Here is a 72,089-nt window from a genome sequence, read left to right as displayed (position 1 = left end):
AAGTTGGCTGACATAGAACAGGGAGAGAAGAAAACTCCTGGTAAATTCCTAGATAGACTATGGGAGGCTCTCTGCAAGTTTACTGACATTGATCCTGAAAGTGCAGAGGAGGAATGACCTTAAAGGATAGATTTCTCACTCATTCAGCTCCAGATATCTGCTGCAAGTCACGAAAACTAGCGTTTGGACCAAACCAGTCTTTAGAAAAACTGTTGCAGCTAGCTCAGATGGTGTATTATGGTAAAGAATATGAGGAGGAAAAAAGGAGGCAAAACAGAACCAGACAAAAGACTAAAGCCCCAACAATGGCTGTTAGATCCACTCTGAAACAGCCTGAGGAAAAATGCACAGAATTACTGTGGAAAGGAGTGGCATCTCAAGTGGGATTGCCCTCAGGCTTCTAAGCTACCTGAGGCCGCATATCCAGTCTGCAAAGGACCATACTGGAAAAGAGACTGCTCTCTGAGGTTTAAGCCCCAGGGGTTGGACTCTCAAGACAATTGGGACCGAAGGTGCCCAGGGGTCCCCATCCTAATTACACCTGAGGAACCCTGCGTATTAATAACTGTGAGGGGCCAATCAGTCAATTTTCTTTTGGACACTGGGGCAACTTTGCGCTCATTGAAGCCCCTGGTCCGCTTTCATCCTGATCCACTACTGCAATGGGACTATCAGGACAAGCCAAACGCTATTATTTCAGTCATCCTTTAAGCTGCAACTGGGACTCTGTGCTGTTTTCTCACGAGTTTCTAATCATGCCAGAGTCTCCCTTACCCCATCTGGGGAGGGATATACTGAGCAAGGTCCAGGCTTCTGTCTTCGTGAATATGGAACCCACTCTTCTTAATTGAACAAAATGTAAATCCTAAAGTGTGGGCTGATGGAAAAACAGTAGGTTCAGCACAAAATGCTATCCCTGTTCTTATCAAGCTCAATGACCCTCACCTATTTCCACATCAAAAGCAGTACCCACTAAAGCCTGAGGTTAAGGAAGAGTTAAAACCCATAATTGAAAATTTAAAGGAACACGGGCTATTAATTCTCTGTAATAGTCCATGCAACACTCCTATTTTGTGTGTAAAAAAGTCAAACAATAAATGGAGACTTGTTCAAGATATATGAATAATAAGTACCTAATCCTTATACTTTATTATCTGAAATTCCTAAAGCAGCCAAATATTTTTCAGTCACTGATTTGAAGGATACTTTCTAGACTTAAACCTATACTAAATCATCCTGAACCTATGACTTTAACACAATTGAGAGTATTATTGGGCATTACTGGCTACTGCCACATGTGGATTCCAGGTTATAGGGAACTTGCCCAGCCTTTATATAAACTTATAACTGAGACTCAGCAGACACAAACCAACAAGCTGATTTGGTCCCCAGAGACTCAAAAGGCTTTTGAAGCTCTTCAAACTGCTCTCCTGTAGGCTCCAACTTTGAGCTTGCCCAAAGGATCAGAGTTTAGTTTGTTACTGAAAAAAGACTATGGCCATGTCCCTTGAGGGTAATTGCTACCATGGTTTTGCTAATGCCCAAAAACTCAGCAGTGGCCACAGGACTGGAAAAGGTCAGTTTTCATTCCAATCCCAAAGAAAGGCAATGCCAAAGAATGCTCAAACTACCGCACAATTGCACTCATCTCACATGCTAGGAAAGTACTGCTCAAAATTCTCCAAGCCAGGCTTCAGCAGTACGTGAACTGTGAACTTCCTGATGTTCAAGCTGGTTTTAAAAAGGCAGAGGAACCAGAGATCAAATTGACAATATCCGCTGGATCATGGAAAAAGCAAGAGAGTTCTAGAAAAACATCTATTTCTGCTTTATTGACTATGCCAAAGCCTTTGACTGTGTGGATCACAATAAACTGTGGAAAATTCTGAAAGATGGGAATACCAGACCACCTAACCTGCCTCTTGAGAAATCTGTATGCAGGTCAGGAAGCAACAGTTACAACTGGACATGGAACAACAGACTGGTTCCAAATAGGAAAAGGAGTATGTCAAGGCTGTATATTGTCACCCTGCTTATTTAACTTCTCTGCAGAGTACATCATGAGAAACGCTGGACGGGAAGAAACACAAGCTGGAATCAAGATTGCCGGGAGAAATATCAATAACCTCAGATATGCAGATGACACCACCCTTATGGCAGAAAGTGAAGAGGAACTAAAGAGCCTCTTGATGAAAGTGAAAGAGGAGAGTGAAAAAGTTGGCCTAAAGCTCAACATTCAGAAAACGAAGATCATGGTATCTGGTCCCATCACTCCATGGGAAATAGATGGGGAAACAGTGGAAACAGTGTCAGACTTTATTTTGGGGGGCTCCAAAATCACTGCAGATGGTGATTGCAGCCATGAAATTAAAAGACACTCCTTGGAAGAAAAGTTATGACCAACTTAGATAGTATATTCAAAAGCAGAGACATTACTTTGCCGACTAAGGTCCGTCTAGTCAAGGCTATGGTTTTTCCTGTGGTCATGTATGGATGTGAGAGTTAGACCATAAATACAGCTGAGAGCCGAAGAATTGATGCTTTTGAACTGTGGTGTTGGAGAAGACTCTTGAGAGTCCATTGGACTGCAAGGAGATCCAATCAGTCCATTCTGAAGGAGATCAGCCCTGGGTGTTCTTTGGAAGGAATGATGCTAAAGCTGAAACTCCAGTACTTTGGCCACCTCATGCAAAGAGTTGACTCATTGGAAAAGACTCTGATGCTGGGAGGGATTGGGGGCAGGAGGAGAAGGGGACGACAGAGGATGAGATGGCTGGATGGCATCACTGACTCAATGGACGTGAGTCTGAGTGAACTCCGGGAGTTGGTGATGGACAGGGAGGCCTGGCGTGCTGCGATTCATGGGGTCGCAAAGAGTTGGACACGACTGAGCGACTGAACTGAACTGAACTGAAAGCTCATAAGTTTACTAACGGGCAAAATCTTACTGTACTGATTTTTCATGATTTAAGAGGGATCTTAAACTCTAAAGTTCAGAGCAACAATGCTCCATCTTTAAATCTACTGTAACTCCAGGGGTGTCAAAAGTTCTGGAATAGAATATCATTTACACTGTTCCTAGAGATCCCAATCTTCAGGAAGTATTGAAAAGGCTAATGATGTTATTAAAAGATACCCATGTAAACTAACTCAGGAAACACAAGACAGTTGGTTTAAAGTTTTACCCATAGCTTTAATGAAAGCTTGAACTGTAAAGGGACTGTCTCTATGGCAGACTGTTTTTCTGCACAGATAATACTTTGGCCACCTGATGTGAAGAACTGACTCATTGGAAAAGACCCTGATGCTGGGAAAGATTGAAGGTGGGAGGAGAAGGGGACGACAGAGGATGAGATGGTTGGATGGCATCACTCACTCAATGGACATGAGTTTGAGTAAGCTCTGGGAGTTGGTGATGGACAGGGAGGCCTGGCATATTGCAGTCCATGTGGTCGCAAAGAGTCAGACATGACTGAGTGACTGAACTGACTGACTGATTGTCATAGATCCTGAAGCCTTAAAATTAACTATGTGACTCAGCTTTCAGCTTTTCAACCTCCTCATCAATTGAAGGCTTTCCATGGTGTGTTTCTCTGCTTCAAGGAAAGGACTTTCTTCAGTTCTGCAAATACCTTCACCAACAATAATCATGTGTGATGCCTCTTCTTGATCTGATGACATCTAGCAATCCTAAGATGGTTTGGTATAACAGACTGTACCTTAACTATGGACATAACGTGACTTAATTTTGATTATGTTTTAAGTTGGTTTAATGACTATTTTGCCTTACATCTGTAACTGTACAACTGGGTTTGTTTGTAACCATCTGAAAGCTTTTAAGTTACAAATGGTTGTCCAGGCTCCTATGAGTGCCACAGTCTCTTCCAACTATTACTTGGGGCCCCTGGATCAGAGACCCTCAATATGAGAGTTAGGAAAATATGTTGCCTCTACAAGTTAGGGACAGTGCCCCATCACAGCAGGAAGTAGTTACAGAATGAGAGAGATGCCCTCTTTCCCTTGGTAGCCATATTCTCCTGAAAGAAAAGGGGGGAATGAGAGTCAATTCCTAGGCAGGTTGATGAGAAGTCCAGGGTCACCAAGGAGGAGAAAGGGGTTTGGAGTTCTCAAGGAGGAAATGACAAATGATTTTTTTTTCTTCTCTACATTCCTTAGTCTTAGTCACATAAAACGTTTTTTTCTTTAAGCCTGGAACTGATGATTACACAACAAACAACTCAGTTCAAACTCTGTACTAAGGATTATATAACAACAATGTATCCTGCTTGAGGGCAGTTTCTCCTTCCTGAAAACTTTCTGACTAATCTTCTTATCTTATAATGTATATTATAGGAGCGGGTCTAGTAAAATCTCACATGCTAGTAAAGTAATGCTCAAAATTCTCCAAGCCAGGCTTCAGCAGTACATGAACCGTGAACTTCCACATGTTCAAGCTGGTTTTAGAAAAGGCAGAGGAACCAGAGATCAAACTGACAACAACTGCTGGATCATCGAAAAAGCAAGAGAGTTCCAGAAAAACATCTATTTCTGCTTTATTGACTATGCCAAAGCTTTTGACTGTGTGGATCACAATAAACTGTGGAAAATTCTGAAAGAGATGGGAATACCAGACCACCTGACCTGCCTCTTGAGAAACCTGTATGCAGGTCAGGAAGCAGCAGTTAGAAATGGACATGGAACAACAGACTGGTTCCAAATAGGAAAAGGAGTATGTCAAGGCTGTATATTGTCCCCCTGCTTATTTAACTTCTCTGCAGAGTACATCATGAGAAACGCTGCACTGGAAGAAACACAAGCTGGAATCAAGATTGCCAGGAGAAATATCAATACCCTCAGATATGCAGATGACACCACCCTTATGGCAGAAAGTGAAGAGGAACTAAAGAGCCTCTTGATGAAAGTGAAAGAGGAGAGTGAAAAAGTTGGCCTAAAGCTCAACATTCAGAAAACGAAGATCATGGCATCTGGTCCCATCACTCCATGGGAAATAGATGGGGAAACAGTAGAAACAGTGTCAGAATTTATTTTGGGGGGCTCCAAAATCACTGCAGATGGTGATTGCAGCCATGAAATTAAAAGACGCTTACTCCTTGGAAGAAAAGTTATGACCAACCTAGATAGCATGTTGAAAAGCAGAGACATTACTTTGCCGACTAAGGTCCATCTAGTCAAGGCTATGGTTTTTCCTGTGGTCATGTATGGATGTGAGAGTTAGACCATAAATACAGCTGAGAGCCAAAGAATTGATGCTTTTGAACTGTGGTGTTGGAGAAGACTCTTGAGTGTCCCTTGGACTGCAAGGAGATCCAACCAGTCCATTCTGAAGATCAGCCCTGGGTGTTCTTTGGAAGGAATGATGCTAAAGCTGAAACTCCAGTACTTTGGCCACCTCATGCAAAGAATTGACTCATTGGAAAAGACTCTGATGCTGGGAGGGATTGGGGGCAGGAGGAGAAGGGGACGACAGAGGATGAGATGGCTGGATGGCATCACGGACTCAATGGACATGAGTCTGAGTGAACTCCGGGAGTTGGTGATGGACAGGGAGGCCTGGCGTGCTGCGATTCATGGGGTCGCAAAGAGTCAGACACGACTGAGTGACTGAACTGAACTGAGGAAAATCTTTCGTTAGTTCTAATCCTGTCATCTTAAAATGTAAATTTTGGAAGTGGGTCTAGTAATATATTTACAACCTTGAGACATTCTTTTGATTTATTGTAATAACCAATTTTAAAAGTATATAATTCCTTTCCTAAGACTAGTAAGCAGGGCACTCTCCATCCCCCTTCTGATGTCTATGTCAGGAGCTTTCTCTGTCCCTTTTTCTCTTTAATAAAACTCTGCTACAGAAAAGCTCTTGAGTGATCAAGACTAGTCCCTGGTCTGGAAGCTAAATCTTCTTTGGAGATCACGAATCCGACATCGTTTACCATAAGTTATCACTGGGACATGCAAACTATAGATTCTTACATATGTAGGCAGCTCAATTGTCAGTCTAGGGCCAAAAAACATGGCCGGACAGAAAAGGTGGGTTGCACCTCATCTGTGGCTAGGGTCCTATCAACCACTGCTAGCTTTCAGGAACTGTCTTAACTTTCTTGGCATGTTTGGAGTGGTTCTGGATCTTGAGAGTGTAGTATCTTTTGCACACTCTTTGACAAGGCCTCTTATGACCAAGAGGTTGTTCAATACTGCCAGAAATAGTTGCTGTTTGTCTCTGCTGAAACCTGGCAAGCTATTTGAAAAATAACTTTTTTTTTGTTTTAAGTAGCTCTATTGTCAGCAGTTGGCCAAACTGGAAGGTGATATTCAGAGCCTCACAGGAACTTTTTTAAGGCCTTCTCCCCTAAGCTAAAATGAAACTGTGTAACCAGAAGGAAAGTAAAGCATTATATCCAAAGTGAAATAGCTGTAAATCTAGACCAATGGAATTTTCTGATGTCCATCTTGGTTGAGGATCTTCTCTCTAATATAAAGATAATGTAGTCTGATGGATGAGTTTGCTTCTTGATGTGATTCAAGTTGCAAACCAATTTCTTGAGGAATTAAAAAAAATAACTGGTATTGTTTTATAAATTTAGTCTTCAAAGAACAAAAATGCAGCTGCAAAAGCAATTCAAATCTCACTTATCCTTTTTACCAATCTCAAAATCTTCCCTATTCATCTCAAAAGCCTTATAGAGACTGTAAAAGATCTGGACTTAGGAAACAAAAGTTCTGCTTGGTGGAACTTATATTCTTTCTCTGTACCTTTAGAGAGTCATCTCTAGGAACCCAGGTCATTCTTATCAGAATTCAACAGGAAAAGGGTAGTCTTTTCAACAAATGGGTGTGAACAACTAGAAATCCACATCCAAAAAAAAAAAAAAAAAAGAACAAACACAGACCTACATGTTTAATAAAAATTAATGCAAAATAGATCATAGTGCTTTCAGCAAAAATGGTGGAATAAGGAATTCAAAATTATGCAACTCCATAAAAACAACAAAAATATGGGTAAAAACTGTCAGAGTCAACTTTATGAAATCTAATTAAATTAAAACCCTGTAACCAAGTCAGAGAGTGCTAATTCAAGGAACATGGCTGATTTTGGGTAAGAACAGTGAAACTTTGGTTCATTCTAAACTGCCCCCAATACAGTCTCCACTCTCCAGCTCAGGAATAAAGTGTCAAAATGACATCCCACATTTCCAGTATTAGAATAATCACAGCAGACCCCACTCACAAATACTTATAATTTATTTATCTGACCTGTCTGATAGCACAGCTCAAAAGCTTTGAGTTTATTTCAGCTAATTCAAAACTGGTCCAGTATTAAAGCTGCTTCCTAGGGAGAATCTGTCAAAAATATTTACAGACTGATGCTGCCTGAAGAGATGAGTGGTATATGAGGTGAAGCTACAATTAGGAAATCCCAATAAATTCACACAAAGGGGATTAAAACAAACAAACAAAAAAAAAGTTCAGCAAGTGGCATTATATAAGATAACCCACAAAAATCAATTATTTCTATACACAATGAAAATCTAAAAAGGAAATGAATTTTATCCCAATTTCACCAAAGATAATAAATACCAAGAATTAATTTACTCAAGGAGGTACAAAACTTTTAACACTGAAACTACAAAATATCACAGGAAGAATTAAAAAACCTAAATAAGTGAAATGACATCTCATGTTTCTGAATTGGAAGTCCTTAATACTGTTCATATCACAATACCCAAGACAATCTACAGATTTATAATCCCTATCAAAATACAAAGCTTTTTTTTTTTTTACAGAAATGAAAAAGGTGATTCTCAAATTTATAAGTAACTTGCAAGGGATCCCGAACAGACAAAACAATAAAGAAAAAGAACAAAGTTGCATGATTCACACAATCTGGTTTTAAACTGATTACAAAGCTACAGTTATCAAAATGGTGTGGTGCTAACAGAAGGACAGACATATAGACCAATAAAACAGAACTGAGAGTCAAGAAATAAACCCATACATCTGTGCTTAATTAATTTTCAACAGGAGTAAGGGGTAATACCAAATCATTCAACAGGAAAATGGTAGTCTCTAGCAAATGATTCTGGAACAACTGGTTCTTCACATGCAAAAGAATGAAGTTAGATATTTACCTGAGAATACATATAAAAATTAACTCAAAATAGACAAAGCCCTAAGTGTGAAAGCTAAAAAATATGAAACTATCAGAAGGAAACAGGCAAAAATAATCATGTTCTTGAATTAGACAATTTCTTATATATATATGAATCCAAACACACAAAAAACAGAAATTGGAGTTCACTGAAACTGAAAACACTTCTGCATCAAAGAACTGACATTATCAAGAGTAAAACAACAACATACAGTATGAGAGAAAATATTTACATATTATATATCCAATAAAGGTATACAATCCAGAATATATACAGAACTTTTATACCTCAAGACAAAAACAAAAAACAGTTAAAAATGAGAAAATACTCTATTGAATAGACATTTCACCAAAGAAGATATGCTAGTGGCCAAGAAGTTCATGAAAAGAGGCTCAATACTATAAGTTATTAAGGAAATGGAAATCAAAACCACAGTAAGATACCAAGACCCAAGAGGATGAGTAAATGTTTTATATACACAGTATCAAGTGCAGTGAAGTATTAGAAAAATTGGAGCCCTCATACATTCTGGTGGGAATGTAAAATGGTGAAGCCACTGTAGAAAAGTGTGGCAGTTCCTAGCAATTCCACTTCTAATTATAAACAAGTATTCACCCAAAATACGTAATATCATAGCAGCATTATTTATAGTAGGCAAAAAGTAGAAACAATCCAAATGTCTACCAACTGAGGGATGGATAAACAAAATACAGTAACTACACAATGGAATATTATTCAGTCATAAAGAGGAATGAAGTATTCTTATATGTTATTAAAAAGATGGCCCTTGAAAGCCTCATGCTAAGTCAAAAAAAAACAGAGAAAAAAAGGCCAAATAGCATATGACTCCATTTACATATAAAAAGTTCAGAATAGGCAACTCCATAGAGACAGGATATTTAGTAGCTTGTTAGGGATGAGGATGAGGGAATAAGTGGGATTCTGGAAAAGAAAAAGGATATTAGGGAAAACTTAAGGAAATCTAAATATTAAAGTATGAGCTTTAGTTAACAATAACGTCTCAATATTGGTTCACTAATTGTAACAAATGTTCTGTCAGTCAGTCAGTCAGTTCAGTTGCTCAGTCATGGTCGACTCTTTGCGACTCCATGAATTGCAGCACACCAGGCCTCTCTGTCTATCACTAACTCCCAGAGTTCACCCAAACTCATGTCCATCGAGTCCGTGATGCCATCCAGCCATCTCATCCTCTGTCGTTCCCTGCTCCTCCTGCCCCCAATCCCTCCCAGCATCAGAGTCTTTTCCAATGAGTCAACTCTTTGCAGGAGGTGGCCAAAGTACTGGAGCTTCAGCTTTAGCATCAGTCCTTCCAAAGAAATCCCAGGGCTGATCTCCTTCAGAGTGGACTGGTTGGATCTCCTTGCAGTCCAAGGGACTCTCAAGGGTCTTCTCCAACACCACAGTTCAAAAGCATCAATTCTTCGGCGCTCAGCCTTCTTCACAGTCCAACTCTCACATCCATACATGACCACAGGAAAAACCATAGCCTTGACTAGATGGACCTTAGTCGGCAAAGTAATGTCTCTGCTTTTGAATATACTATCTAGGTTGCTCATAACTTTTCTTCCAAGGAGTAAACATCTTTTAATTTCATGGCTGCAATCACCATCTGCAGTGATATTGGAGCCTAAAAAAAAAAGTCTGACACCGTTTCCACTATTTCCCCAACTATTTCCCATGAAGTGATGGGACTGGATGCCATGAACTTCGTTTTCTGAATGTTGAGCTTTAAGCCAACTTTTTCACTCTCCTCTTTTACTTTCATCAAGAGGTTTTTTAGTTTCTCTTCACTTCCTGCCATAAGGGTGGTGTCATCTGCATATCTGAGGTTATTGATATTTCTCCCGGCAATCTTGATTCCAGCTTGTGTTTCTCCCCGTCCAGTGTTTCTCATGATGTACTCTGCAGAGAAGTTAAATAAGCAGGGGGACAATATACAGCCTTGACATACTCCTTTTCCTATTTGGAACCAGTCTGTTGTTCCATGTCCATTTCTAACTGTTGCTTCCTGACCTGCATACAGATTTCTCAAGAGGCAGGTCAGGTGGTCTGGTATTCCCATCTCTTTCAGAATTTTCCACAGTTTATTGTGACCCACACAGTCAAAGGCTTTGGCATAGTCAATAAAGCAGAAATAGATGTTTTTCTGGAACTCTCTTGCTCGACTCTTTAAGATGATCCAAAAGCTAACCTATGATAGCTCTCAATGCCCGAACATAGAACACTTTGAACAACATAATAATATAGCAGTACTGAATGAAGTGAAAAGAGTGGGAGCAAAGGATCTGACCTAAAAAAGTGGGGAGCGACAACATAAATGAATCTTACATGAATTTTGCTAAGCCAAACCCAGGAAATACACATAATTCCATGTGACATTCTGAAAAGGGTAAAATTACAGAAAGAAAACATATCAGAGGGTGTACCGGAGCAGGCTGAGCACAGCCCTTAGTAGGCAGCCACTGCTGTGCCTCATTACTCTGCACTCTGTTACCAGGCCATAGGTCTTGCTCAGCCATTGTTTGATGCCTCGGGGGGGGGCCCTCCCACAAGCAACCATCAGTAAGTCACCGTTAGTTGTCCTGCTCAGCTAGTGTTCAATGCTGCAATGGGCCCTGCCTACAAGTAACTGTTAATAAGGGACTGTTAAGGAAGTGATTCAGCGAAGGCTCAGTGGTGTGGTGGTCATCAGGTGGTGAGTGAGGTAAGAGTCAGACTCAGGTCTTCTCCTTGAGGCCCTCCAGCTCATCCAGCCTTGGGCTGAAAGGCCCAGGGAACAGAGTGGGAACTATGTTCTGTAGGGCCCCAGAGCCCTTGCTAAGGCCCTTCACTAGATATTGGCCCAGGTACTGAGGTAGCAGTGAACCTCTCCCCAATCCCTGTCTCTGAGACCTAATAGCAGTGGCCATCTGTTTTGGTCACAGTCTCTGAGACATGATTTTCCCATTTAGGCACCCTGAATAGACTGAGGGCCAGTTGGGCTGGGTGCCTCACTCCCTCAGGGATGACAACTGGGTAGGGTGTGGGAATCTGGCCTGAAGGAAATACCAACTGAGATCTGCCTCCTCTTAGCCAGGACTGGGACCTTGGAGGGTGAAAGCTACGCCTCGGGATTTTACCCTTTATTTCAGGACAGAGAATAACATTCATTTGGTAGAGATTTACAGGAACATCTGCCATGACCTGACCTCAAGAAGATCCTACAGCAAGAAATTTGCAACAACCACACCCATCCCTCACCTTTTGCTTTTAAAGGGGCTTGCCAAAAGCTTTCAGTAACTTTGGGATTCTGAGGGCATCAGTCACCCATCTCCTTGTATGAATCTGTAATAAGCCTTTCTCTTTACTAAACTCTGTTTTAGTATTGATGGGCCTCACTGTGTGTCAGGCAGAGACTTGTGATTCATTAACAGGTTGAATAGCCATGGTTGTGTTAGGCAGTTAGAATAGGAAAAAGGAGTCCAAAATGGTGGTGGCTAAAAGACAAAGAAAGGAAAAAGCCCATGAAGATGGAACAAAAGAAAATCTGCAGATGGAGTGAGAATCTCAGGTGAAACAAACAGCCCTCCTGGCTAGCCCAGTTTACATAGGGAAGGCTCAGGGGGAGGAGGAAAAACATCTAAAAAGAGGAGCCAAGATTGAGCCTCTCTCCTTTTTGGGTCAGCCCACCCTCACGCCTCGAGGATGTACTATTTTTTGCTTGCCAAATAAAACTGAGCTGTAACACAGGTCTGCCATTTCAAATCTTTGCTGTGGCGAAACAGAACCAAGGAAATTACACACTCCCCCCAACATATCTGGTGCCTTAAATCCGACATGTCTCAGATTTAACCTGGCTGAAACAACCCCAGCTCAGCCCCAGCAAGCAGAGACCAAGCATAGCAGAAGCCCAACTTGGTGAAAACTCACATGGTGGAAGCTGAATGTAAAGGAAACCCAGTGCAGTGGAAGTGACAAGAAGCCTAGCGTGCTGGCAACTGGGACAAGAACAAAGAGCAGAAAGCTCATGTGGCTCAGTGTCAGATTCCAGAAGACCTCCAGTTAAGGTAGGAGGTTCTCGCCCCTATGTCTGGAAGGACATATGGCTAACAAAATCTTAATTCCTTTACAATCTCTCATTTCTTGTTTCCTCAAACCCCCTGCGAACAGACAAGCAGCAGTGAGTGCAATTGAGGGACTCTGGCAGGGGATTCTCCCCAGTGTGTCCCAAAGGCTCTGCTCTCTGGTGCACCCTAGTAGCTGTTGCCCAAGCGGGTGAGGGTTCTTCTGTCCTTAACCTCCTTTGTGCCAAGGATCAGGCCAATGAAAATTGTGTGCACAGGTCAAGTATATAGCAGATTTTCCAGCGAGTTTTGAAAGGGATTCTTTGGCACGTTTTTCCCACTGCTTTTTCCTCCCATCCTTCAGTTTCTCTCTCCATCTATGCCACTGTTTACAAAGTACAGAGTAGGTCATCATCTTTCCATTTCTGAAAGTTGTGTTTGAAACTGTTTACCTAAAACTGGGACTCAAACCCATGTGGCAGGTACTATGTGCTATGCTCAGTCACTCAGTTGGGTTCTACCAGGACTTGAGCAAGGCCAAAGCCCACGGTGCCTGGTTTCAGAACCTAATGAAGCTCAGGTTCTTGATATCTCATTGCAAACAGAATTCAGTGAGAGACACAGCAATAGGTAAAAGGTAGATTTGTTTGGATTCAGAGAGAAGCACAGTCCACAGAGTGTGTGCCATCAGAGAGGGTGAGTGTGGCAGCCATGAAATATGTGGTTAGTTTTCGTGAGCTGGGTGATTTCATATGCTAATGAGTGGGAGGATCATTCCAACAATTGGGGAACCACTCAGTCTTTGGTCTTTTGATAGTGCCTTGAAACTGTTCTGGTGCCTCTGGGTATGTTATTTAGCTTGCAGATTGAGGATCAAGGTTTAGTTAAATTTGACTTGTCTGCTATCTTGGACCCATTTGATTTTAATCATTTTATGCTATGCCCTTGGGCTATGTTATTCTTTCAAAAGTTGTGCCCTGCCCCCTTCAGTCCTATTTTATGCTCTTTTCATGAGGCCCATCTGGGCCCACAATATTGCATCTATAATCTTCTGGCAGAAAAACCAGAAAACAGCTGGCCCTTGGGAGGGAAATACTGTATAGTATCCAATCCCTCTAGAGAGTCAGGCCTTCATCTTCCATGTTTCCTACACGTGTGACAACAGCGCCTCTCAGTGGACATCCCAGGGTGGGTGACAGGCACACAATACCTGCCAGAAGTCCATCTGTTGGTGGCATCCCTTCAAGGGCAATTGGGCTTCCAGGGACAATGTTTATCACTTTGGGAGTTAGCCCTGCAGGCTGTTTGGGGCCAAACCCTTATCATCCTTCTCCTAAAGTTACAAACATACCCTCAGATCAAAACTCCACTCCACTTTTATGGATCATCTGGTCTGTTGCCTATTATCAATTTGTCCTTAAGCCACTTACTAACTCCTACAACCAGGACCCTGCCCCCTTGTAGGCAACATCACTCCACCAAGCTTATTATTAAAATATTCTTAACGCCCCTAACAGGACCAGATAACCCACTCAACTGCTCTTATTGAGGACTAGAGGAGGAAATCAGTGAGGAAATTATACTATCTCAGAGCAATAAGAGGACACGGCTTACGGCTCTTTTGCCAGGTTCAGTCACAGGCCACAGGCTTGGGTTGCTTTACATCATGGTACCTACTACCGTCTGTGCTGGAGAAACTGGCAATGAGTTAAGATTACAATGCCTTGATCCTACCCAGCACTAGTCATGCTGGAGACCTTGGGGATGCCCAACTCCAGCCTGGGATCCCAGGAGGTCGACCTGCCTCAACCTGCCTAGGGATCTGGTCCCTGGGAGGTTGCCACGCCTCAACCTGCTCAGGAATCTGCCAGTCCAAGGGTCCCAGGAAGTCGACATGCCTCGACCTGCCCAGGGACCCAATTCTCAGGAGGCTGACTTGCCTCAACCTGCCCAGGGATTTGATCTCCAGGAGGCTGTTATGCCTCAATCTGCCTGGGGATCTGCATCTGACCCAGGGATGCCCAGCTCTCAGGTTGCATCAGTACTAGGTAGGATAAGCTTCAGAAAAACTCACCCCTAAGGAAGTCCACCCATGGAAATAGAAGGAAGCCTATTAGTTGTGGGAATGTGCCTGGTCTCAGCAGTAACTCAGGAGTCCAACAAGAACATCATTGCCTTTCTGGAAAGTCTAAAAGAGGCCCTCCAAAAGTTTACCAATCTGGACTTAAAGACTCTTATGAGGGACAGGTGATTTTAAAGGACAAATTCCTTTCCCAAGAAGCATCAGACATCAGGATAAAGTTACAACAGCTCGAGAAGTAGGACCCTGCTGCCTCTTTAGATGAGATGGTCCAGACAGCCACCAATACCTTTTAAAACAGAACAGGAGAGGGAAGCCAAGGCCCAGGAAAGGGAGAAAAGGAAAGAGACAAGGCATGCCCAGACGCTGGCCGCCCTCCAGGGAAGCCCTATGGCAAACCCCGAGTACTTGAAGGACAAGGCATGAGGTAAATGCCTAATCTGTATACAGGCAGGACCTTGGGCCAAAGAGTGTCCAAACCGTGGCAAGTCTTCTAAAATGGCTTGCTACAAATGCCATCAATTGGGACACTGGACAGTACACTGTCCTTGGGACCCAAGAACCTCAAGGTTAAGCACCGAGCTTTCCCTCACGATGGTTGTTTGACAGCACTGAAGTGGCTCACTCCAGCCAGCCCATCTGTCACAGATAACCATCATGGGGCTGGAGCCAAGGGTGCAGCAAGATGTGGCAGATAGGTCCGAGAATTTCTTGGTTGACACAAGGGCTACCTACTCTGTCCTGACCTCCTACTCTGGAGCCTTCTCCTCCCAAACCTGTACCATTTTGGGTGCTACAGGAAAAACAATTACAATTCACCCAGCACTTCTTTGTTGCTTGGATGGACAAATATTTTCCCACCAGTTTCTGGTGGTCCCTGAGTGTCCTACTCCCTTATTGGGAAGAGATCTTTCTCTGCTTTCGAAATCTTGCAGCTATTGCAGTCCTGATAGAAGATGCTTTAAAACTCTCTCATGGGGGCAAACTATTTTTACCAGCTACCAAATGAAATAATTCCTGAATGGGAGAAGCCATTTATAGATGTCTTATCAAAAGATCTGCAGATATCAAGTAGTGCTGATGGAAAATCCAGGCCTCACTATATCCCCTTGTGAGGTTCTTAACCCAGCCATCCTCCTGTCTACCCCCAAGGGCTCTCTCCCTTCACTCTTGCCTAGAACCTTTGGACCATTGTTCAAAACCCTGAGAGAGATTGTCAGAAGATTTTCTGACCAATTCTGAGCAAATCTGGCACACTCATGGAAGCATCTTTGTCTTGGATGGAAAAAGAAGAGCCAGATATGCAGTAGTCTCCAATTTTGAGACCATAGAGGCTAAACCTTTGCCACCGGTACTTCAGCCCAATTGGCTGAGCTCATAGCCCTGACTCGAGCTTTAGAGCTGGGAAAAAGAAAGAGTAGTCATTTACACTGACTCCAAGTATGCCTTTCTGGTGCTACATGCACATGCTGCTATTTGGAAAGAAAGAGGCTACTTGACCACCCCAGGGTTCCAAGTCAAGTATGGTGATCAAATCCTTAGGTTCTTGGAGGCAGTCATTCTGCCCACTGAGATTTCAGTCTCCCACTGCAGAGGACACCAAAAAGGGAGCATGGAAGTGGCACAAGGGACCAAACAGCCAATCAGCCAGCTAAGAGAGCAGCATTACAGAACAATGACCTAATAGGGGTTGCCACCTTAGTTCCACAGACTAATTTGCCAGAAACTCCTTCATATATTGAAAGTGAGACTCTTAAAGCTAAGAGTGAGGGCTTTCAAGAAGATCATATGGGGTGGTTCCAAAAGGAGGGACTCCTTGACTCTTTTTTCTGCCTGGGAACCTCCAGTGGAAGTTGGTTAACTCCTTACATGCCACCACTCATTTAGGGGAGGAGGCCCTCCAAAGATTACTAGAAAGGTCCTTCAGAGGAACAGGCCTCCAAAATGACTATAAGTCAAGTGGTCTCCTCTTGTCCCACTTGCCAATTAAACAACTCCAAGGAGCTAGAAGACTCCAGTTGGCCCAGCCTGTCCAACAGCGTGGGACATATCCAGGAGAGGACCGGCAGATGGACTTCACCCAGATGCCAGTTTCTCAAGAGTATAAATACCTACTAGTCATGATAGACACATTCACAGGGTGGATTGAAGATTTTTCCACCTGGACTGAGAAGGCTGAGGAGGTAGTAAAAAAAAAAAAAAAAAAAACTGCTCCATGAAATCATTCCAAGATTTGGTCTGCCCAGGTTATTACAAAGTGACAATAGGACATCATTTACTTCTAAGGTCACCCAAGGGGTCTCTAAAGCATTGCGCATTACTTATTACCTCCATTGTGCCTGGAGGCCTCAGTCTTCAGGAAAAGTAGAAAGAGCCAACTAATTCTTAAAATCACCAATAACAAAGATAACCCAGGAGGCTTTACCCATAGCTCTCCTCCACACCCATATTGCCCCTAAAGGAAAAGGTTGGTCTTAGCCCTTATGAGATGCTATATTGGAGACATTTTGTTTTATATCAATGACCTCTTCCTAGATCCAGAGGCTCAGACCCTCTGGTCTTACACCATGGCCACTGGGCAATTCCAACAAGAAATACCCTTGTGGGGTGTCAATCAGGACCCAAAAGATTCTAAAGAGCCACCACTATATGCTCCAAGGACTCAAGTCCTAATTAAAGTCTGGAAAGATAGGTCCCCAAAGGCTCAACTCCAGCCCACATGGCAGAGCCCCTACCTGTAATACTTTCTACCCCCACAGCAGACAAGGTACCAGGGCATAACTCTTGGATTCACTACTCACGAGTCAAGCCATGGAAGAAAACAGAAGACAGCACTCAGTACAACTGTGAGCCCCTGGGAGATCTCAGATACCTATCCAGGACTACAAATGAGTGTCATTCTAATGAACATTCTCAATTTTAAGTTTCCAGGAATAAGGTTTCTCAGGATAGCTCTAAAGAGCCAACACAGCTTGACAGAAGTTGTACTCCAAAATAGATAGAAGATAGATTTCCTGATTCCTGAACAAGGAGGGACTTGAGCCATCTTGAATGAGACATGTTGTTGCTGGGTAAATACCTCCAGCCAAGTTAAAGAAAGTCTCACAGTCCTCAAGAAAAACTTTCAGATCCTATGAGATCTCAAAGAACAAGCTGGAGAGTCCTCAAGGTGGCTATAATCTCTCTTTGGGGGATCCTTCTCCTGGCGAAGGGGAATTTGGAGTTGGCTGATGCATCTACTAACCCATGTTATCACCATATTAATGCTGCTTATGATTGCTCCATGTAGTAACAATTGTCTAACCCATTTTGTCTGCCCAGGTCAACAAGCTACAACATGCAATGCCAGTTCAACAAGGATATAGAAAACTACACCCAACCACAGAAAATATCACTCACCCTTAGATGGACACTGCTATAAGGACTCTGAAGCTTGAGACTAGCAAGAGAGGGAGGCCCAATGCCCCTAGTCATCCCAGCTCAGCAGGAAGTAGCCAGAGAGACCTCAACACCCCTATTCCCAAAGAACTGGGCCGCCCATCTCTTGAGGGGGGAATGTTAGGTAGTTAGAATAGGAAAAAAGAGTCCAAAATGGCAGTGGCTAAAAGACAAAGAAACGAAAAAGCTCGTGAAAATGGAACAAAAGAAAATCTGAGGACCAGAGTGAGTACCACAGGTGAAACAAACAGACCTCTAGCCCAATTTACATAGGACAGGCTGAGCGGAAGGAGACAAAACATTTTTATAAAAAGAGGAGCCAAGATTGAGCCTCTGTCCTTTTTGGGTCAGCCTGTCTTCACACTTCCAGGATGTACTATCCTTTGCTCACCAAAGAAAACTGGGCTGTAACAAAGCTGTAACACTGATCTGCCATTTCAAATCTTTGCACTGAGACAGAACCAAGGAAATTACACACTCCTCTGACAGTTGGGAATAAAACAAATATCCATACTGATATAAATAAATGATGTTATAAATAAATTTGGGGAATGAAAATCTTCCCTTACAGATTTCCAATTAATAAAGAAGAAAGAGGTGAAATATTAAATCACCAATTGGAAAACCACATTAATAACTGTTGCATGCAAGATCCACCAATGAAAGGTAAAATTAGCGGCCAAAACTCTAAGTAGGAAGAGTATATCTGCGTAACCTCAAAGGTTCTCAACCCAAATTTACTACTAAATGTGGCAGTTTAAAAATATCACCCTAAATTTGAGATGCAGCTTATTTCTGCCCCCACTGAGTGCACTGGACTTTGTAACCAGTGTATACACTGGATTTCTAACCATAGATTGGAAAGGGAAAAATCCTAAAGATAGTGGAGAAACTTGTCAGACACGACCTTAATGAAGTAACCAAGACTAATACAAGTTATGTTGATAATCATGTGTCCCCTCATATACAGGAAGGACACATCCTCTCTGAGATATTTCTAAAATTTTTAAACTTTAGTCCAATCAGGAGAAAATATGACAAACTTAAATTCAGGGACAATCTTCAAAATATGTGACCACTATTCTTCAAACATCTGAAGGTAATAAAAGACAAAGACCAAGAAACTATTATAGATTGGATGAGACCAAACAGATGTGATGACTAAACATACTGTTGTATCCTGGATTGAATCCTAGATCAGTAAAAAGGGCATTAATGGAAAAACGAATAAAACTCTGTAGTTTCATTAGAATTGTACCCATATCACTTTCTTAGTTTTGCTAAATGTACCACGGTTTTGCAAAATGTTAACAATTAAGGGAAACTGGGTGAAGAGTACAGGGGACCAATCTGAGCAAGTTAAAGTTATTAAAAAATTTTAAACGACGTTGAACAGAAAGAGTTAACTACATATTCTTTTATGAAAAGTTCATCATAAACTAACAGGCTCATATGATTATACTGTGTTAAAAATGTCATGAGAATGCCCACATAAAAGAATATATATTTGGTTCCAGGGAAAACATAGTTGGTTTGGAAAGATGAGAAAGTGCTTTCTTCCTTAAGTTTAATGTATGAACAGTTTCGCATATATGAACAATTTCTATTAATACTGAACTGCTAAGTCGCTTTTTTCCTCATTCCAGAGAACAACTCTGCTGCTCACAGATATCATTTTAGTTTACATAAATTTGCTGTCTAAACTGCTAGAAGATAAGTTTATCAAAACTAAAATAACATCTGTTCACTTTCATAAATAAAATTCAGGTACCACTTGATGTGTCTAGTCAAAAATGCACACTACTCTGACATACGTCTATGGGACACGGACAGAATCCAGGGTTCAGGTAGCAGGAGTGAGTATAACAGATAGTAATCTCTCAGTTCAGTCAATAAGGCAGAAACTCTCCAGCTGATTTCTAGAGTGGGCATAGTGTATATTTGGAAAGATAATCTTAAGAAACATACTGAACAATTTATGTGCCGGAACTCATCCTAAGTGCTTTTACAAGACAAACATCCGGGATCTTCATAAAAACCGTTAATTAGGTACTGTACTACTATTAGCTTACTTTTACAATTTAGGAGTGAGGCATGCTTCTATAGGTAGAGCCACTTTTCCAAAGCAAACTACCAGGAGCTAAATTCCAGCTCTCTGCTACCACACCGCGCCGCGCCGCGCCGCTCGCTCCCTCTGCGCATGTGCATCCCCGCCTTCTCCGCCTGGCTCGTCCTTCCGCGGCCTCCAGCCCCTCGTGGGAAACAATCCCTGGCCTCCAGGTCCACGGGCGAGGGAGCTGCGGGTGAGCCCCGGAGGGTGGGGGCGAGGGCCGAGCGGGCTCCACGCGGCTCGAAGAGCCGGCCGAGGCAGCGGTGCCGGGTGGTGGGTTGGAGCCCCGCGAACATTGCGCGACCCCGGGAGTCTGCAGCGTCTGCAGAACTGAAGGGGACGGCAGGCGGGGGCGCTTCTGCCTTAAGGGGCCAGAGGCCCGTGTGGGAACGCGGCCTCTCAGGCTCACTCGGTCTGCAGGTGTTCCGCCCCTCAGCGGAGCGGGCGGCGCTGTCCTGTGGCCGCGGGTGGGGAGTGCGCGTGCGTGAAGTGTGCGCTGGGCCCACGGGGTGGGGGTGGGGGCGGGGGCGGTAGGAGGTAGGGGAAGAGCGATTGCGCCTGTGTGACGTGTTTGTGCGCACTTCACGTAGTGACGTATGCGTTTCTCCTGCGCCCGCTCACGGGGAGCCGGGAGGCTATAGAAGACCATTGTCTCCCGCAGGGCCCAGAAATAAATGAATTTCCAGGACCAAACTGCCGCCTAGAGACTTGGTTTTCTTATCTGTAAAATGCAGACCTCTATAGTGCTTGCCGCTTTGGGTTGTTTTGAGCGCCCACGTCTTGTCAGCTGCTGTTGTGTTTGTTCTGTATAGGCGGCTGGAGCTTGGGCCCCTCAGTTAAGTCGTTTGTGAAATGGATTGGAAGGGGCTGGACCACCTAGCCACCAAAGCCTTTTCCTGGCTCTGTTAACATTACTCGGATCCTAAGTTATTATTTGTTATATCTTCATTTGTTATTTGTTGTGTATAATCATGACACGGTGTCCTGAAGCCATCGAAGGCTGTGTGATGGTGGAAGGTCTGGGACAAATTTAAGAAGAGAGAGGTGAGCTGGAGATGAGCGGGGTGGACACACAGGCTACACAGGAAGTGTCACCGCTTTAGAAATTTGTGAAGCCAGGGTTGGGGTTGAAAGGCTCACCAGCCATAGTTAAAATTCTGTCATTATCCGTCCCTCACACCTCTTCCTCTCCTAACTCTCCATTCATTCTTTGCTGAGGTTAGCTGCACTCGAGCAGTGTTCCATTGTTGATGGCATCTAGAGAAATGCTAAGGTTCCTGCTCCCCCTAGCCTCAGACACACAGGATGGTAGTGCAGACAGGTCCTTTTTGGGTTATCAGTTTCTTACTGAAAGATGCAAAAAGAAGATGACTGGCTCTGATCATGCAGTTTGTTAGTGACAGAATCACAGTTGAAAGTCAGGTCTGCAGATTCTTGGGCCACAGCCCATTTTGTCATTTTGTTAGGTCAGAGTTAGTTTTTTATTAAAAGATCCTTTTGAAAATTGTAAGTGGCTTGGAACAAACTTTTTTAAAAAATAAATCTTGCCTTAAACACCCCCATCCCTTTTTTCAGAGGTTTCTTTGATTATCTGATCTCATAGGATTAATGGTGTCAGCAGATGAGAGTCAGACAGGACTTGGTGACTAAACAACAACAGTAAGAAGGTGTTTTTACCCCTTAGAACCTCAGTTTTGACAAATCCCTAGTGTATCTTTTAGGTTACTGTTCTGTGTTAAGCATCCTCTCATGTTTTTAATTTTTCTGTGTCACAAAACCTAAATTGGTAATAAATCTTCCCAACCTAGGGATCGAACCCAGGTCTCCAGCATTCTTTATGGACTGAGCCACCAGGGAAACCCGGTAATAAATCAGTAAGAAGCAAAAGTTTACATTCACTCAGTGAAAAGTATCAGGTCTAAGGTCAGCATAAATGGGAGCCACATATGAGCAGGTAAGTGTCTTGTGTGTGGAGCTGTGTAAGCTGGTGAATCCAGAAACTACAGGACAAGCCAAGTTCTTACTTCCTTCTTTCTCCCTCAGCTCTCCCTCCTCCACTAAGAGTGAAAAATGAACAAATCCCAGGTGAGTTGTTTTTTTTTCCCCCACTTTATCTAAAATGAGTTTTCTAAAGTTTTTAAAGGTTTATTAAACCGTGTGTCAGCTCATTTGTGTTTTTAGCTTCAGTAGCAGATAGTCCTGGCTTTTGTTTCTGCATTTCCACTTAAATTTCAACCTAATACATGCAGTCTTGCTCCTTCAGTACCTCTCCACCTGAATCATTTCTTGAAAAAGCCACCAAATTGTAGTCAAATCCAGTTTCTGTCTTTGTCTTAGTCTTAGTGGACCCTTTTGCAGCATTTGACACTATTACGTGTAGTCTGTTTTGAAAGGCTCCTCTGTTGTCTATGATGCTATGCTCCTGGTTCTCCCTTTCCTAACTTCTGTGCCTCATGAAGTTGTCTTTGCCTTTTGCCTCAACATTGCTTATCCCTGGGTTTATTGCTTATCCATTGTTTCTCTGTTCTTAGACAACTGCCATTGTCGGATACCTATTTTTCCTGACAACTTTTGTCTTTAAAAATTAAAATACTTTAAAATTGTTAGTATATTGACATGGTTTTTAAAAAATGTAAGTGATACAGAGAAAATAAAAATTCACATCCCTTCCTCTCTGTACCTTAGGCTTCCTTCACGTAGGATTTGTTTAGCATCTGAACTGTGTCTCTTTCACTGAGAGTGAGAGAGGTTTTATTAACAATTATGCTGGCACAACTGGCATAGATTGGGAAAGTCCCGGATGAACTGCAGTGTATTGTCACTCAGCTATAGGTATACATTATTTCTGATTTCTTGTTTGTCCTTCCAGTGTTTCTTCATTCAGTTGAAAGAAAGTGTGTGCCCTCTTTTATTTAAATGGGAATCTATTATGCTTAGGGCTTTTTAAGTTTAGATGTACCTGTACATACCTGGAGCTGATTCTGCTGCTCAAAGAACCACACTAAGTAGTGAGTCTAAACACTGTTTCCCATTCTTTCTTTTTTTGGTTGCTTTTTTTCACTTCTTTTTTCAGCTTGTCTCAGGGAATCTTTCTGTAACAGAACATAGATTTCTTCTTTCTTTGTTATAATCACATGGAAATTCAATTCTGAATGTTCCACAGTTTATTAAACTAGTAATTAACTATTTCCAACCTTTTGCTACTACAAACTATGTTTTAATGAATAACTTTGTACATTAGGTTTATTCTGTCATATACATTCCCAGAAATGAGATTAATTCTGTCAGGTAAATTCCCAGAAGTGATATTTGGGAATATATAAGTTCCCAAAGGGTTGACTACAATTGATAAACTTGATCTGTTTGGTGGGATTATAGATACTTTGTATTTACATTGGCATTCCGTGAGAGTGCTTTTTCTCCACAGCTTCTGTATAAAACTGTATAAAAATAATGTGGTTCACTTCTGGATTTTGACATCTGATAGGTAAAAATTAGTATTTTATGTAGTTTACATCTGTAATTATCCTAATGCTCAGTGAGGTTGAAGATTTTTTTCACATATCTAAAAGATGTCTTGTTTTTATGTTTCTGTGATCTGTTCATATCTTGTACCCATCTTGCTCTTAGGTTTCTGGCTTTTTTTTCTTTTTTTCAATGTCTGGTTAGCTCTTTGCATGTTAGTGATACTAATGCTTGTCTTTCATATAAGTTACAGAATATTATTTTCTTGTATATCATTTGTCTTTTGATAAGTGTTCCTGGTTTCCCTCCCCTCCCCATGCAGGTGTTCTGCTTCAGGATACCACATTTCACTTAGTCATCATGTCTCCTTAGGCTCCCCTTGGCTGTGACAAGTCCTCAGATTTTCCTTGTTGTTGATGACCGTGTCAGTTTTGAGGAGTATAAATCAGGTGTTTTGTAGAATGTCCTTCACATGGGAATTGTCTACTGTTTTTCCTATGATTATATTTGGGTAATTGTTTTCTTGGAGAAAGACCACAGAGGTAAAATGTAATTTGGTCATGTCTTATCAGGGGTAAATTCTCTCACATGACTTTTCACTTTTCAAAAAATGAGGTACCACTGTTGATCATCAGCCTGAAGCTGTGTGGTATTAACTTTCTCCACTGTAAAGTCACTCTTTTTTCCCCTCTGTTTTCATAATACACTATTTGGAAGGAAGTGGGGGGTGGTTATACCACACCTCCTTCTCAGTGGAGTATCCACATAAACTATTAGGCATTCTGCACAGGAGATTTTAATATTTATTAACTCAGTCAGCGGAGAAGGCGACGGCACCCCACTCCTGTACTCTTGCCTGGAAAATCCCGTGGATGGAGGAGCCTGGTGGGCTGCAGTCCATGGGGTCTCGAAGAGTCAGACACGACTAAGCGACTTCACTTTCACTTTTCACTTTCATGCATTGGAGAAGGAAATGACAACCCACTCCAGTGTTCTTGCCTGGAGAATCCCAGGGACGGGGGAGCCTGGTGGGCTGCTGTCTATGGGGTCGCACAGAGTTGGACATGACTGAAGAGACTTAGCGAGCAAGCAAACTCAGTCAGTGTTTAATATCAATATGAACTCATGGCTAGTTATTTTTTTACTTATTATAGTCCAGTACTACCTTCTTCACTTTGTTGCTCAAATTGTTTGTTCAGCTTGGTTATTAAATAGAGCACTTTCAACAAACCCCATTGTTGTGTTCCTGTTTGAGTACTTCTATACTTTCTGATGCTACAAGATAGTCCAGGCTCATATTTCCTGCCCTAGAATAAGCCATTTTCCCCTGAAGAGCTCTGCTTCCTTTTACTGGAGCTTGGTGTTAGAAACCAAGATTGGGGGTGCTGAGTATGCTATTGGTTTGTAATTCCTTATAGATCCTGTCAGCTGACTGAACAAGAAAATATATATGTATACTAACACATATCTATGAATATTTCAGTGTGTAACCATCTGTATTTATATTAAGCTAAGTATTAGTTCACACTAATGTCTCCTGCTGTAATCACTATCACCTGAAACATTCTGACCTTGTCCCCTTGCTTGTCTATAACTGCCATTCCAGCATTTTGGCCACCACCATCCTCATTTCATTTACTTAATTGTTCAATTCCAGCATACATATATAAGTTATTTCAAAGTTACTTACCTATGGACTCTTGGTTCCTTCTAGTTCTTGGTCATTATGGATTAAGCTGCTACAAACATATGTAGGTTTTTACATAGATACATGTTTTCAAATAGCTAGAGTGTGAAATTAAAAATACTTGATCATATGTTAAGACTTCAGCTTTGTACAAAGTTGAAACCGCCCAGTTATTTTATAAAAGTGCTGTATCATTTTATATTTCTAATTATGAATGAGAATTCCTCTTGTTCTGCATCTGGACCTGAAATTGACGTTGTCATTGTTTTAGACTTAATGGTTCTAAAAAATGTGTTATGGTGTCTCACTTTTGTTTTAATTTACATTTCCCTAATATACATAATGGGCTTCCCTGGTGACTCAGTGATAAAGAATCCGCCTGCCAATGCAGCAGATGTGGGTTTGATCCTTGGGTAAGAAATATCCCCTGGAGAAGGAGTTGGCAATCCACTGTAGTATTCTTGCCTGGGAAATCCCATGCACAAAGGAGGCTGATGGGCTACAGTCTATGGGGTCACAAAGAGTTAGACACAACTTAGTGACTAAAGAACAACAATGACAAATGACACTGAGCATTTGTTCATAAATTTATGAACTATCTGTATGTCTTTACTTGACCTGTTTATTCACATTTTTTATCCATTTTTTAATTAGGCAATTTATTTTCTTACTATTAAGTTTTCAGAATTCTTTTGTATATTTTAAATGCAACTTCTAGATATATATGTTGCAAATATTTTCTCCCAGTCTATGGCTTGTCCTTTCATTTTCTTAGAAATGACTTTTGCAGGGTAAACTATTTTTAATGAAAGCCAATCCATGTATTTTTTAAAAAATGGAATGCGATTTTTCTGTTGTATTCTAAAACTTTTCATGAAACCCAAGATCACATAGATCTCCTATCTTCTTTATTCTAGAAATTTAATAGTTTTGCATTTTATATCTAGGTGATTCATTTTGGTAACATTTGTATAAAGTGTAAGGTCTGTGTCTAGGTTCCTTTTTTTTTTTTGCATAGATGTAGAGTTGTTGAAGCATCATTTGTCAAAAGACTGTCTTTTTTCAATTTAAATGCCTTTGGGGCTTTGTCAAATCAGTTGACTAAAACAAACTGATGAATACGACAGCAAAGAAACAGACTCACAGATACAGAGAACAAGCTAGTGGTTATCAGTAGAGAGAGGAAAGTGGGGAGGAGCATGGTAGTAGGGGGTTAAAAGGTACAAACTGCTATGTATAAAATAAAAAAGCTATAAAGATATACTGTATAACACAGGACTATAGTCAATATTATATAACCATTATAAGTGGAATATAGTCTTTACAACTTGTGAATCACTATGTTGTACACCTAAAACTTACATAGTATTATACATCATCTATACTTTTTTTTATTTCATCAGGTGACTATATTTCAGTAGATCTGTACCTGGACACTCTATTCTGTTCCATTAAGCTATGGGCTTCTTTCACCAATAACGCACTGTCTTGGATATTTGTTGTTGTTGTTTGGTCACTCAAAGTGCTCAACTCTTTGCGACCCCATGGGCTGCAGCACCATCTCCCAGAGCTTGCTCAAACTCAGGTCCATTGAGTCTGTGATGCCATCCAACCACCTCATCCTCTGTTGTCCCCTTCTCCTCCTGCCTTCAATCTTTCTCAGCATCAGCATCTTTTCCAGTGAATCGGTTCTTAGCATCAGGTGGTGAAAGTATTGGAGCTTCAGCTTTAGCATCAATCCTTCCAATGAATATTCAGGGTTGATTTCCTTTAGGATTGACTGATCTCCTTGCAGTCCAGGGGACTCTCAAGAGTCTTCTCCAGCACCACAGTTTGAAGGCATCAGTTCTTCAGAACTCAGCCTTTTTTATTGTCAAACTCTCACATCTGTACATGGCTACTGGAAAAGCCATAGCTTCGACTATATGGACCTTCATAGGCTAAATAATGTCTCTGTTTTTTAATATGCTGTCTAGGTTTGTCATCGCTTTTCTTCCAAGGAGCAAGTGTCTTTTAATTTCATGGCTGCAGTCACCACCCACAGTGATTTTGGAGCCCAAGAAAATAAAGTCTGTCACTGTTTCCATTGTTTCTCCATCTATTTGCCATAAAGTGATGGGACCGGAAGCCATGATCTTCATTTTTTGAGTGTTGAGTTTTAAGCCACCTTTTTCATTCTCCTCTTTCACTTTCATCAAGAGGCTTAATTTCTCTTTGCTTTCTGCCATAAGGGTAGTATCATCTGCATATCTGGGTTACTGATATTTCTCCCAGTAATCTTGATTTCAGCTTGTGCTTCATCCAGCCCAGCATTTTGCATGATGTACTCTGCATGTAAGTTAAATAAGCAGGGTGACAATATACAGCCTTGACATACTCCTTTCCCAGTTTTGAACCAGTCTGTTGTTCCATGTCCATTCTAACTGTTGCTTCCTAACCTATATACAGGTTTCTCAGGAGGCAGGTGAGATGGTCTGGTATTCCCGTCTCTTTAAGAATTTTCCACAGTTTGTTGTGCTCTAAACAGTCAAAGGCTTTAGCATAGTCAATAAAGCAGAAGTAGATGTTTTTCTGTAATTCTCTTGCTTTTTTGATGATCCAGCAGATGTTGGCAATTTGATCACTGGTTCCTCTGGCCTTTCTAAATCCAGCTTGAATATCTGGTTATTTCTACATGTTATTTGGTAGCTTTGTATAAGTCTTGAAGTCAGGTAATGTGTAAATCCTCTTTTTCCTTCTTCCGTATTCTATTGGCTATTCTAGTTGCTTTACCTTTCTATATAAACTTTAGAATCATTTTGTCAGCATCTCCAACATAGCTGCGATTTTTATTTGAATTGCATTGAATTTGTAGATTAAATTGGAAGGAACTGACATCTTAACAATACTGAATTGTCTTGAGTGATGAATATGGACTGTCTTTCCCGTTATTTAGATCTTTGATTTCTTCCATCAGTTTTTATTTTTCTGTATATCCCTGTAATATATTGTATTATTTTTATATTTGAGTCCTTTTTTTGGTGGTGGTGTAAATGGTTTTTTTTCATTCAAAATATGAAATTCCAGTAGTTTATTCTGATACGGGAAACAGTTGGCTTTTTTATATTGACTTTATATCCTTTGATGTTGCTATATTTGCTTATTACTTCCAGGATTTTTATTCTTTTCCTTTTTTCAGAGTCTTTGGGATTTTCTACATAGACAATCATGTTGACTTCAGATAAAGACAGTTTTATTTTTTCTTCCTAATCATCTACCTTTTATTTCAGGTTTTTCTGTTTGTTTTGTTTTAGGTCTTTTTGTACTAGCTAGGACTTGAATAATAGTCTTGAAACAGGGCATCCTTGCTCTTTTCCTGCACTTCAGGGAAAAGTGTCATCTCCTAACAGCAAGTATTGAGAGGGTAACAGGCAGGAAGGCCAGGGTCTCCAGATGGAGGAAATAGCCTGCAAGTATCAGACATTTTTTTAAAATTTCTCTCTTAAGCAGCAAGAGGAAACAAACCAGTGATATATTTTTTCCCCTTCTCTACACAAATTTAAAAAGAGGTTTCTCTCAAAATACTGTGTTGCCATAATGATACCTGGTTCCACCTGAACTTTTCTCAAATTTTGAGCTAACAAATACATTTTTCTTATGGAAATATTTGTCTTAAGCTATGTTAATGTACTGTACATTTACCCCAGACTCTGTCTTCAAGTCGGTTCCACCTAAAGGCTTAGAACTGACTTGACAAACCACTATGCTATCCTCATACATTGTTCTCCTAATCCGTGTAAATGAAACTATTTGTATGGTAATCTGCCTTTATACAAGATTCAAGTCAATCATTTTATGGCCCTGATGAGCCCCCTGGTGCCAAGATTATCTCTAAATGCATCCTGTGGGTGAGGGGCCTGGTGCCACTCTGAGTTTTGAGACATTGCTTTCTTTCATTAACAGACTGCTAGTAGCTATATAACATCCAGCTAAAGATTAACAGGTGAGTATCTTTCTGCCCCCTTCTGATGTCTATGACAAAAGCTTTCTCTATCCCTTTTATACTTTAATAAAACTTTATTACACAAAAGCTCTGAGCAATCAAGCCTCATTTCTGGCCCTGGATTGAATTCTTCTCCTCTAGAGGCCAAGAATCCTGGCATCTTTCATGGTTCAGCAACAGCCTTTCAGTATGATGTTCTCTTCTTCATCAAGGTGGGAAAGTTCCCCTCTATTCCTAGTTTACTGAGAGGTTGAGAGGTTGGTTTTTGTTTTTGTTTTTCGTTATCATGCTGCTGCTGCTAAGTCACTTCAGTCGTGTCTGACTCTGTGCGACCCCAGAGATGGCAGCCTACCAGGCTCTTCTGTCCCTGGGATTCTCCAGGCCAGAACACCGGAGTGGGTTGCCATTTCCTTCTCCAAGGCATGAGAGTGAAAAGTGAAAGTGAAGTTGCTCAGTTGTGTCCAACTTCGCGATCCCATGGACTGCAGCCCACCAGGCTCTTCCATCCATGGGATTTTCCAAGCAAGAATACTGGAGTGGGGTGCCATTGTATCATAAATGACTGTTTTTTCTTCATTAGTTGCTATTATTATGTCATTTTGCTTCTTTGACTTCCTGATATGTTGGATCATGTTGTTCTTGTCTTGTTTTTTTTTTTTTAATGTTGACCCAGCCTTTCATACCTGCAATAAATTCCACTTGGCTGTGTTTATATTTCTTTTTATACATTGTCAGATTTGGTTTACCCATGTTTGAGGATTTTCGTGTCTCTGTTATTGAAAGATAATCTGATCTTTATTTTTCTCATAATATTCTTATCTAGTTTGGTATTAGGGTAATGTTGGCCTCATATAATGAGTTTGGAAGTGTTATTTCCTGGAGGAGATTATGGAGAATTGTATTAGTTTTTCCTTAAATGTTTATTAGAATTCACTAGTGATACTGTGTGGGTTGGTGCTTTCTATTTTGGAAATATTTTAATTATTGATATAATTTTTTTTAGCAGAAATGAATCTTTTCACATTATCTGTATCTCCTTTGTGTGAATTTCATAGCTGTGTCTTTTAATTTCATCTCTGTTACCAATCTTTCAGGGACAGAATTGTTTGTAGTATTCTCTTATTATTTTTTAATGTCATTAGGATTAGTAGCATCAATCTGTCTTTCATTTCTGAGATTCACAGTTTGCTTCTTTTTTTCTTGGTTAGATTGGAGGCTTTTAAAATTTTTATTGGTCTTTTCAAAGAAGAAACTTCAGTTTCACTGACTTTTTCTATTTTTTTCACATTTTCAATTTGACTGATTTATTTTAATAAAAATTCCTTTATTTTGCTTGCTTGGGCTCAGTTTGCCTTTTTTTCCCTTTAGTTTACTAAGAAGGTTAGATTATTGATTTAAAATCTTTTCTAATATGTACATTTGATGCTATAAATTTCCCTCTGTGTACTGCTTTCACTGCATCCCACAAATTTTGATACATCGTATTTTCATTTTTATTCCATTTCATTTAAAGTAGTTTAAAATTTTCTTTGAGACTTCTTTTTTGACCTATATGCTATTTAATTTTCAAGTATTTGGGGGATTTTTCATCTATCTTTTGCTTATTGATTTCTCTTTAATTCCACTGTGGTCTGAGAATATATTTTTTATGATAGCTATTGTTTTAAATTTGTTACGGTGTGTTTTGTGTCCTAGGCTATAACCTATGTAGGTGAATGTTCCATAAGAGGTAGAATAGAATGATAGAATGTGTGGTTTATTCTTTTGGATGGAATATTCTGGAAATTTCAGATCATGTTGATTGACAGTACTGGTCAGGTCATCTATATACTTACTGCTTTTCTGCCTGCTTGATTTCTCAGAACAATTGGAGGGGTATTGAAGTCTCCAGCTGTGGTTACAGATTTGTCTGTTTCTCCTTTCAGTTCTGTCACTTTTTGCTGTATGTATTTTGATACTTTTGTTGGATACATACGAAGCCATCTAATGAGTTCTTAATTTCAGATATTATAATTTTCTACTTTGGAATGCCCATTTTATGCATTTATGTATGTACATGTACATGTTTGCATACACATTTATCAGAGGTCCCCAAGACTATCACTAGGTGCAGTGATTTTCTGGGATGACGCAGCATGTAGTTGTACTTAGGGCTGTGACTTATTAAAGTGGAAGGATACAAAGCACAGTCAGCAAAGGGAAAAGATACTTGGGGTTTAGTCCCAAGTAGAGGATGCCAGGCACAAGCTCCTAAGACTTTTCCCAGGACAGGCTTAAGTCCTATAGCAATGAGATGTGATGACAAATGTGAAATGTCTGCCACGGAAGCTCATTAGACACTCAGCGTTCAAAATGTTTCTTAGGGGCTAGTCACGTAGGTATTGTTTGCTTAACATATAACAAAATCTCAGACTCCAGAAGGAATGTACATGAGCAGAAAAAACCATATAGTTCACACAAACAGTTCAGGCTCAGTGAACCATTCTTACCAAGAACTGGTAAGAACCATCATGAACTCCAAATTCCCAGATACCAGCCATGAGACACCCTTGTAGCAGATCTTTCAGAAGATAGCAGTCTCAGGCCTGCTCTATTAATTCTTTATCTACAACAGACATACCATGTATCTGTTGACTTCTCCCATACTTTCATTTATTTTGTTCGTATTTTCCTCTTTTATATTAATTATAATTCATTCTGAAGTTCTTTTGTGTTACAATATCTGAGTCTCTATGTTGTTATTCACTCAGTCATGTCTGACTCTTTGTGACCCCATGGACTGCAGCATGCCAGGCTTCCTTGTCCTTTACCATCTTCCAGAGCTTGCTCAAACTTATGTCCATTGAGTCTGTGATGCCATCTAACCATCTCATCTGTTGTCCCCTTCTCCCCCTGCCTTCAGTGTTTCCCAGCATTAGGGTCTTTTCTAATGAGTCAGCTCTTTGCATCAGATGGCCAAAGTATTGGAGCTTCAGCTTCAGCATCTGTCCAGTGAATATTCAGGGTTGATTTCCTTTAGGATTGACTGCTTTGATCTCCTTGAAGTCCAAGGGACTCTAAAGAGTCTTCTCCAAAACCATAATTTGAAAGCATCAGTTTTTCAATGCTTAACCTTCTTCACGGTCCAGCTCTCACATCCATACATGACTACTGGAAAAAACCATAGCTTTAACTATACAGACCTTTTGTAGGCTAAGTAATATGTCTGCTTTTTAATATGCTGTCTAGGTTTGTCATAGCTTTTCTTCCAAGAAGTAAGTATCTTTTAATTTCATGGCTGCAGTCACCATCTGCAGTGATTTTGAAGCCCAAGAAAATAGTCTGTCACTGTTTCCATTGTTTCTCCATCTATTTGTCATAAAGTGATGGGACCAAATGCCGTAATCTTCATTTTTTTATTGTTGAGTTTTAATCCAGCTTTTTCACTCTCCTCTTTCACTTTCATCAAGAGGCTCTTTAGTTCCTGTTTGTTTTCTGCCATAAGGGTGGTATCATCTGCATATCTGAGGTTACTGATATTTCTCCCAGCAATCTTGATTCCAGCTTGTGCTTCATCCAGCCTGGCATTTCTCATGATGTACTCTGCATATAAATTAAATAAGCAGGGTGACAATATACAGCCTTGACATACTCCTTTCCCAATTTTGAACCAGTCCATTATTCCATGTCCAGTTCTAATTATTGCTTATCGACCTGCATACAGGTTTCTCAAGAGGCAGATAAGGTAGTCTGGTATTCCCATCTCTTTAAGAATTTTTCACAGTTTATTGTGATCCACACAGTCAAAAGCTTTGGCATAGTGAAGCAGAAGTAGATGTTTTTCTGGAATTCCTTTGCTTTTTCTATGATCCAACAGATGTTGGCAATTTGATCTCTGGTTCCTCTGCCTTTTCTAAATCCAGCTTTAATTCTGGAAGTTCATGGTTCATATACTGTTGAAGCCTTGCTTGGAGAATTTGGAGCATTACTTTACTAGCATGTGAGATGAGTGCAATTGTGTGGTAGTTTGAGCATTCTTTGGCATTGCCTTTCTTTGGGATTGGAATGAAAACTGACCTTTGCCAGTCCTGTGGCCATTGCTGAGTTTTCCAAATTTGCTGGCATATTGAGTGCAGCACTTTCACAGCATCATCTTTCAGGATTTGAAATAGCTCAGCTGGAATCCATCACCTCCACTAGCTTTGTTCATAGTGATGCTTCCTAAGGCCCACTTGACTGGCTCTAGGTGAGTGGTCACACCACTGTGGTTATCTGGGTCACTTAGATATTTTTGTATAGTTCTTCTGTGTATTGTTGCCACCTCTTCTTAATATCTTCTGTTTCTGTTAGATCCATACCATTTTTGTCCTTTATTGTGCCCATCTTTGCATGAAATGTTCCCTTGGTTTCTCTTAATTTTTTTGAAGAGATCTCTAATCTTTCCCATTCTGTTGTTTTCCTCTATTTCTTTGCATTGTTCACTTAGGGAGGCTTTCTTATCTCTCCTTGCTTTTCTTTGAAACTCTGCATTCAGTGGGTATATCTCTCCTTTTTTCCTTTGCCTTTTGCTTCTATTCTTTTCTCAGCTTGTTGTAAGGCCTCCTCAAACAACCATTGTGGTTATGCTTTTATTGTCCTTTTCCTTTGGCCTTGTCTCTTCATATAACATGAAATTTTCTGTTGGATGGTGAGCATTATATCTAACAACACAGATATTAGGAGAGGCTCCAAAAGTTATCTCAAGTAGAGAGGATTCATCCTTTTCTCTGCTGGGCAGGTAGAATACAGAACCTGTCACTTTAATCAGACATGAGTGAGCTTGGTTAGGGCCCATAACATATTAGTTTTAATCCTTCTTTTCATTTTAACAACTGAAAGTTTTACTTCCTTAGTGAAAGTTAACTTTATAATAAAAAGATAATATGAAATAACTTTTTTTGGTCATCCCATTCTACTTTTTGTATAGTGCTAGCTCCTACAGTTTCCAGTTTAATACATGTTAATGTATATGTCTCCTCATTAAGAATAATATTTGTAGTAACTATGACCACCCTTCCACCCTCTCATGGAAACTCAGTTTATACAAGATACTACTTTTGTCCTACATAGTATAGCATTAAAGAAAAGCAAAAGCAAAAGTTGCTCAGTCGTGTCCAACTCTTTGCAAGTCCATGGAATTCTCTAGGCCAGAATGTTGGAGTTGGTAGCCATTCCCTTTTCCAGGGGATCTTCCCAACCCAGGGATTGAACCCAGGTCTCCCACATTTCAGACAGTTTCTTTACCAGCTGAGCCACCAGGGAAGCCAGCATTAAAGAAAGCAGTCCTAAATCTAAAGAGATTCATTTCAGTTCAGTTGCTCAGTCATGTCCAACTCTGTGACCCTATGGACTGCAGCATGCCAGGCTTCCCTGTCCATCTCTGACTCCCGGAGTTTGCTCAAACTCATGTCCATTGCATCCATGATGCCATCCAACCATCTCATCCTCTGTCATCCCCTTCTCCTCCCGCCTTCAATCTTTCCCAGCATCAAGGTGTTTTTTAATGTCAGTTCTTCACATCTGGTGGCCAGCTTATTGGAGCTTCAGCCTCAGCATCAGTCCTTGCAATGAGTATTCAGGATTAATTTCCTTTCAGATTTTATCTGATTTTATCTGCTTGCAGTCCAAGGGACTCAAGAGTCTTCTCCAACACCACAATTCAAAAGCATCAATTCTTCAGTGCTCAGCTTTCTTTATAGTCCAACTCTCTCATCCATACCTGACTAGAAAAACCATAGCTTTGACTAGACAGACTTTTGTTGGCAAAGTCATTCTTTTAAATATTTTCCAGTCATATAGCTCTGACAATTTCTTATAGAAAAGGAATGTACTGTTACAGGAGCAAGTGTCCTTCAAAGATGTATGTGTGGACTTCACCCAGGAAGAGTGGTACCTGCTGGATCCTGCCCAGAAGATATTATACAGAGACGTCATCCTAGAAAATTATAGCCACCTTGTCTCAGTAGGTAAGAATTCTTTTCCACATGATTACCAGTAGCATGCATTTCTTAGCTGATGAAATGTAAAAACTCCCTGTGAAATTTTCTGATGGAGATTCAGGGCCTTTGATGACTGGTCCCTTTTGGCCACTATAAAGTATGCTGTAGTCTTACCTCCTTGGGAATTGGTTTATTTAGGCACCTCTTTTAGATAGCTCCCAAAGCTGTACCTTTCTTCCCCATCATTTTTTTAGAGTTCCTGAAGCCAGACTGTTCAGCCATAGTCCTGTGTTACTCTCTTTACAGGGAATTGCATTACTAAGCCAGAAGTGATCTTCAAGATCGAGCAAGGAGAAGAGCCTTGGATACTAGAGGAAAGATTCCCAAAACAGTGCCGCTCAGGTGAGTTAGTGAGTTCACAGGCAGATGGAAGCCAGAGGAAATGAGATCTTAGGCCATTGGTATATGGTTCCAACCCTGACCTTTGAAAGTGATTGACAGTTGGCCCACATACTTATGTTTCCTTAATCACATTCTTCTGTATGTCACTTTCACTCATAAATGCTACCCTTTGTTCTTTGACATTTTAGAGTCATCTACCTATATCCATAATCCAAACTCATTTGGCTCCGTCTGAGATAATTTTTCTTGATTATTTTAAAATTGTTCACCTTACATCTATTGTCTTTGGACATCTTTTGTTAGATGGTATGATTCATGTAATACTTTCATATATTCATTTAACAAATATATGGTGAGCATTCAATATGACCCCATTATGTTTATACATAATTAAAAGAATGTCCCTATTATCAGAGTGTGTATTACAGTGAGAGACAAAAAGCATACATGTGTATGTATGAAGATGTATGTGCATGTATACACACACATGGTGCTGGGTGGTGGTAAGTACTGTGAAGAGCTGAAGCAGTGGAAAGGGGGTTAGAGAATGATAACATGCTATTTGGTACAGAATTCAAGAGAAAATGGGCTTCCCTCGTGGCTCAGCTGGTAAAGAAACAAAGCGGGAGACCTGGGTTCCATCCCTGGGTTGGGATGAGCCCCTGCAGAGGGGAACAGCTACCCACGCCAGTCTTCTGGCCTGGAGAATTCCATGCACTGTATAGTCCATGGGGTTGCAAAGAGTTGGACACGACTGAGCGACTTTCACTTCACTTCAAGAGAAAATATATTTTATGAGGTACATAATAGATATGAGTCTCTAATAAATTAAAGTGTGAGCTCTGTGGATTCTGAATACTCCAGGCAGAGGGAACATCAGGTGCTGGTGTTAAACTTGTCAGACTAGTGTGCTTTTAGAGTATCTGAGGAATGATAAGGATGTCATGGTAGATGGAAGTGAGTGGGCATGGGGGAGATTGGTAGGAGATGATGTCATAAGTAACTGCATGGACTGTGGTAGATATATTAATTTTATTTTGAGTGATGTGGGAAATCTTCAGGCTTTTTTCAGTATATATAAACCAAATTAAGCTAGCAGATTGGATTTACAGTTTAAAAGAATCTCTCTGACTTCTCTGTTGTGACCATGTGATGGGTGGATGGTGCTTAGGCACAAGCAAGGAAAGAATACCAGTTAGGATACTATTGTATACCCAGAGGAGAGAAGCTAGTTGCTCAGGCTATGTTGGAAATGCTGAAAAACAGTGGATTTGTACATACATCTTGAACATGAGGCCAAGAGGATTTGTTACTGGGTTAGATATAGAGTGTGAGAGAAGGAGGAGTTGAGCATGAATTCCAATGATTTGTTTCCAGTACCTGATAACTTAGAGTACCATTTACTGAGAGGAAAAAATTTGGAGGAGAGTTAGTACAGTTGGTCACAAGAAGCTTGGGATAACTGCTAGATTCTGGGAGACACATACATAGAATTTCTTTGTAAAAGACCACACAGTAAATATTTTAGGCTTTGTGGGCCACACATGGTCTCAGTTGCTGCTGCTGCTCTTCCTCCTCTTACATCTTTCTCTTCTTTCTTTTCCTCCTCGCTCCTCTCTGCTGCCTTTTCTGTATATTTCCCTCTAAAAACTTAAAAACATCCTTAGTTCTAGGCCCACAACCTTGCAGTCAGAGTTTGCTGACCTTTCTAGAGAGTGGCTGTTTGTAGATGAGAGAGGTAGTCGTGGTGCAGTACTGCTTTTACAAGGTGTGTAAATCCACGAAATCTTGTCATTAGAGGAGATTGAGGGGAACAGTCGGAGTCACTTGAAAATTAGAGAGCCTGGTTTCCCAGGGGTCAAATAAGGAACATTCAGCCATCCATTACTACCTTAAATGGCAACCATGGGTTCAGTGTCCTAAACCTTTTATCCCCTGTTACTAGTTTTTTCAAATTCCTAATGTTATTTTCTTTTCCATCTTCTTCTTCTCTTCATTTTCTCACTTGTCACTGATACCTGACTTGATCTTCCTAGTTGTTGTTTTCTTCTACCTAAAGCATCCAATTAATCTTTCACTAGCCTAACAAAGTTGATCCTTATTAATAAATGAAATCAAAGTCTCCTTTCAGTGACTGTCACAGTCTAGCATTGTTTTACATATCTGTATCTTTTTTACTGTTCTTCAGAGTTCATTTTAAACTTCATGCTATCTTATGTATTACATTTCACTTTTAAATATTTTCTCTTTTTTCTATAATTTTCACTTTGGTTTATTTTGCCTTTTAAGTAACTTAATTAAAATTGGGTATGCAAAGTGTTTAAACATTGCATGATCTATAATAATGTCTTGTTGTTATTATTTTGGGCTTCTCTGGTGGCTCAGAGGGTAAAGCATTATTATTATTTCACTTATTTTAAGTTAGTGATCAATTTTTTTGCTGTAACTTAAATAGTCTGTGTTTTATAACCCTAACCCACTAGCATCTGTAGCCCCAAAACTCATACCTGATGATATGATTGTTGCTTAGGGTTTCTATCATTGCTGAGATTTTGTTTTCCTAAAGAGAAGCTTGAGATAATTATTAGAATCTGAGATGGAACAGGAGGTTTCATATATATATTACTTCAGGATTCTTGGGCTTCCCTCATGGCTCAGCTGGTAAAGAATCTATCTGCCTGCAGTGTGGGAGACCTGGGTTCAATCCCTGGGTTGGGAAGATCCCCTGGAGAAGGGAACAGCTACCCACTCCACTATTCTGGCCTGGAGAATTTCATAGACTGTATAGCCCATGAGGTCACAAAGAGTCGGACACAACTGAGCGACTTTCACTTTCAGTATATATATATGTGTGTGTGTAATATATGTATATATGTGTGTGTGTCTATATACACACACACATATATACATATACATCTATATCTAAACATACACACACATACATATATATACATACACACCATATATGGTATAAAGTACATAGTTGAGGCCAGAACTAGAAGTATCCGTACTTTCCTTTCGTACTTTTCCTGATTCTGATGTTTTAATAATTACTTTATTGAACCAAGTTTAGAAGAGATCACTCTTTTTCATCCATTCAGAAAGCATTCTATAGTATTTTTACTAGATGCACATTCCCTTATTTTATCCTGAAGTACAGGTTGAAAATAATTCATATGCACATCAGTTTTTAAGAATCATAAATGTCTTGTCTCCTCAGTGAAGTTAGAATAAATAGAATTTTGCTAACACCTGCCTAGACTGGTCATGACACAGGGTGTTTCATTGAGCAATGGACTTGTTTCATCTTACAGTGAATTAAACAGGTAGTAACTTCTAAAGGCAGCAGGTAGAGACTGAAAATGATAGGGATGTTGTAGAGTTTGTTGGCTTTGTTAGTTTATTATTACTTTTGTGATTTGTTGTTTTAAATTAAAGTATCATTTCCTGGAGGGTGTTCAGGTCCCAAGGAGAGCCAAGGCTGGAGTGTAACTAATTACATAAAAGGTGTGTTGTTCAGATGAGTAATTTGTTAAATATCCAGCTAGAACTGCACAAATATTTTTTAATGGACTTACAGAATTGTGACTTGAACTCATAATATGAATTCAGTTTTTGTTTTAATTTGTGTTTGTCAAGATAGTAACTATTATCAGTTAGTCTTTGGAGCCATGGGCTCAGGACTGTTTTTGATTTTTTTTAACATCTGATTAATATTGTTTCACCTAGTTAGTCACTCAGTCATGTCCAACTCTTTGTGACCCCATGGACTGTAGCCCACCAGACCTCTGTCCATGAAATTCTCTAGGCAAGAATACTGGAGTGGGTAGCCATTTCCTTCTTCCTGACTCAGCAGTTGAACCTGGGTCTCCTCCTTTTCAGGCAGATTCTTTACCATCTGAGCCACCTGGGAAGCCAGTTTCATTGAGTAGTGACAGTAAAGAATAGCCAAGAATTTTTACAATAAAGTTTGTTGAAGGCCTCAGAACCATATATTAATAGAAAAATATGATCGTTACAGGTCTCATCTGTAAGTAAAAGCCACAGATGAGTCTAGATATAAAAGCAGAAAACCCTGACGTAAATGATAAACTTAGATATGAAAGCAGACTTAAAGATCAGTATTGGTTCAGGAACAAAATTGTTTTGGGGGAAAGTAAGGCAGCAGATTGAAATAAAGAAGCATGTGTCTTGATGGTTGGGACAACTTCATTAACAGCTGTGAGCAAACAGAATAAGCCTGGTCCTTTTGCAGAGATGGTCTGTCCATCATCTGTTTTGTATTTCCTGTTGGGCATTTGTGTTGTTGTGAATCACAGCTTGATAGAGAGTCAGAGTCTGGATTAAATCCTTTAGAGCATGAGGAAGTAGGTACCTTCAGAAATTTGTTTTGATGTTCATATATCAAATGGGAAAAAGGAATAGCAACATGCACATTAGTGAGGATCCTACCACAGTAATCGAGCTGTGGGAAGGTAAGGACAAGAAAGCATGATCTGCCTCTGTCAAACTGAGTTCATCCTCTGATATATTTCTTAAACAGTCTATTTTTCTTTAAAAACAAGTGAACAAAACAAAAAACCTGTCTTGTTAAACTCATCCAGTTCTTGGAGTTTCCTGTTCCCTAAATGAATAACTCTTACAAAATCTCCATCCCTTGCTTACCATGTCTTATTATAATTATTCCATGTGAATTAAAGGAATCCTGGGCTATCAGACTGTTCTTCTGAACCTGAGGCAGTTGGTGTTTTCAGAATTTTAGTCTGGTGTTGATGTGTAGAGTAGAAGCTAGTACTCTAGTAGGAATCACACCAGGTAATCAGTGTCTGAGGGGGTTAGGACTGTTTTGTTTCTACCAAACATAGTTCATTTTCTGAAAGCCCTTGTCTACTAATCTTCAGTGTAATGATATTCAGTGTTCAATGTCTCTGTTGGAACCACTCCATTCTCTTGAGTTTCCTGATTTCTGAATCAGCCACTCTCTGGTTCCCTGTGTTTTGAATGTATTTCACCTTTTTCTGTCTAGATTTAAAGTGTGTATTAATAAAGTATTAAATGTTATTGCCAGTTTCCTTCCCCTATTTTTACTGAAGCATGTTTTTATTTTCCACTCAAACCAGAAAAGTAAAGAAAATGTATGCTGGATTTTAGTTCACACCAGAAAACTGAGCCTAAAGCAAAAGAACTGACTGTGTAATAGGGCATTTGTGTAAGTTGAATTCCATTAGAAGTGTACTAGGATTCATAAGATGTGGTTATTTTTCTCATTTCTAGAAGACTGGAAAGTTGATGACCTAATAGAGAGCACCCAGGAAAATCAAGATGAACATTTTTGGCAACTTGCTTTCACCAGCAACAAAACATTAAGTACAGATAGTGGTGACAGAGTAAGGAAAACTTTAAATCTAGGTACAGACTCCATTCCTTCAAGCAATTTTCTATATAAAATATGTGATTCATGTGAAGTGAGTTTGAAAAATATTTCAGGCTTAATTATTAACAGAAAGAACTATTCTAGAAAGAAGCCTGATGAGTTTAATGTATATGAGAAATTGCTCCTTGATATTGGGCATGACAAAACTCCTCCTGGAGGGAAATCTTATAATCAAAAAAAGAATGTCCTCAATCATGGACAGGATCTCACTCAGTCAATTTTTGACCAGCCTTTTGAGTATGATGAAAATGGAAGAGGCAAACATGGAGAGGCAGCCTTTTTCACAAATAAGAAAGTTCAGATAGGAGAGACACACTGTAAATATAATGAATGTGGAAGAACCTTCATCCAAAGTTTGAAGTTCAGTTTATCTCAGAGAACTCATTTTGAAATGGAGCCATGTGAATGCAGCATTTGTGGTAAGTCCTTCTATACGGATTTAAGATTGGGACATCAGAGAGCTCTTATGGGGGACAATCCTTATGAATATAATGAATATGGGCAAATTTTCTGTGACAGTTCAGCTTTTGTTATCCATCAGGGAACTTACACAAGAAAGATTCCCCATGAATATAAAGTCAGTCACAAAACATGGGAAAAGTCAGCTCTCTTTAAACATCAGATAGTACACATGGGAAAACCTTATGAGCACAATGAAAACGGAAATACTTTCAACAAGAAGTCACATCTCACCCAACTTCGAAGAGCTCACTCAGGAGAAAAAACTTTTGAGTGCGGTGAATGTGGGAAAACATTCTGGGAGAAGTCAAACCTCACTCAGCATCAGAGAACACACACAGGAGAGAAACCCTATGAATGTACTGAATGTGGGAAATCCTTTTGTCAGAAACCACATCTTACCAACCATCAGCGAACACATACAGGAGAAAAACCCTATGAATGTAAGCAGTGTGGGAAGACATTCTGTGTGAAGTCAAACCTCACCGAACATCAGAGAACACACACAGGGGAGAAACCCTATGAATGTAATGCGTGTGGAAAATCCTTCTGCCACAGGTCAGCCCTAACTGTACATCAGAGAACACACACAGGAGAGAAACCCTTTATATGTAATGAATGTGGTAAATCCTTCTGTGTGAAATCAAACCTCATTGTACATCAAAGAACTCACACAGGAGAGAAACCCTACAAATGTAATGAGTGTGGGAAAACCTTCTGTGAGAAATCAGCTCTCACTAAACATCAGAGGACTCACACAGGGGAGAAACCCTATGAGTGTAATGGATGTGGGAAAACCTTTAGTCAAAGGTCAGTACTCACTAAACATCAGAGAATTCACACAAGGGTGAAAGCTCTTTCAGCATCCTGAACGTTAAGAAGCCTTCATCCACACTTTCAAATATGTTATACAGGTTTTTTTAAATGAGATGAATGAAACCCAAAGAATATCACAAATTTCTCTGAGAGTGAGGTTTTGTTGTAATTCAGATAATTAGTACTAGAATAAAACCTTATTCATGTTTTGAATATGTAAAAGTTTTCCAAAAAAAGTAAAACTTTTCATCAGAAAATTTATATTGAAGGGAGATTCAATTATATAATATGGTGGGAAAAAAACACCTTTGTCTAGAATTTATGTTGTGTAGTGCCATATTCTGGATGTGATACAAAAATTTTGTTGTTGTTAATATAATAGATGATACTCATTTGCAGTCATATTCACAGTGGAATCTGAAGTTTAAAGACGTTAAATGACAACAGCATTAAACATTTATGTGAAGAGTCCTTGATATTTGCAGGCCTTTTGTGGGTATGCTAATATCATAGAAATTTGAGGTATTCTTAATTGGTATATTAGAGCCTAACATGCTTATGAAGAGAAAATCTAAACTCAATTAACTGTTATAGTCTATATTAACATTTCCTACACTAGGTACCATCAATGTCTTTTTAGGTTGTAATAATTATGTATATATGTATATGTACATGTATTTATATACACTTACCAATACACAGTGATGTGCTGCAGTAAGTTTATACTAACTTGCAAGCACTGCTGATATATTTTCAGGAATTTTATGAGCCAGTTGTTAAACACAGTCATTATTTTAAAGTTAAAGTATTAATTTACAGTTAAATAATATTAAAAAAACAAAGGTAATACATATTCAACACGCATCATTTCCTAATTATTTCACAGCGTTTTGCTATTATCTTTTTCTTTAGGTTATCTGTATTGTTAAATCAGCATGGTGAATATTATATAATGATGTAGTACTATACATCTGTGACCAGCCCTACGTTCAGTGCCATCGTGTTGGTAGTGTGGCATTAGTGGGAGTATTTACAGTGGTACATCACTGTGTATATATGAAAATACGTTTGGCAAATTTAAAATACTAGCCACATACCCCTTCCCCCATTTCCATAGATAAATGGCTCTGTCCATTACTGCTGAATGGCCTCTTCAAAAAAGAAGCCAAAATATGTTTTTGGGGAGGTTTTTAACTACCTATGCATCAATCCTATTTTCAGTACTACCAGAGACTCTCTGTAATGTCGCCAGTGTATGCTGTTTTACTGCCTGTTGCTTATCTTTCTTCTAATTTTGCTGGCATATGTGAATGAGTATGGCCATTATTACTGAGCTTCCACTTCGATAAAAAGGCCAAACAATATTTTCCTGAGGTTATTCAGCTGCCTTGGGTCAGTCAATAATGTGAATGCTGTTAATAACAATGATAATTACATAAATTTTGCAAACGTTAACATAAGTTATGAACAGTAATGCTCACGGTATTCAGCAAATAAAACGTAGTGTTGTATAATGAAATGCTTCTGTCCTACTCTTGGTGCTTTATTGCTGTATCTATTTGGGCATGATATGTGTAACCCAAGTTGTATGTAACTCAGGAACTATGTATTTAATTTAATAGAATGTAATATACTATCTCTCTTTCCTTTGTCCTACTGTTTTCTTTGCTTCTTTGGAAAACACTGATAAGCAGTTCCAAGAAACACTGCCCACCAAATAGCCATTCCCTGCTTCCTCCTTGTTGGGCCATGTTTTGTCTTTTTGTCCATCCTTTCCCCAGATGATTTAGGGGTAAATCCACATTAGTCTAAGTTAATCATGAATATTCTGTTCTAGTGATTTTGTTGGGATGGGCAGGTGAATAATGAGATACTTGGAAAATATTCTCAGTGCTTTGGGGAAAGACATGGAAGAGATTGTCTCTCATCTGCTGAACTTTTTCATGGCTGTATGTTATACTAGATTATAGTTGTGGCCTGGTAGGGCAATAGCCTGAAGAGAACAGTACCCAAGATGGGAAAAACCTGACTCAGAGGTACTGTCACTGAACTGCACAACTCTTTCTGGACCTGCTATCTGCTAGGAGTTTGTATTACTGGGACAAAAGAGGCTTCTTGTTTATTGTTGGAGATGTCTGTTATTTAGCATTGAAGGCATTCACCTGATTCAAACGAATTCTTTTCTAATAGAAGTGTTAATGTTCTATACAGCAGTTTTAGAGATGAATTATTTTCTTTGACAAATTAATATAGGGAGGGATGTTTGTATCAGCCATGGTTCTAGTGAAAAACAATTCTGATCCAACTAAGAAGACTTTCATGGGAGACTTACTACAGTGGTTTGCCAGAAACAAGGGATATTGAAGCACCTAGAGATTAGTGTCCCCAGGAGGCCATTACCCTTCTAAGTCCATAAGGGCAAAGGATGAAAGCAGGTGTTAACCAGAGCCCAATAAGAGCTGCTACTCTCGTGGAGGAGGGGCCGTCTCATGGGAGATATTGTCATCTCCAAAATTACGGACCACATTCCTGGAACCCAATCAGATGCCATCTGCAAGTGAGCCCATGTGGGCACAGAGAACGTAGAGGGGAATGTCTGGGTGGCGCCACTGGAGAATAAGCAGCGCAGTGTTTTTATTCCTGTAAACTCCTACATAATGGCTCAGTACTAGAAATAAAATTATTATTCTAGTTGAAAGTTAAGTATTTCTGCTTCGTTGTGCTTTTATGCTGTCATACGTAAATTCCTTTTGGAACTGAGCACTGTGGCAGGTATGTCTCTCGTTTGATATATGTGAAGCAGACATGTTAACTTGATTATTCATATAACCCCACATGATATTTCTTGTCATATGTGGTGTGAGGTTAGCAGCTCTGTGTTCTTCCAAATAAATAGCAAGTCCTCTCTGCACTGTTTGATTAATTCATTCTTTTTCTTGTTGGCTTGATATGACCACTGGGGTAACTGGTTACCTCTCTAGGTAGCATAATAGTAGATGTTTAACTCACATATTATAATAAATACATTTTGTGTGATTTTTAATTGAAATATAATATTTTGACAGTACTTCTGATTGGTAAAATTCAAATGCCCATAAGATAAGACTCTGGGGTGTTATAAATTCTCTATAGGTAGATATATAAGGTTAAGAAAGTGAAAGTGTTAGTTGCTCAGTGTGTCTGACTCTTTGTGACCCTATGGACTATAGCCCACCAGGCTCCTCTGTCCATGGAATTCTGCAGGCAAGAATACTAGCATGGGTAGCCTCTCCCTTCTCCAGGGAATCTTCCCAACCCAGAGACTGAACCCGAGTCTCCTGCATTGCAGGCATATTCTTTACTATCTGAGCCACTAGGGGCGCCCATATATGTGTTAAATTACATGGCAAAAGACCCAGGATACATGCTGATCTAAAAGCCAATTGTTATTTTAAGGGCGGTAACTATTGTGTGTAGAGATTGAAGAACACTCTTTTGTTATACTCCAAAGAGTATGTATGCCCTCTTCTCACAGTATGGGCCCTGGCATAATCAGCATAGTCCTAGGAAAGCTTAGGAAATTCCACTACCCAATGGGCACAAATCAGCGCTGCCATACTTCACCAAGCTCTTCCATTTTAAGACTGACAAGAGCAGAGCTAGTCATCACTAGGGCCTTCAAGGAATTCTGAAAACCCTCTTTATTCTCTAAGAACTTGAGCCTCTTTTGAGGGGTTTGACAACTGAGAACGTTTGGCCTGTGTTATTGGACGTAAATTCAGGATAAGATCACCTCTTTTACATAGGGATAACCTCCCCTATTTTGTGGATGAGGATTCTGAACCCAGAGAGGATGAACCATCCCATACTCTAGACTCCAAACATGTTCAGGATGGCATGAAAAATATTAAGCCTCACTTCTCCACCTCCCCAAGTATCTGAGGGGAACCTGCTCTCAAACAGTGTGTATTTAAGAGTCGACACCAGTTTCTCATTGTCTGGAAGACAAGCCTGAGTGTGAAAGGAGGGGCAGGCTGGGAAAGGGGAGACTTAGTTCCTCAGACAAAAGGAAGGAATTTGAGATTATGTACTTAAAAAGATTATGTAGTGGCTACTGCAACTCTTATACATTCTTCTAGTAATATAACCTATTTTTGTGTACATGGAGTTGGCATTTACTTCAGATGATACTATCTCTTCTGGCCCCATGTCTGTATTCATCCAGGAATAATCCTGTTAAAAATAAGCCAATGAGAACCCATTCTAGAGTATTTTTATTGAAAAGTCATCATGACCAGATAGCTTGTGTCCTTCTTGCTATCAGCAGCCATATCAAGAAAATACATCTCCATGGGAGAATATGATGATAAGTATAAAATTTTCCCACTTATACAATGGGAAAAGTTGTCAGAAAAAGTGATTTTATGTAGTGTGGAAAGGGAAAGGCCTCAATGGGGAGGCCAGCATGGAGGGAAGGAACCATTTGAATATCTGGAGGAAGCTGTGTGTATGTAATGCATATATATGTATAACCTGTTTTGTTTTGGCATTGGGCCCATTTTCTATCTTGAATTGACCTCCTCTTGCCTGATATGACCTATCATTTCATATCCAGTCTATACTTGGCAGGGAAGGTATACTTGGCAGAGCCATAGACTCTGGGAGGGTTCAACTCATGGGTAAACTATATGTCTTCAGCCACTACCCCTGTTTATTGCTTCCAGTTGGAGACTGCATCTTCCAATTGATAGGTTGCCCTGAACCTACCCCTTTGTCTGAGTTTTTTGGGGAAGGCTTATCCTGTTGAATCCCTGTTATTTTCACACTATCTTATTCTGCCATCCCAACACCACTAATTAAATAGGCCCATTTCTCTCCACTTCTTTGAAACACTATCATAGACTAAATTCTTATCACAATCTTAGGACTTAACATGTATATTTCCCCACTCAAAGCTAAAATATTTAGATGATTATAGTCATTAAAGATACATTTTCAGATAAGCACTAGTCTCCATTTTCACAAAATGTTTGGCTCTTCCCAATATTACACATAAAATTTACATTTGTTCTAGCAATGAAACCAAAAGAAATAAGTAACTTGAGATTTTGTTGGGAATGTTGTGCCATAATATACTTCATTTTTTATTCAGAAAAATGATTTGTACCTCTAATTACTCAAATCTTTTAAACTGTTGTTTAATAAAGTTCATTTCCTTCATATAGATTCTTCATATTTGTTATTTATGTCTACATATTTTTCGTTGAACTTGTAAATCTCTTGACTGTATTATTATGAACATAAGAGGGACACTTTATATATTAAAATTTATTTACCAATAAAGATTTTCACTGGATGCTCAATGAAAAGATAGTCACAAAGCATTTGTTAAAAAAAAAAAAAAAGCTGGTATTTAAAGGTAACTTTGAGAGAAGGGGGTTTCTTTTGGGTAATATTTGTTTTTTTTGTATGTTTTCATTTTTGTTTCATAATTGTGTAATTTTTCCAATTTAACATAATTTGCAACTCAGGAGAAACCCTGATTACCATGGATATGACACTTTTTAATTGTTGGGCTCTGTTTTCAGCTTTATTTAAATGTTGTACCTGTATTCATAAATGAAGTGGATATATTGGTGACATACATCTGTGGTAGTTTTATGTTAGTATAGAGTCAAGGTATGATTATAGCCCATTTCTGAATCATCTTCTTGGGATTATAAAAGAGGAGCATCTCCTGAGAGAAGAGGAAGCACTGAAGGGAGGGACCATAGAGGCTAATGTCCACTGAATCCAGAAAAGTGATGAACTGGGCCTCTGACACTGGGAAGGCAAAGTGCAGCCTTCTGCTCTGCACATGTGCAGTTCACTGCCTCCAGCTTCCTAAGGCTCCAGTGTCTCACCTTCAGAGACCTGGTTGGGGCAGAGAGCTGGAAAGGAAGTTTGTGCACTTTGGGGTTCTGTGGAGTTTGACAGTCAGAAAAGAAGATTATTTTACAGTGGATAGATTCCAAAATTTCTTCAGATGCTTCTCAGTTGGGTCCATTTACATTTTAATTTATGCCCATAATATTTTTGTGCCTGCCCTGGACTTACCTTCAGATAAAGGCCTCTGAAGACAGGCTATGCTCCAGGGTCTGTGTTTCAGCATAATGGGGACAATGCAGGGAGAGAGGATGAAGACTGGAATTAAGCAGGGGATGGGCTGTAGTTACATTTGTTACTTTCCTTGAGGAAATCTCCCTGTCAGCAGCCAGATGTGTGCAGTAAAATGTATACATCTTAATTTCAGAAAATCTTTCTAGAGCTGTACATGCCAGGGCATGAGGTCTATGACTGTTATTGAGGAGAGCTGTTAAAGGCTGTCTGGTAAAAGCTGAGGCTGTGGGGTGTTAGTGGTGTGTAGTAAAGCACACTGTTCACAAGCATGGACTTTGGAGTTATGTCTGCATACATGTCCAGATTCTACTACTTAATAAAACATCTGTAATTCTACATAGGCATTCTACATTGAGCCACTGAAAACCTTAGTTTATCCCTCTCTAAAATGTGAATGACAGCAGTACCTACTTTATAGAGTTATAGGACTTAAATAAGCAAGTAAATTTTAAATTTATTCATTCAATCAATAGATAGGAGTCAGACAATTTTACAATTGATTAGGAGTTACTTGAAAATCAAACAAAAAAGTCTTTGGAGACTTATGTCACCAAGATGGTGAAGTAGGAGACCCCAGCATCCCCCAACAAAGATCAAAAAATAATTATACAGGAACAAAAACAGCTCTGGGAGACTCTCAGGAGTCCAGTTAAGCCTGGGTAACAGAGCAAAACAAGAAACCTGAGAAGAACTCAAAAAGGAAAGGAAGTACCGCTTCATTTTGCCTGCGTCATCCCACTCACCCTGGCCAGCAAGGCTCAGTGCCAGACGGGACAACCCAGCTAGAAAGTTTTCTTGGAAAAGGAGGAGCAGGCAAGCAGCCAGCCTCCCCAGCCTTTCAGGGCATCACACGAAGGACTCACTTAGGTTTCACTCCACCCAGAAACTGGCACAGCTGAGGTGAACAGAGGTAGCTAGGAACAAGGAAGAGCAGGGGCCACCAGTATCAAGTCACACAGTGGGAATAACCACAGTTCTGAGTCACCTGTTCTGCAGAGGATCTCAGCAGCTTTCCCACTGAAGAAACCAACAGCCAGCACAGCCACAGAGTCCCTGCAGATTTCACCAGTTTTTGACCAACAGATACTTGCATTTACAGACACCAGCTGCCTGAGTGCTTTTAACTCCTTTCAGCTCCACCCCCTCCTCCAGAGCCTGGGATCCACAAGAGCACATAGTCAAGACCTCTGCAGCTGGGAAAGTGTAAGACACCAGCCTAGAACCCACACTAACCTCTACCACCATAGGCACCCTTGAGGTTAGCTCCTTTAGCTGTGTATTTGCATACTGCCAGCATTTTTTTTTTTTTCTTCAGTCTTTATTGAATGTGTTACAGTATTGTTTCTGTTTATATGTTTTGGTTTTTTAGCCACAAAGCACTGGGATCTTAGCTCGCCAACTAGGGGTCAAACCCACACTCCCTTCACTGAAAGGCAAAGTCAACTACTGAACTGCCACAGAAGTCCTTGCCAGCCTGACTCTTGTCACCAATTTCTTTTGCCATGTTCATACCTGTTGTGCTGTCCTGTGGCCATGGAAGTGCATGCTGTCAGCCAAGTTCCCCATAAATGCCTGGGCCTGGATTCAGCCATATCTCAAGTCACTGGATTGTATTTCTCAACTCACTGGCAGCTAACACACTGCCAGCTGTGCACTGCATTCCTCTGGCCTGAACTATGTCACCAACATCTACTGCTGTGTGCCTGTGGCTATACCTTACAGCCATAGGAGTGCATGGCAATCAGTTCAGTTCAGTCGCTCAGTCATATCCAACTGTGCAACCCCATGGTCTGCAGCACACCAGGCTTCCCTGTCCATCACCAACCTCCAGAGCCTACTCAAACTCATGTCCATCATGTCAGTGATGCCATCCAACCATCTCATCCTCTTTTGTCCCCTTCTCCTCCCACCTTCAATCTTTCCCAGCATCAGGGTCTTTCCCAATGAGTTGGTTCTTCACATCAGGTGGCCAAAGTATTGGAGTTTCAGCTTCAGCATCAGTCCTTCCAATGAACATTCAGGACTGATTTCCTTCGGGATTGACTGGTTGGATCTCCTTGCAGTCCAAGGGACTCTCAAGAGTCTTCTCTAACACCACAGTTCAAAAGAATCAATTCTTTGGTGCTCAGCTTTCTTTATAGTCCAATTCTCACATACATACATGACTACTGGAAAAACCATAGCTTTGACTAGATGGATCATTTTTGGCAATAGGGCCCCATTAACTGCATCTAGACCCAGATTCAGCCCTGTCTCTTGTCACTGGTCTGCACCACTGCACTCACCTGCAACTACCCTTGCAGCTGTGCACCTGCATGTTCCTAACCTGACTCCCTTCACTGGCTTCACTGTCATGAAAGTAAGTGCCTGTGGAGACACCCTGTAGCCACAGGGGTACACACCAACAGCCAGGGCCCCCACAGCAGCCAATGTGCCCACAGCTGGTGCAGGGCCTTGTTGCTGGCCCTGGTCCTCACCACTGTGTGTCTGCAACCAACCCCCGTATGAACACCTATGCAAGGATACAGGGATTATGAAAAATTAGGGAAATATGACAATAGCAAAGAAACAGTAAACTTATGGTGAAAGTGAAAGTCACTCAGTAGTGTCTGACTCTTTGCAATCCCATGGACTGTATAGTCCATGGAATTTTCCAGGCCAAAATACTGGATTGGGTTGCCTTTCCCTTAACTGACCACAAAGAAATAGAGATTCATGAATTGCTTGATAATTCAAAATGCTTGTTCTAAATATGCTCAGAGAGCTACAAGAGAACACAGATTAAGAATTTCATGAAATCAGGAAAACACAAAAACAAAATAAGTTCAATGAGGAGAAAGCATTAAAAACAAAAAAAACCACAAGATTTTAGCTGAACAACACAGTGAAAAATAACTCACCAGCAGACTACCTTAAAGAAGAAAGAATGAGTGAACCCCACAAAAAGATCACTTATAATTTATCCAGACAGGAGGAGAAAAAAGGAATGAAGAAAGACTATGGGACTAATGTGACACCATTAAGTGAAACAATGTATGTATCATGTAGACCCAGAAAAAGAGGGAGAAAGACAGAAAACTTATTTAAATAAATAATGGCTGGAAACTTACCAAACCAAGAGAGAGATTTGGACAGCCAGGTACATGAAACCAATAAATCACCCAATCATTTCAATCTAAAATAATATTTTCCAAGACACATTTTAATAAAACTATCTGAAATCAAAGACAGATAAAAAGCAGCAAGAGAAAAAAATTTTCTCTCATACAAGGAAACCCTCATGAAGCTATCAGTGGATCTTTCAACAGCAATCTTGCAAGCCAGGTTACATTTGAAGTGCTGAAAGAAAAGAACTGCTAATCAAGAATACTTTACCTAGCAAAGTCGTCCTTCACTTTCCCAAACAAAAGCTGAAGGAATTCATCACCACTAGATTGGCCTTCGTCTAAATTATTTCATCTGATTAATGATTGTCACTTATAACTTTATTGCTACTTCTGTCTTGGGTATTCCTTTGGAAAAGATGTATGGATTCATTACATATTCTAATATATTGTCTATAGATTATAAGATAAAGTCAAGTATATATCTGCTGATACTTTTTGAGTTGCCCTGTCTTTATACTTAGAAAAGTCTCTTTATAGTGGGCTTCCCTGATGACTTAGATGGTAAGGAATCTGCCTGCAATGCAGGAGACCAAGGTTCAATCCCTGGGTCAGGAAAATACCCTGGAGAAGGAAATGGCAACCCACTCCAGTATTCTTGCCTGAAGAATTCCATGGACAGAGGAGCCAGGCAGGCTCTAGTCCATGGGGTCACAAAGAGTTGGACACGACTGAGTGACTATCACTCACTCACAGATCAGCCTTACAAGAAATGCTGGAAGGAGTTATTCAAGTAGAAACAAAAAGATGCTAATTAATAACATGAAAATATGCAACACACTGGTAAATATAGGTATTCTAAGTCGGACTTGGAATACTCTAATAGTATAATATGTGGTGTATCAGTATATACCACATATTATTCTAGTATTTAATAGATACTAGATTTAATAGATAGTATTTAATAGATACTAGATACTACATTTAATTCTAGTATCATAAACCTAAAAGGACAAAAGCATTAAAATAACTATAGCTATAATAGTAAATGGATATACAATACAAAAATATGTAAATCAGCAGCATAAAATGGGGGGATTTAAAAAAGCACAGATTTTGTATGTGATGGAAGCTGTTTTGAGCTTAAACTGTTTTGTCAGTAAAATGTTTCAAATAAGCCTCATGGTAACCAGAAAACAAAAACCTATAGTAGATTCACTCAAGAAAGGGGAATCAAAGTATACTTTATGTAAAAGAATGAAATTGGACTGTTTATATGCAAAAGAATGAAACTAGACCTCTATGTTACATCACTCACAAAAATTAAAATGGAATAAAGTCTTAAACATAAGACCTGAAATGATAAAACTCCCAGGTGAATCCATAAAGAGCTCCTTGACATTGGCAATTATTTTTTGGATGACACCTGAATCACCAGCAACAAAGGCAAAAATCACAAGTAGGACTGCATCAAGCTAAAAAGCTGCACAAAAAAAGAAGCAAACTATGGAGTGGGGGAAAATATTTACAAATAATATAAGTGGTAAGGGGTTGATATCCAAAATATATTAGGAATTCACACAACACAAAGGCAAAAAAATAATAAACCTGAAATAATTCTGTTTTAAAATGAGCAGAGGAACTGAACAGACATACCTTCAAAAAAGACATAAATGATGTTGAAACAACATCACTAATCATCAAGGAAAATTAAGTCAAAATAACAATGGCATATCAGCTCACACTAATAACTCTTATCAAAAAGACAGTTCAGGGCCCTCCCTGGTAGTCCAATGGTTAAGAATCCATGCTTTCACTGCAAGGGGTATGGGTTCCAAAAGACAGTTAACAAGTGCTGGTGAGGAAAAGAGTACTCTGGTGCACTGTAGGAATATAAATTGGTAAGGCTACCAAGGAAAACAGTACAGAAATTCCTCAAAATGTTAAAAACAGCACTACCATATGATCCAGGAATCCCACTCAGTGTATATCCAGAAGAAATAAAATCACAATCTCAATACCTGCACCCATGTTCATTGCAGCATTATTCATAGTAGCCAAAATATAAAAACAACCTAGGTGTCTACTGACAAAGGGAAAAAATAGAAATAATATATACATATTTTATATATATACAATGAAGTATTATCCAGCCATCAAAAAAAGAGAAAATCCTGCCATATGAGATAACACAATGTCTATCAGACCTTGAGGGCATTAGGTTAAATGGAATAAGTCACACAGTGAAGGACAAACACAGTATAATCTCATCTATGTATGGAATCTAAAAACTCATAAAAATAGTGTAGAATGCTGACGGGCTGAAAGGTGGGGGAAATGAAAAGATGTGGGGCAAAGGGTACAAAATCATTCATCAGATGAATAAATTCGTGGATCTAAAAAAGCTTGGAGACTGTAGAGTCAATACTATTGTATTATATAATTGAAAGTTGGTATGAGAGCACAGCTTCATTGTTCTCACCATAACAACAAAAAAGTAATTAATGTGAAGTGAAGAATATGTTAACTAACCTTACGGTGGTAACCATTTTGCCATCTACAAGTGTATCAAATCATCACATTTTACACTTTAATCTTACACAATATTATATGTCAATTATATCTCAATAAAACTGAGGAAAATCTCTGTCTTCTTATAGAGCTTATTTTCTAACAGGGACAACAAACATAAAAACCATTACTTATTACTCCCAGAATGGCAGCAAATGTAAAAACAGTTACTTTTGACTCCACAGACCCACTCCCATGTGAGGCAAGCAGATGCTTCACATGATGTGTAATGAAGGTTTTTTTTAAGCAAAGTCTCTGGAAATTGTCCTAAAGGCATATGGCAAAGAGGAAACATTCAAGAAAATCTACTCACGCTCATTAAGAACAGCAGGAGTTTGTGGTATTTGAACCTCAGCTCCTCACCCCTGCCTCCCTAGCTCAAGTCACATGCTATGGCATCTGTCTGGGAAAGGCAGGCTTCCAGTTATTTCTTACATTTTTCCTGCAGCCTCTTTTACAGCCTGCATGTAGACAAGTGCAGCTGAAGAAAAGCCAAGAGCTTCTATTCCCCAACACACAGAATACTGATGCCCCAATCACCGCCAATTTGACTATGTTGGGTAGAGGTTCCAAACCAAAAGGGAAAATGAGAAGACCAGAGGCTACTATGTCCACACAGCATTACCCTTCTAAACTATGGGTGTCACAGAAGAATGCCACCGTCTCCACTTCTACATCTGGGGCATGGCTCAGAGATTTTTGCAAAGGGGAAAAGACAGATCATTAGAATCAAGAGGTCCTATGCTCTCTCCAAGGAGACTGAAAGCATCATGAGAGATCTAGGCTAAATCATGGAACATGTAGTTTACTAGAAAGAAGCAAAGAAAAGACAAATAAGTGTCTACCTGAGCTCAAAATGCGTCTCAAATATTGACCTCAGAAACTTTTCACAGAAAGGCTGTCCAAAGCCTGTCACAAAAAGAGAACCTTGAAAGCAGCAAGAGAAGCAACTTATCACATATGAGGAATCACCAAGAAGATTATCACTAGATTTTTCACCAGAAACCTTAGATGCCAAAAGGCAGTGGGTGGTATATTCAAAGTTCTAAAGGAAAAACAAAAACACAACAATCTGTCAAGTCAAGAATCCTATATCCTACAAAACTGTCCTTCAAAAATGAGAAGCTAAGACATCGGAAGATAAACAAAGGCTGAGGAAGTTTGTTACCACTAGACCCATCCTTAATAAAATGTTAAAAGGAGTCCTTAAGGTAGAAATGAAAAGACACTAGACAGAAACTCAAAACTGTTAAATAAATATCTATGCTAAAGTTAAATACATAAATAATTATAAAAACTAGTGTTACTATAACTTTTTTGTAACTCCACTTTTTTTTCTATGTTAATATATAGATGCACTGAAAATTATTAGTGTATGTTTTGGGATACATAATGCACAAAGATGTAATTTTATGACATCAGTAACTGAAAGGGGTTGGAATAGAGCTGTAAAGAAACAGAATTTTCATATCATTATTAAAGTTAAGGAACAAATTGAAATTAGAATGTTATTAACTGTAAAGTGTTAAATGTAATCCTGATAATAAAGGCAAATAAAAGTAGCTATAGAAAATACACAAAAGGAAATTAGGAGAAAATTAAAAACACCAAATACTTTGGCCACCTGATGCAAAGAACTGACTCATTAGAAAAGACCCTGATGCTGGAAAACATTGAAGGCAGGAGGAGAAGGGGACGACAGAGGATGAGATGGTTGGATGGCATCACCAACTTGATGGACATGAGTTTGAGTAAGCTCTGGGAGATGGTGATGAACAAGGAAGCCTGGCGTGCTACAGTCCATGAGGTCGCAAAGAGTCGGACACGACTGAGTGACTGAACTGAACTGAACAATTCACTACAAAAAGACTAAATGGAAGACAGTGATGTAGAAAATAAGGGGGGAAAGTTATTAGGCATATAGAGAATAAATAGCAAAATGACAGAAATAAATCCTTTCTTATAAGTGATTAAATGGATAAAACTCAAATCAAAAGACAAAGATTGGCAGAAGGATTTTTTATAATGAGCCAATGGTATGCTGTCCTACAACATATTCACTTTTCATCTGAAGACAAAAATGGATTAAAAGTGGAAGGATTGAAAAAGATATTATGTGCAAATAATAGCCAAGAGAGAGCAAAGGTCTCTATACTATCAGTTTTTTTTAAAGGCTTTAAAATTTTAAGAGATAAAGCATTATATTTTATGTTAATAAAAATTGAAAAATACAGATGTACCCCAGTGTTCATTGCAGCACTATTTACAAAAGCTAGGATATGGAAGCAATCTGGATGTCTATCAGTGGATGAATGGATAAAGAAGCTGTGGTACATATATAAAACAGAATATTACTGAGCCATAAAAAGGAACGCATTTGAGTCAGTTCTAATGAGATGGATGAACCTAGAGCCTATTGTACAGAGTGAAGTAAGTCAGAAAGAGAAAAATAAATATATATTAACACACATATATATGGAATCTAGAAAAACGGTACGGCAGCAGTGGAGACACATAGAGAACAGACTTGTGGACATGGGGGTGGGGAGAGGATGAGAGGATGGGATGAATGGAGAGAGTAACACGGATGCATATACACTACCATATGTAAAATAGATAGCCAATGGGAGTTTGCTGTATGTCTCGAGGAACTCAAACCAGGGCTCTATGACAACCTAGAGGGGTGGAATGAGGTGGGAGGTAGGAGAGGTTCAAGAGGGAGGGGACATATGTATCCTATGGCTAATTCATGTTGATGTTAGCAGAAACCAAGGCAATATTGTAAAGCACTTATGCTTCAATTAAAAATAAATTTTGTAAAGAAGTATAGTGAAGTTGAAAGTGTTAGTTGCTCAGTCATGTTTGACTCTGCGACCACGTGAACTTGTGGCGCACCAGGCTCCTCTGTCCATGAAATTCTCCAGGCCAGAATACTGGAGTGGGTAGCCATTCGCTTCCCCAGGGGATCTTCCAAACCCAGGAATCAAACCCAATAAAAGGTTCAACCCAATAAAAGTTTCAAAAATAATCATTTATGCACCTAATACAAACCATCAAAATAGATGAGGCAAAAATGAACAGAAAAGAAGAGAAATATAAAGTTCTGCAATACTGCTTGGAGACTTTAACATTCTATTCTCAATAGGGGATAGAAGAACTAGATAGAAGTAGAGAAATAAAGGATTTAAAAAACACAGTAAATCAACTAGAAATAACAAATGTATACAGAAAACTACCAAACAACAGGAGAATACACATTCTTCTCAAGTGCACATGGGACATTCTCCAGAATAGGCTATGCTAGTCCACAAGTTAACTCTCAATAGATTTAAAAGATAGATATCATAAGAAGTATCTTCTCTGACAACAACAGGATGAAGTTAGAAATCATAAATAGAAGAAAAGCTAGAAAATACACAAATTTGTGGAAATTACAAGACACACTAAGAAACCAATGGGTCAAAGAAGAAATTACAAGGGAAATTGTAAAATACTTAGAGACAAATGAAAGCAAAAACAGTATATCAAAACTTATGGATTCCATGAAAGCAATACCTATCAGTAGTTACATTTAAAAATAAAAAGGAGCTCAAAACAATCAAACTAGGAACTAGGAAAAGAAGAACTAGCTAAATTCAAACATAACAGAAAGAAGGAAATAATAACAGAGTAGAAGAAAATAGACAATAGAGAAACAAAAAAAAAAATCAGCAAGCTGAAGAATTGATTTTGAAAAGATGAATGAATTTGACAAAACTTTAGCTTGACCTAAAAAAAAAAGAAGGCTCAAATTACTAAAATCAGAAATGAAAGTGGGGACATAGCTGCTCATCCTACCAAAATAAAAAGAATTAAAATAAAGTACTGAGTAATTTATTCCAACAAATTGCATAACATAGATGAAACAGAAGACCTACAAAGACTGACTCATGAAGAAATAGGATCTACGAAGATTGACTCATGAAGAAATAGAGAACATGAGCAAGATAAAGATGACAAATAGGAGGATGCCAAGCCCACCTTCCTTCACAAATACATCAAAACTACAACATATAGAACGACTTTCCCTCAAATCAACTTGGAGACTAGCAGAACAGCTCTTCTACAACCAAGGCTGTAACGAAAGATCCTCACAGGGTCTGGCAGGAAGAGAGGAGTGACCTGGTTGGGACCCACATCCCTAGTGGTGGACACAGAGGAGGAGCTACATCCCTGAGGAGTGAGAGGTTTGAACTACACATTAGGCACCTCAGCTATGGGAGTCTGATACCAGAAAATATGAGCCTTCTTAGCTTGTTAGGAGCTTCTTAGCTCCTTCTTAGTTTGAGGAGTATGTGCACAGTTTTGCTTTACTCCTGGTCACAGCACAGAGGCAGTAGATTGAAAACTGCCTGGGACTCTGGCAGGCATGCCATGACCATCCCAGGGTACCTCCCAGCCTACATCAGGCTCCTGCTCCAGCCCCTCTTGCAGCGATGCTATTTCCCAACCTAAGGTAGAGACGACTGTGGCTAATGATAGTGTGCACACAGGGAGGGAACAGTTGGGTAATGCCAATTTATCAATATTAGAAATAGTAGACAGAAAAATCATCAAGGACATAGAAAACTTGCATAACACCATCAACCAACTATGATTTACAGGACACTAAACTCAATAATTAAATAAACATTTTTCCAAGTCTGCACAGAATAGTCTCCAATATAAAACTAAATATTATATTTAAAAGAACTGAAATCACACAAAGTATGTTCTCAGAGCATTATAGAATTAAACTAGAAATCAATAATAAAAAGATAGGCAAATCTCCAAGCACTTGGGAATTAAATACTTCTTAATAATCCACAGGTCAAAGAGAACTATCAAAGGAAATCAAAACATTTTGAATAGAACAAATGAAAATATAACATGTCAACATTTGTGGCATATAAGTAACAGCACTTAGGAGGAATTTTACAGTGGTAAATATTCATATTAGAAAATGAAGTTTCCATCTTAAACTGGAAAAAGAATAGCAAAATCAAATCTAAGCATGTAGAAAAAATAATAAGAGCATAAATGAAAGCAGAAAACCCTTAACTTAGGAACAAAAGCCTGATGTTATAACAAAATATTAATGCTACCACCATCATGGAATGTGCAGTGAATCTGAAATATCCAAATTAATGCCAGAAGCAAAAAATCAGCATTAAAGAATAAATTTGCTACAATGGTTGTAGATTTATGTTAATAATACATCCAGCCAAATGTGTAATCCTTATGGAAAAAGCTAGTTCTAAAATATGTGGTTATTCACACACATACACTGGTTGTAGGTACTACCCAGTTTTATTGTTGATCTGTTTTTTGTTAAAGTAGTAAGAATAATAAAAATGAATATCTATATTCATTACCTAGATTAAACGCTGAGAATTTTTGCTACATTTGCCTTTTATAACTTTTTACACACAATATTTTAATTAAATACTCCAGTATTGCATTTCTAAAAATTAGCATTTCTTACAACGCTTACTACTATCACATTAAAAATAATAATTCCTAATATCACTAACAGTTCAATTTTAATAAGTAAAAAGTAACCCTTACTTGTTCCCCAAATGTCTTTGGCAGCTGATTTAAGCCAGATCCAGTCAAAAATTAGGCATTACACCTAGGTGTTATGTCAGTAATGTTCGTGTGTGCTCAAGTCGGCTGGTTTTGTCTGAGGCTTTGCAACCAGCCAAGCTTCTCTATCCATGCGACAGTCTCTGTCCATGGAGACAGTCCATGGGATTCTCCAGGCAAGAATACTAGAGTGGGTTGCCATGCCTTCCTCCAGGGGATCTTCCTGAGCCAGGGATGGAGCCTGCGTCTCGGGCTTCTCTTGCATTGCAGGCAGATTTTTTATCCCCAAGCCACCGGGGAAGCCCTATGTCAGTAAAGTCGGGTTCTATTCTACAACCTGGCGAAGTTTACAAATCTTGGGCGCCAGGTAACAGGAGCATTTAACAGAGAAACTCGAGATTATCCATAGCAAGGATTTACGGGAAATGCAGTTTTCACCAGGGTATTGGACGACGCTGCTCCGCTGGCACAGGCGTACTTCCGCTTGTAGCTGTAAGATGTCTTTCCCTAGGCTACCGCCTTTTTCGGGAAGCGGTTCCTGGGCTGCCGAGTCTCTGCGCTCCTCAGGAGCCAGTGCAACCCAACGAGGGAGCAGAGGGTGAGCCCGGGAGGGTTAGGGGAGGGAAGACGGGTACGGCGCAGCTCGGGGGCGGGCGGAGGCGGGACTGGGGAGGAGCTCAGCTGACCTCTCTGCAGGACGCCGCTGCACTTGAGCTCGAGGGGCCGAGAGTAGGCCGCCTTGTCTTGCTGAAGGCACCGCTGGGTGGAGGCGCCTCTGTCAGTGGAAGGGGCCGGCCTCCACAATGGGGACCCGGGGGCGCGAGCTCCGTGGCGGCTGCACAGTTCGTGCGTGTTCGTCTAGCCCAGGAAAGGGAGCGCTGGCTGGAGCGGTCGGAGCAGGATTCCAGTTCCAGCGCTTTCACTGAGCAGCCCTGGGAATGACAGTTAACTGCAGGGGGTACAATTTCGTCTTCTGCAAAACGAGAATATTAGCAATACCCTACTCATGCAGTTCTGCGCTGTATATATAATGTAATATTAGCAGTAGTACTGGTGTATGGATGCTCAGTTGTGTCCAACCCTTTGCGACATCTTGGCTCCTCTGACCCTGTCTGCTCCCGCCAGGCTCCTGTGTCCATGGGATTATCCTGACAAGAATCCTGAAATGAAGTGGGTCGCCATTTCCTTTCTAGGGGATCTTTCCCACTCAGGGATCCAACCCAAATCTGCAGCTTCTGCATTGGCAGGTGGATTCTTTTACCATTGAACCACCTGGGAAGCCCAATAGATATATTATGAATATACAAATACACACACACACTTTTTTTTTTTCCATCAGAGATCTTCATTTCTCACAACTATCTCTGAGGTGGGTTTAACTGTCTTCATGTTAAGAAAAGGGACCACTTGAGGCTCAGAGAGGTGAAGTGATCCAAGATCAGAGTCAGCAGCGGTGGGAATCTAATTTTCAACTTTCAATGTTCTTTTTCCTTTTTTGCAAATTTCTTGTTCTTTCTACTAAACCACCCTGCTTAAAACCCAGCATCGTTATTCATAGCATTAGGCCCTGATATGTCTTTCTTGATCCCAAGGAAATAATTGTGAAATACATATGGACTGAATCATTGCTTGGCCCTTGTATCTTGGGGATTCTTGATGACCCTTCTAAGCCCTTGGAACAGGCAGCCCAACTGAGATTTCTAAGCCTGGTCTGCCTTGTTCTGTCTTCGTTCTTGGAAGCCTTTATTTGAGTTTGAACATGACCCAGCCCATGAACCTTAGAGAAAGTATGTTCTGTGAGGGTCAGATTGGGGGCCCTGTTTGAAAGTTCCAACTAAGTTTAATTCATCCCTCTGGCCCTGGTCCCAGCTTTCTTGTAACGAAACAGCTCTTGAGATGAGAAGGGGCAATCCATAGAAACCCTCCCTGGAAGATTACCAGAGCTCAGAATGGAGGCAAAAGAGGCCCAAGAAAGAACTTCCTGGGCGTAATTATTGGTTCTCCTACTGAGAGTGAGCAAGGCTTGGGTGATGTCATTACATCCAGAAGCCATTGTATACTGTCCAATGAGCAGCTTTCAGAACTGAGATGACGCTCAGCATGAGCAAGGGGCCAGCAGCACAGCTGAGGGCAGTTAGGAGACAGCTTTGTGAGGACACAGTTCAGCAAAAGGAATTACTGCCTATAGAAGGGGAAATTGCCCCTCTCGCTGGCCCTAATCAGTCCACTCCCTTCACCCTGCATTTACTCTTTACACAGTCTACAGAGAGGCACCGCTGCTCCTTTAATTCTGATTGTTAAAGAAATCAATATGTAAAGAGACTCTGAAGATTGTTTTTTCTGTTTTGCCTTTATTTGAGAGGTGAAAAAAAATGGCCCTAGAAAATGAATGACTTGTGTAGAGTCACATAATTTATTAGTGGCAGGCCCAGAGAACTCACTACTGTCCACTCTTAATAATTAAGTGACATCAAGTTGTTTTATTAAAAGATCCTTCTGAGAAACTAAGAGTACATAAAGTACTCTATCCCTTTCCAGGAGATGCTGGTGAGGATTTTCTAACTTAAGGTCCAAACACTGTCACTAAGAATGCAGAGATACAGTACAGCCAGGGCTTGCTTGCTTGCTTCCCTGATATTATGTAGTTATTTTTGCAGTGTTGGTTCTAATGAAGGCAGTCTTCTTTGTACTGTACTTTGTTTAATTAGTCCTCTGTTGTTCATTTTTATTTCAGTCAGTGGGAGGGAAAGATGAATTCTTTATAAAGTAGTAAGAAATGTGTGCATTCGTGCATGCCAAGTTGCTTCAGTCATGTCCTATGGACTGTAGCCTGCCAGGCTCCTCTGTCCATAGGATTCTCCAGGCAAGAATACTGGAATGGATTGCCATGCCATCCTCAAGAAATATGTACCTTCATTCAATGAAAAATCACATTCCAAACTCTCTCTGACCTATCAGAGTCAACGTGGACACATGGGTGCTCTTCCACAGGATCTGTCCTGCCCTTCTTAGGGCTAAAGGGATGTTGTCTCACAGGGGCCTGTAGACAGCTGCTGTTTGAAGCTTAATAGGCAGCTGACTCTGGGAGCTGCATAGCAGGCTCAGTTGCACAAGACCTCATTCTCTCTCCATCCCCAGCTCTACCTTTAAGGTTCTTTTCTGGTTTCCAAGAGAATCAAGAAATGAACAGATCACAGGTGAGTTGTTTGTTCCCACTTTGTTTTACAATGAACTTTGTGCAATTTGTAAGGGAACAAGTATTAAAAAGGTACAAATACATGAAAATCAATGTCAAAAAACTGTACAGAGTATCAGGTCACTAGCTGAGCTGAGTCGTAGTATAGATATCTGCAGGTTCTATAATGTGCTGGAGTCATCAAAATCAAGCTGCGGATTGGCTTCTAATCTTCCTGACAGCAAAAGAGAACCCACAGAGGAGTCTTCTAGAGTACTAAAACATTGACACTGCTATAGCAAATTATCCTAGACTGGTGGATTAAACAACAAAGACTTATTTCTCAGAGTTCTGGGGTCTAGAAAGTCCAAGGTCAAGGTGCCGACAGATTTGGTTCTTGATGTGAAGTCAAGTGGGCCTTAGGAAGCATCACTATGAACAAAGCTAGTGCAAATGATGGAATTCCAGTTGAGCTATTTCAAATCCTGAAGGATGATACTGTGAAAGTGCTGCACTCAATATGCCAGCAAATTTGGAAAACTCAGCAGTGGCCACAGGACTGGAAAATGTCAGTTTTCATGCCAATCCCAAAGAAAGGCCATGCCAAAGAATGCTCAAACTCCCACACAATTGCACTCATCTCACACACTAGTAAAGTAATGCTCAAAATTCTCCAAACCAGGCTTCAGCAATACATGAACTGTGAACTTCCAGATGTTCAAGCTGGTTTTAGAAAAGGCAGAGGAACCAGACATCAAATTGCCAACATCCGCTGGATCATGGAAAAAGCAAGAGAGTTCCAGAAAAACATCTATTTCTGCTTTACTGTCTATGCCAAAGCCTTTGACTGTGTGGAAAATTCTAAAAGAGATGGGAATACCAGACCACCTGACCTGCCTCTTGAGAAACCTATATGCAGGTCAGGAAGCAACAGTTAGAACTGGACGTGGAACAATAGACTGGTTCCAGATAGGAAAAGAGTATGTCAAGGCTGTATATTGTCACCCTGCTTATTTAACTTATATGCAGAGTACATCATGAGAAACGCTGGGCTGGAAGAAGCACAAGCTGGAATCAAGATTGCTGGGAGAAATATCAATAACCTCAGATATGCAGATGACACCACCCTTATGGCAGAAAGTGAAAAGGAACTCAAAAGCCTCTTGACGAAAGTGAAAGAGGAGAGCGAAAAAGTTCGCTTAAAGCTCAACATTCAGAAAACGAAGATCATGGCTTCTGGTCCCATCATTTCATGGGAAATAGATGGGAAACAGTGGAAACACTGTCAGACTTTATTTTGGGGGGGCTCCAAAATCACTGCAGATGGTGACTGCAGCCATGAAATTAAAAGATGCTTACCTCTTGGAAGGAAAGTTATGACCAACCTAGATAGCATATTCAAAAGCAGAGATATTACTTTGCCAACAAAGGTCCGTCTAGTCAAGGCTATGGTTTTACTAGTGGTCATGTATGGACGTAAGAGTTGAACTGTGAAGAAAGCTGAGTGCCAAGTAATTGATGCTTTTGAACTGTGGTGTTGGAGAAGACTCTTGAGAGTTCCTTGGACTGCAAGGAGATCCAACCAGTCCATCCTAAAGGAGATTGGTCCTGGGTGTTCATTGGAAGGACTGATGCTGAAGCTGAAACTGGAATACTTTGGCCACCTCATACAAAGAGTTGACTCATTGGAAAAGACCCTGATTCTGGGAGGGATTCAGGGCAGGAAGAGAAGAGAAGGGGATGACAGAGGATGAGATGGCTGGATGGCATCACCAACTCAATGGACATGAGTTTGAGTGAACTCCGGGAGTTGGTGATGGACAGAGAGGCCTGGTGTGCTGTGATTCATGGGGTCGCAAAGAGTCGGACATGACTGAGTGACTGAACTGAACTGAGGGCCCTCTTTTAGTTTGCAGATGGCCACCTTCTCTTTGTATCCTCACTTAGTTGAGAAAGAGAGCTGGTGGCGGGGGGAGCGGGGGGCAGGCAGGCTCTCTTGTGTCTTTTCTTCTAAAGGAACTAAATTTATCATGAGGCCTCCATGCTGACGAGCCAACTACCTCCCAAAGGCCCCATCTCCAAATACCATCACATTGGGGATGAGGGCTTCAACATACAATTGGGACAGTGAAGAGGGGACACAAATGTTCAATCGATTACAGGGTTTGAATAGACAATTTTCCAATGGTCTTGCTTGGTCCAGCAGTAAGATCTAGAATATCAGAAGAAGGTTGAATGGTCTGCATGCCCTTAAAATAGCTCTGCATGAGTATTTCCCTTAGCTAGATGGTAGAGCTGTGCATAAGACTGCCACTTACCCTGCTTTCTTGCCAACAATCAGCAATTGGTATTGTCAGACTCTAGATGTATTGCCAATCTCATTTCTTTCTTTTTTTTTTTTTTAAAGAAATTTGACTATGACTATTTTATTTATTTATGGCTGCACTGGGTCTTCATTGCAGTATGCAGGCTTCTCTTATTGTGGAGCATGGGCTCTAGGCTTGCAGACTTCAGTAGTTGTGGCACCTGGGCTTATTGCTCCTTGGCACTTGGAATCTTCCCAGAGCAGGGATCAAACCCATGTCCTCTGCATTGGCAGGCAGATTCTTAACCACTGGACCACAGGGGAAGTCTGCCAATCACATTTCTGAAAAAAGCTCATAATTTTAATTTGCATTTCTGAGATTACTTCTAGAAATGATTTCCCATGTAGCTCAACTGGTAAAGAATCTGCCTGCAATGCAAGAGACTCCAGTTCAATTCCTGAGTCAGGAAGATCCGCTGGAGAAGGGATAGGTTACCCATTCCAGTATTCTTGGGCTTCTCTGGTAGCTCAGCTGGTATAGAATCCACCTGCAGTGTGGGAGACCTGGGTTCAGTCCGTGAGTTGGGAAGATCCTCTGGAGAAGGGAATGGCTCCCCATTCTAGCAATCTGGCATGGAGAATTCTATTGACTGTATAGTCCATGGGGTCACAGAGTCGGATATAACTGAGTGACTTTCACTCTGAGATTACTAATGAGCTTGTACATCACATATATTGGCCTTTCATTGCTTTTGTGAATGACTTTATTTTTAAATTATATTTTTCTATATTAATTTAAATAATATTTTATATATTTTAAACAGTAATTCTTTTTCTATTATATTTTTTGTGTATGTTTTCTCTAACTCTCCCAAACTCCCTCTGCAGTGCCTTTGGCCTTATGAGAGTTTTGTATTTTTGTGTAGGCTGATCTTTTGATCTTTCCCATTTGATTTTTTTTCTTTTGAATTTTATTTTAAAATTCTTCTCTAACCCAAGATCATAGTATTTTATTTAATTAATATTAATACTATTTAAAAATATATAAGTAAAATATTTAACCCTTGAATCAATATGGAATTCACTATTGTAGATAGTTTGAGGAAGGAATCCAATTTTACCCTTTAACACATAAAGCCAGTTGCACCAACTCATTATTATTGTTTGTAATTGTAATGTAATTGCAATTGTAATGCCACAGTGTATTACCATGTCTCCACACATCTATTTCTGGGTATTCTAATTTATTTGATTAGTTATTAATTCAGCTTAGAGTGTGGAATCCTGGATTCGATCTTGGAACAAAAAAAGGATATTAATGGAAAAATTGATGAAATCTAAATAAAGAGTATAGTTTGGTTAATAGCATACCAATGTTAATTTCCTTTTTTTTTTCTTTTTGGCCTGTGGAATTTTAGTTCCCTGACCAGGAATTGAATGCAGGCCCTTGGCATTGACAGTAAGTAATCCTAACCACTGGACCATCAGGGAATTCCTATGCTATTAATTTCTTGATTTTGATAATTGTACTTTGATAATTGTACTGTTTGCAGATGGGACATGGAAAGTATAAAGTAATTCTGGAAAATGATTTTATGCTATAAATAAAAATGTACTGAAATACCTGATTAAAAGACCTCAGAAGGCCACCATTGACCAAACTGAGACAGCTTAGCTTCAAAAAGAATAACTGGTAATGGACTATTACACAACAACCAAAAAATGTCATGAGTTCCTAGTAATACAGAAGAGAGATGTAGAAGAAAGAAAGAAAGCTCTTCCTCATGGAAAAAAAAAGCCAACTAGCAAATACAGAAGAAATTAGAGTAAGAAAATCATCACTTTATAAGCCCCACAGTATTAACTGACTTTACAACAATCATCCATTGGTACTAAAACCATTGACTGAAATGTTGAAGGTGAACAGGTTAATTATTAAATAATTATAAGGCCTTAAAACATTGCTTCCTCTCTCTCCCCAGAGTACTTATCAATTCCAGGAGAAAGTGTACCTTTACAATGGAGATTGCTGGTGATCATCACTTTAACCAAATACTCATACTCATTTTCACCAATAGAGGCATAATCTGGTGTTTAGTTCCCCTTTCTGTTGCAATAAGAGGTGTGCAAAGCACCTGTGTTGTGTTCTTTTCCAAAATATAAAAAGCTGATCTGCATTGATCCATAAGGAAACAATCTGACAAATCCAGGATATGGGATATTTTACAAGACAGCTGGTCTGGATTTTTTTTTAAATTAATTTATTTTATTTTTGGCTGCTTCTGCATGTAACCCACTCCCCCTGTGCTGGGAGCATAGAGTCTCAACCACTGGACCACCAGAGAAGTCCTGGATATTTAAAAAAATCAAAACAAAAAGATAAACTTTGTTCTTAGACTAGAGAAGATAGAAGAGGCACAACAACCAAGTGTAATATGTGAGACTGGATTGAATTCTGGATTGGGGAACTATTTTGAAAAATTGCATGAATAAGAGTTGTGTTAGATTATATTATTGAATTATACTCCTCAGGTATGAGTGTGATGTATGGAATGTGACTTTATTCTAAGGATATACATGCTGAAATATAGTAGAGTGAAATGTCATGATCACCGCAAATTTCAAGTAATTCAGCAAAACTTATATATAGAAAGAAATACCAAAAATATTACAAAAAGGAATTTAGGTGATGATTATTTAAGTGTTCATTTTAGTTTTTTCAGCTTTTATTTAAGTTTGAAAATAAAATGAAAAAGTTAGGGGTAAAAAACAGCATTGTGCTTAAAACTTCCCTGGTGGTCCAATGGCTAAGACTCCATGCTCACAATGCAGGGAGCCCAGGTTCGATCCTTGGTCAGGGAACCAAATCCCCACATGCTGCAACTGAAAAAAAAGAAGATTCCCCATGCCACAACTAAAGGTCCCACATGCTGCCCTAAGGCCTGGCTCAGCCAAATAAATTAAAAACAAAAAAACACACACAAAAAAACAGCATTTTGGCATACACCTCGCATCTGGAGCTTGATGTCTAATACCACTCCCCACTGAAAGGAACCAGGACTCATTGGAGAACTGACTGTTCCAGGGCTGGAGCAGGATGAGTGTAAGATGAATTTGGGACATCGTGTTATGCCCTAAAGGAAAGAAGTATTCAAAATAACCACAGGGCATGTCAGGTTGAAGGGGCTTCTACCAGTCAAATTTGAGATAGTTGAACACCAATATAATTAGGTACAATAATGAATTGTAAACCACCGGGGAAAATAGGAATTTGTGAGTCTATATGTATAATAAATTGGCAGAAAGGAGATTTCTTGCTTATGGTAGATTAAGAGCAAATTGGTAAATATGGAAGGAGTACAGAACTGAAAAACATTTTGCATTTATCATAGTGAAGATTGTATCAGGCAAGAATCATGAATTGGGGCTTCCCTGGTGGTACAGGGGTTAAGACTGTGCTTTCACTGCAAGGAGCACTGGCTTGACCCCTGGTCGGAGAAGTTCTGCATGCCATGAGGTGTGGCCAAAGGAAAAAAGAAAATTTGCAAATTTCAAAAAGAATCATCATTTGACGCTAAATCTAATGAGGATTGAGGGCTTTTCATGGTCTTAAAGTCTCCCCAGAGATCACTTATTAGTTCCAAGGGAATTAAAAAAGACAGTAATTATGTGGTAGAGAAATTCGACAACCCTTTGCCGAAGTGGTCAGAATTAGCATTTTCACTGAGGGAGAGTGGCAGCATATGCTATGGATGGGATGCCTATGGAGGGAACGACATCACCTATGCACTTTCCAGCCTAGTTCACATAACCTGAACCTAACCACGAGGAAACAGCAGACACACCAAAAGTGAGCATTCTAATTTTTTGAAAGGCTGTGCTCAGTCACTTAAGTTGTGTCCAACTCTTTGTGACCCTATGGACTATAGCCTGCTAGTCTCCTCTGTCCATGATGTTCTCCAGGCAAGAATGCTGGAGTGGGTTGCCATGCCCTCCTCCAAAGGATCTTCCCCACCCAGGGACTGAACCTGTATCTCCTTTATCTCCTGCATTACAGGTGGATTCTTTATCTCTGAGCCACCAGGGAAGCCCATTTAGAAAGGGTTGGGAACCATATTTTCCAAAGATGCCAGTGTCATAAAAGACAAAAACTGTGGAAATGTCCTAGAACAAGAGAGCCTAAAGAGACATGGCAACTAAATGCAATACTTGACCCCAGACTGAATCTGCTTGGAAGAGGAAAGTTCTGTAAAAGAGGTTATTGTGTCCATTAACAAAACTGACATAAGAGAGAGAACAGATAAAAGTACCATGTCAATGGAAGCAACCTAGATGTCCATCGGCAGACAAATGGATAAGAAAGCGGTGGTACATATATACAATGGAATATTACTCAGCTATTAAAAAGAAAGCATTTGAATCAGTTCTAATGAGGTGGATGAAACTGGAGCCGATTATACAGAGTAAAGTAAGTCAGAAAAAAAAAACACACACCAATACAGTATACTAACGCATATATATGGAATTTAGAAAGATGGTAACGATGACCCTATATGCGAGACAGCAAAAGAGACACAGATATAAAGAACAGACTTTGGACTCTGGGAGAAGGCAAGGGTGGGATGATTTGAGAGAATAGCATTGAAACATGTATATTACCATACGTGAAATGGATCGCTAGTTGAGGTTCGATGCATGAGACGGGGTGCTCAGGCCAGGGCACTGGGATGACCTTGATGAATGGGATGGGGAAGGAGGTGGAAGGGAGGGTCAGGATGGCGAACACATGTACACCCATGGCTGATTCATGTGAATGTATGGCAAAAACCACTACAACATTGTAAAGTAATTAGCCCCCAATTAAAATTAATTAATTAATTAAAAAAAGAAAAAGCACAACTTATATCTGAGCAACTCAAGCAAGACATATTCGTACAATTACTTGACTTTAAAAAAGGGGGGGGGAAAGGAGCAGTAACTAGATGAAAAGTTCAAGTGACTTACAAAGGAAAGAAAATTAGATCATTATCAGATTTTTGCCAGCAATGCTTTATGCCAGACCTCCCCCCAAAAACCCATTATTTACATTGAATGAATAACAAGTTAAACTCCAACTGCTCAAACAATATATGTAATGTAAGACAGATGCAGACTTCTCAATAAAGTTAAGAAACTTAAAAAAAAGTATCATGTTGATGTGATATGTACTGAATTTGATAACTATACCATGGTATATAGGAGAATATCCCTATTCTTAACAATACACACTGAAATATTTATGGCCATGATATATGTAACTTAGCTTCAAATAGTACAGGAAAAAGTGTGAGTGTATGTTAGCAGATATGTGTTTATAGGTAAAGAAGAAGAGGGAACACCTACAAATGACAAAATGGGTTGAATGTTAACAAAAAGTGAATCTAGGTATGTGAGTATTCCTTGTACACATTTTATTTTTGCAGTATTTCTGTGGGTTTGACCACTTTTGAACATTTTTTTAAAATATAACATTATAGAGTCTGGTTATATACTTTCTAAGGTGACTCAGATGTGCAGACAGAATTAGGAACCACCATTCCAGAATGTTAAATCTGAAATTATGTAAGTCCAGGGCTTATTCACATCTTTTTACTGATTCCACATTTTCTGGAGTGGGGGCTTTCAGAATGGGAGATGGGCATTCCAGGAGATGTGCGAGACTGTCCATCAGAATCTCTGAATAAGATATTACAATTTGTATTAAATTTTTATCTAAAATTGAGAAAGTGATTTTCATTAAATAATGCTTGGGTTGTAATTACATGTACTTATATACAATATATACAAATAGTATATCAAAGGATGGAGTGATGATCAAAGGATGTTTGGAGAGCACTGATTTATAGAAACTGGTTCTGAATTATTCCATGTCCGGCCTAGTTTAGTTCTTTATCTTACCTTATTCCTTTACTCTGTTGATCTAACACATACCCTAGTTGCTCTCCTCTGAACTTAACTTCTAAAATACATTGTAAATGCCTACAAAATGCATTTGACCATGTGGAGGCTAATGCATATTTTTATGTAATACAACTACTCAAAGATTTTCAGCCTCATAACAGCCACATAATAATAGAATGGAACTAATTTTTCCTTCCTTATGTCTACACTATATACCTTGTACAGGCTTCCCTGATGGCTCAGCTATAAAGAATCTGCCTGCCAGTGCAGGAAATGTGGGTTTGATCCCTGGGTTAGGAAGATCCCCTGGAGAAGTAAATGGCAACCCACTCCAGTATGCTTGTTTGGGAAACCCCATGGACAGAGGAGCCTGGCAAGCTACAGTCCATGGGGTTGCAAAGAGTTGGACATGAGTAAGTGACTAAACAACAATCTTGTAAGCATTTCTACATAGTTCCTATAATATCTTATTGTAAATAGATGCTTGTATATCTATTGTGCTACTAGAATTTAAGCTTATTGATCTTGATTTTTCTGAGCAATTAGAATGTTTCCATGTACAGAGTAGTGAGCTCAATAGAAGCTTTTCTAAAGCTTCTTTTCTTCATTATTTATTTATTTTATTTTCGGCAGCACTGAGTCTTCATTGCTGGGCGCAGTCTTTCTCAAGTTGCAGCAAGTGGGAGCTACTCCCTAGTTGCACTGCATGGGCTTCTCATCGCGGAGGCTTCTCTTATTGTGTAGCACAGGTTCAGTAGTTGCAGCTCTTGGGCTCTAGAGCACAAAGCTTAATAGTTGCAGTGCACAGGCTTAGTTGCCCTGTGGCATGTGGAACCTTCCTGGACCAGAGATCGAACCCATGTCACCTGCATTGGCAAGTGAATTCTTCACCACCACACCACCAGAGAAATCCAATAGAAAGATTTTTTTAGTTCAGTAATTAATCACTAAGCTTGCTGACAAACTATTCCTAATACTTATTTCTCCCATAAAAATGAAAACATCATATACTATATGCATCAAAACAAATTTTTATAACTTGTATCAGTGCATGCGATAAGGTCCATTTCTTATACATATTTTTCACATTCTCCAATTGTTAACAATTCAGATTAAATAAAATGTACTGTTACAGGGACTAGTATCATTCAAGGATGTGTCAACCAACTTCATCCAGGCAGAGTGGCAGT

General features: G+C 39.8%; 1 protein-coding gene across 2 annotated transcripts; it reads left to right on the top strand.

Annotated features, from left to right (window-relative positions):
* The first annotated feature begins 19,948 nt into the window (after window positions 1-19,948).
* Window positions 19,949-47,261, top strand: LOC120860465 (zinc finger protein 248-like). 2 transcript variants are annotated; one of them, XM_040236281.1, is made up of 5 exons: window positions 19,949-20,053; window positions 21,904-21,945; window positions 34,852-34,978; window positions 35,258-35,353; window positions 40,628-47,261. In XM_040236281.1, the coding sequence occupies exons 2-5, from the start codon at window positions 21,931-21,933 to the stop codon at window positions 42,115-42,117; spliced, it is 1,728 nt and encodes a 575-aa protein (XP_040092215.1). In that variant the 5' UTR covers window positions 19,949-20,053; window positions 21,904-21,930; the 3' UTR covers window positions 42,118-47,261. The 2 variants fall into 2 exon arrangements, with proteins under 2 accessions (XP_040092215.1, XP_040092216.1); XM_040236282.1 differs by lacking the exon at window positions 19,949-20,053 and having other exon boundaries at window positions 21,229-21,945.
* Window positions 47,262-72,089: the final 24,828 nt, after the last annotated feature.

The sequence above is a fragment of the Oryx dammah genome, unplaced genomic scaffold (assembly GCF_014754425.2).
Source record: "Oryx dammah isolate SB20612 unplaced genomic scaffold, SCBI_Odam_1.1 HiC_scaffold_11077, whole genome shotgun sequence".
Lineage (NCBI taxonomy): Eukaryota > Metazoa > Chordata > Mammalia > Artiodactyla > Bovidae > Oryx > Oryx dammah.
Note: the sequence above shows the minus strand (reverse complement) of the source record. Positions and strands in the feature narration are given on the sequence as shown.

Excerpts from the sequence above, each read along its gene's own strand:
- LOC120860465 (XM_040236281.1), top strand. Across the intron at positions 34,979-35,257 it reads TAGCCACCTTGTCTCAGTAG|GGAATTGCATTACTAAGCCA; the intron begins GTAAGAATTCTT and ends CTCTCTTTACAG. Across the intron at positions 35,354-40,627 it reads CCCAAAACAGTGCCGCTCAG|AAGACTGGAAAGTTGATGAC; the intron begins GTGAGTTAGTGA and ends TCTCATTTCTAG.